Consider the following 72,089-nt stretch of genomic DNA (forward strand, 5'->3'; position numbering starts at 1 on the left):
CAACTGTCAGTGATTGACAGCAGTATTTAAGAGGTTAATAGCAGCAATCAGCAGTAGAGCTGATTGCTGATGCAAAAGACAGATGCCATCTATCTAACACGTTCCATGATGTATTTATACGCCATGGAGCATTAAAAGGTTAAGTGTGCACTAAAATCACATGTTTTTAGATAGGCCATAAAAATTCAATAAAATGAATCTTGTTCTTTTATTACAATTATTCTTCAGAACATGATATCTTTAAGAAATTATTATTTTTTAAAGTTGTAAATATAGCAGGGCTGAACTTTCTAATAATAAGGTACTTTATGTTACAAATTCTCACCATTTTCAAGATATTTGATGTCAGTGAATAAAAGCACTCATTTTCAGAGGAATGCAAACCTCTGCATATCTAGTCCTGTTCTCAGATGGGAAGTAGACATACTGTATCTGTATCTAGTCTAGGCAATGCTCTGCAGCTAAACAGACTGATACAATGTAGCAAAGAGATTTGTGCAGTTCCTGATAGATTCTGAGTGTTGCCTGTGCTAAATACAAAAGAGTCCAAAGAAGAGACGCAGAAACATCAACACAAATTCCTTTATTGTGCTACAAACAGAATTTGGCAAACATCAACATGCAACTACTTGGAAGCCTGGTGCTGCCTCATATCATTGTTTCTAACAAATGTAACACTGTCAGCCAAAGAGTGTCCCAATATCAGAATCAGCCAGAGAGTGTCCTTACAACAGCGTTAGCCAGCATGTGCTCCATAAACAGTGCCAGTGTTATGACAAAGTAGCAAATCACATGAAAATACAACTTACATGAAGAAAAAAAGATGGAAAACGTACTTTGGTCCCCATTGAAACAATCTGGTAAATTTATCTTAGGACGACTGTTTTGAGTGAAGTTGAACCTGCCAAGCGGTGGATAACACATGCTTTCGTTGCTGCTTGATATCTGCCACCTCCAAAGACAAGAACCGCAATTGCGCAGTCAAGGTGTCATCAGCTTCCATGATGGCTTCTCAACACACAAAAAATGGAGTGGGCTGGTTATAATGTTAAGATGGAGTTGCAACTCACTTAGGATAATAGGTAAATCTAAATACTGCATCTGACCCTGCCGGTTTCTATACAGACTAGAGATCCTGACCTCTCAGTCCCTAGTGGTTCCTGCATGAGCTGAGATAGCCCTAACCACAGACTAGACGATGGCAACTTAGATCTATGCTGCCTAAAAGGTCGTCGAGCTCATCATGTTTCTGCTAAACAACCGGAGGGCAAAGCAGAGTATGAATTACCTGCAACAGGGAAAGTGTGCTGAAAAAAAGGAAAGATCCCAGAGTGAGTAAAATAAATCACAAAATACAAAATAAAGCATAAAGTACATACTGTTAGAAAATATGCCGCCTACTTCCTAAAAAGAAACAGAATATAGGTGCAGAGCAAAGAACAGAAATAGCAAAGAGATAAACCCTAGCTGGAAATACACGGACTGGTTTTAAACTACAGAAGAATGACTGAACATCCAGATGAAAATATCAACAGCAGGAAATGCCAGCAGTGGGACAGAATATAAAGCCGCACCTGAAAGGTGATAGGGCAGACAAAGGAAAACACCCGTGTTATGCTACACAGAATGCAGCCAGAATAACAGAAACTAAACACCCTGAGAAAAGGTATGCCTGTTGTAGCTCGGTGGACAGAGAAGCCGACCACAAAACACAGGCTCAAGGGTTCGAACCCAGGAGCATGACGGCTAGAGAGTGTCCCATAAACAACATCAGCCAGAGAGTACCCCAATAACAGAGCCAGCCAGAGAGTGCCTTAATAGCAGCATCAGCCAGAGAGTGCCCCATAAATAGTATCAGTCAAAGGGTGCCCCAATAACAGAGTGAGCCATAGAATACCGTTAGCCACAGTGTGTGCCCTATAAACAGTGTCAGACATAGAGTGCCCCAAAAATAGTATCAGCCAGAGAGTTCTCTCGCATGAGAGAATCTTATCACAGGTGCAGAGAAGACCGAGAACTTCACACTTACTATACACAGATGACATAGACTTGTATGGGTGTGCGTGATCCGGGTATTGGATGCACTTGCAGCATGCTGCGATTGTTTTCTCTCGCTGAATTGGCACTGCCCCATAATATAACATTGGCCAAGTGCTATCCGATAAAACATCGGATAGCACCCTGCCATTTTATATGCTCGTGTGAGAGAGCCCTTAGTCAGAAAGTGCCACATACTAAGCTAGAGAGTGCACCAATTACAGTTTCAGCCAGAGTGTGCCCCAATAGCAGCACCAGCCAGAGCCAGCCCCATAAATAGTGTCAGCTAGACTGCCCTATAAAGAGTGTCAGCCAGAGAATGCCACATTAACACTGTCAGCCAGAGAGTGCCCCATAAACAATATCAGCTAGAGAGTGCCTGATAAAAAGCAACAGCAATAGACTGCCTCCCAAAAAGTATCAGCCAGAGAAGGTCCCATAAACAGGTTCAGCTAAAGAGTGTTCCTATTAACAGTGCCAGAGAAAAATTGCACTATAAATAATGGCAGACTGAGTGCTCCCTACAGTGCCAGAAGAAAACACCCTCCTAATCCTTCCTTCAGCACCTCTGCTCTCCTTGTAAGCAGCATTATTAACTGAAAGGGAACCTGTCTGCTGACTCATGCTGCCCGAACCATAGCATGAATTAGACACCAACTTCATTGTTTTAAGCAGCTATGTTGTACTCTAAAATTCAGTAGCATTTCACAGAATAACAGGGCTGGGGAGGAACTGACTAGTCCAAGAGGCCAGCTTCTCCTAGCCGGCTCAGCAAGACTGACTTGTCAAGTCACTCCCTATACACACATAGAGAGAATAGTCAGGCTAGCTGAGAAGGGCCTCTTGCACTAGTCAACTCCTCTCCGGCCATGTTTTGAACTAGGTTGTTTTGCAAAAACGTAGCTGCATTTCAGAGTGAAATGTGGCACCCCGGGAGTCCGGTTGCCACAGTGGCATTGCCTCCCTCACAAGAGGTGATGCCATGCCTGGAAGCAAGCAGGGGCCCCCTAGTCAGGTATACTAGCATGCAACACTTCCTGGCTCCAGACCAGCAAGGGGAGCTCCTCCCCTTAGCAACTGGATCTGGAGGCGGGGTTAGTTAGTGTGAGGAGAACAGACAGGAGTTGAAGTCAGGACATTGAAGAGAAAAGACCTAGGGAGTGGAGCTGCATGGCAGTTCATCCCAGAGGAGCGTAGAAGAACCGGACACCGGAGTCCGCGGTTGTGGGGCATCGAAAGCCCAGCAACAGAAACAGGAGGGCAGGAGACTGCAGATCTCCTGGCCCCACCAGACGCCTGGAGGCTTAGCAGCACCGCAGGGCCCAGCACCGCCACGTGGGAGCGACGCATCAGCAAGGCCCGAGCTGCCTGCCATACGGGTGAGAACAAGGACGTTGTACTCAGGGACGAGGGCCACAGCACAGCTACAAGCAGCAGGGCCAAAGAGATTAGTGCAAAGGGAAGGCCTACAACTTCACCTGGCGAGGTGGATTCCTTACTAGCTTCCAGGCTGCCCAGACTTCCACTTCTAGCCAGCACCCGTGTTCCGGTCTGCCTAATCACCGCAAGTAAACATAAGAGGAAACCGCCATTGAGTTGTGGACTGATTATTAACTGCGCCATCACCCCTGCACTACAACGCTCAGCATCACCTATAACATCTACAACATTTCTACACTGCCCTGGAGCTAAGCTCTGCCTGTGGAGAGCTGAACCAACTCTGCTGCATTCACACCAGCTCCAGAGGATCTGCACCCCAGCGGCGGCCCATATAGCCGCATACCACAGGTGGCGTCACGAACTATATATATATAAAAACTATAAATCCCCTGTAAATAAAATCCCCCTTTTTACTGACCGCCCTGGGTCACGGACCGGGTCACCGCCACTGTGACATCTCCCCAAGCAACGACCGGCCCGGCACAAAGTACCCCACGACCCAGGGGGCGCATCAGAAACATAAATGCTTAAAAGGATTGTCCACTACTTGGGACAACCCCTTCTCCATCCCCATGTTTCCCCCTTGTAAAATAATAACACCTATACTCACCGGACTATACTAGCCGGAGCAATTCCAGCAGTGTCAGCGCTAGTTCTCCTAGGGATTGCGTGACATAACAATGTCACACAATCCCTGAGAGCCATTGCCGACACCGCTGGAACAGGGCCAGAGGTGAGTATAGGTGTTATTATTTTACAAGGAAGAAACATAGAGTTAGCCAACCACTTCAAGACACTTATGGCCGATCTCTGATTTTCGGTATGTATGCTTCGGGCAGGACGAATCAGCTGACATGTTCTCTTTTATGAGGTAATCCACGAGAATACACCAGTTGCCTTTTTATTGGATCAGTGAGAAATGTTAGATTGGTTGTGGGCCAACAGCATAGATCCCGACTGATTGCTAGAACAGTGGACCCTCATAAATGGGGCGTTCTGTTATTCCCGCAGGACTGCATAAAGCAACATCTCACATTGTTGACCGCAGCTTCATACACTTTACTATCGTCATGTGGGGAGTGCGGACCGGTGTCCCCCATCCTAATAATCAGTAGAGGCCCCATCGATATAACATTTATTAACTATTTCTTTAAATGAAAAATACAGTAAAGCAGTAAACCTTGGATTAGCAGATGTAAGAGTGCTGCATAATGTAACTGGCTCACTTCTTCATACACGTGTTTAATCAGTGCCAGCGATAAAGCCGAGCCCTGGGGGCATCACTGAATGATTCATCAGTATCGGTGATGCTGTTTCCCACCTCCAGATTGCAGCAGCTCTGCAGTGAAGCAACCTGCATGTAGATGGGGGCTTCGCTCTCACAATGCGGCAGTACAGCATCAATAACTAATCTGCAGGACAGAGCTCTGCAGATACAGCCGCCTGTGCTGATGAGGATGTCAGCTCTGCAGCATATACCGTGGCACGGAGGACGGTGTGCTGACACAGCAGCTTCCAAGGTTGCACTGTCTGCATTACATGAGCATCTGACACAGCCGTGCTGCCCTGGAGATTTCATTCTTGATCTAGCACTTTAACGTCTCATTCAGGATTAATGACATATTGGCCACGAAGCCCCGACTACGTCACTATATCCATGCAGAATACACCAGGCAACATAATACACAACCATACATACTGCCCTCTATTTGCCAAGAGCAGCAGATCTTCCTCTTCTTCAGTATGGGGGATATTAACTATTTGGGGCCTAAGTATAGAACATTTATTAAAGGGGGGCCTTCTCTGTTTTATATTATATTTAAGACACTTCTGTGCTTTATTCCTGTAGTTTCCACATTTCTTCCATTACAATTTTCAAAAGCTTGAACATTTGTCAGCTCCTTTTCTTAATAGCAGATTTCAGCTTTTTCCAAAATTTTTCTATTGGATTGGGATCAGGACTCAATCCAACAGTCCATTTTTCCCTCTCGACCCTTTTGGTGTATTTTTGGATGTGATGTTACTCTGCTATAAAACCAGTTTTGATGGACATATTTTTTCTTATATTTGGACAAATATTCCATTTTAAAATGTCTTGATAATCCTCAGGTTTCATTATTTTTATAATAAGGCCTCCAGCCCCACAACATTATGGACCCTCCACTGTGGGATAGAGGGAACTTCATTTTGATTTCTATAAACATGACGGTGGTCTGCATGGTCAGAGAACTCTGTTTTAGTCTCATCGGTCTACATGACTTTTTTTTCCAGAAGCTTTGTCCAAGAACACTTTGGAAAATTCAGTTTCTGCTTCTTATGCCTTTACCTGCAGAGCCCTTCTAAAGTCACTGGTACAAGTTGAAACCATCACTTCAGTTGTCCCAAGTTCAGCCTGAAATTCTATGGATATTGCTTGTAGTTTGATTTCCATATCTTGAACCAAATTTTACAAGGTTTTGTCTTCCATTTATCTATTTCCATCAGTTCACTGAAGATTCTTGATTTTGTTTCACATAAAACACTTTATCAAGACAATCCTCATCTACAGAATCTGCAGTATTTGGCCATAAAGACTTCAAAGAAGGCACTGGCGGACACAGACAGAAGATGGCCCCCATGCAAGAACAATTTATGGGCCCCTTGCAGCCCAAAAGCTCATCATAAGCACAAACCCACCTGTTTTGAAGGTGAAAATGGGCCCCCTTGCCTCTTGGGCCCACCAATGATATGTCTGACCCTGTAAAAAAGGTCCCAAGCTGAGGACCAGCTATGATCCAGAACAGAGAGAATTTCCAATTTTCAATTTCCAATTTTTGTGGATTCAAGTCACCCGTTTGAATGCCAGTAATATTTCCATTCTTATATGGCGACTTCTGCAGAAGACATGTCTGGCCAAAGAAAGCTTCTATCCAATGGGAAAATCAGCTCTTTGTAGGAGGTGTTGTGAGTGGAAGCAGGTGATGACTATGATGGCTCTCATGGGACAACCCCTTTAAGTACCAAAGCAGCCATTCAGAGGCTAATTAATGTTATGTGAAAACTGGTATTAACAGGTGAGTGTAATTACGCACAGGATTGACAAAATTATGTCAATAGTCATGCCCTGCTATAATGTACGTAAAGAGGATCTCTCATCTGCACTGCCGTGTCTGGTTTTCCCATTAAATAATTTACTTAGATCTTTGCATTGCGCCACTCCTCCATTGTTCCTTCTGAAAATTATTGAATATATTGACAATTAATAATCTTTATTTTTATATAGAGCCAATATATTCCGCAGCCCTTCACATACATTATCATGGCTGTCCCCATTGGGGCTCACAATCTAAATTCCCGATCAGTATGTCTCTGGAGTGTGGGAGGAAACCAGAGAACCTTGGTGGGATTTGAACCCAGGACCCCAGCAACTGGGTGTTGCCATTCCCCTTGTCAGAGGGGCGTGTCTCTTCAATCAGCACTGATTGGACAGTAACATACTGTGTAGGAACACACCCCTCTGAGAAGAGGAATAGTAACACCCAGTTGTCAATGTAGTCATAGATGGAGGAGCAGAACAATGCAGGGTTGTAAAAAGAAAGTTGCTGAAAAATTATTTTATGAAGTATTAACTAAATCGGATACGTCAGGAAAGGTGATAGATCCTCTATAAAATTCTGGGATTCTAAGAATGTTGATTTATCTTAGACTTCATTCACACATCAGTATCTCATCAGTTTTTCTATGCCAAAACCAGGAGTGTCTCCAAAACACTGAACAGCTGTCAATCTTTCAATTCTAGTTTCTCTCTGTAAGTTCCTCTCCTGGTTTTGGCATACAATCACTGATGCAAAATACTGACCAAATACTGACGTGTGAATAAGCCCTTATACAGTTACTTCTTTTCCTTATCACTACATGGTATCTATGTCCCTGCGAGTCCTTCCTTCTGTATATTCCTAGGACATTGGGCATTGCTGCATTTCTCTGTAGGTCAGACTGCGGAGCTGTGGGTCCATCCCTCTGCCTTCCACACCCTCCAAATCCTCCTGCAGTAGGGAGGTCCATCTCTCCGGATGGGCAGGGCAGACTATGGGACGAAAAGGAGTGGCAGCATTGCCAACTGAATGTATGATAGGAGGCTGTTGATTGTTATCCTGGATGAATGAATATACATTACCTTTCAAAGAATACAGATGAATTTCTGTAGCTATCAAATGGTTAATAAACTCTGCATTGTCTTCTTTATGTACAGCATCATCTAGTGTGTCTTACATTTTTCTGTTGTGCAAAATATTAACCTCTAAAACTAAATATGTTGTAAAACTATAAGATCTGCCTCTGTCCAAACTAATGTGTGGTCATGTCAGCAGGAATAGCCCCTGTATGGCTAATATCGGGATCAGATGGCTGTCACTATCCAAAGTGCTGAAGTCTGATGTATTCCTCAACTGCAGCAGTGATCTGAATTGATTAACCCTTCCCTTTGCTGGATGGGATAACTGCAGAGGATGTTGCACATGGATGGGATGGGCACATGCTGTAGTGCTGGGAGTGGCTAGCTCCTGGGATGGGTGGCTTCTGCAATGTGTATATAAAGTGATGCTGTAAATCTGCAGTGTGCATTGTGTGTAGAGGGGAAGAAGGAAGGTACTACATCCTCAGCCATCACCAGCAGCATCCCACACCCACCTCAAAGGCTTAACCATGACTTCCAGGGATCTTTACACCTCATCCTACAAGAAGATATTTGGGGATTCTCCCAGGTCATCAAGCCACCTGTATAGTCCTAGCCCCAGGTCTTCCCAAGCATATAGACCTAGAGATACCTACACCAGCATCTCCTCCTACAGGAAGGTCAGCAGGTCCCCTGCCAGCCACCTTGCCTCAGTGCACCAGGTTGATTTTGATTTGCCCCAGACCACAGCTCTCAGCAATGAGTTGAAGATAGTGAGAACCAATGAGAAGGAGCAACTGCAGGGTCTCAATGACCGCTTTGTCACATACATTGAGAAGGTGCACCAACTGGAGCAGCAGAACAAGTTACTGGAGGCAGAGGTGACCTTGCTGAGGCAGAAACAGTCAGAGCCCTCAAGGCTCAGCCAGGTCTATGAGCAGGAGGTCAGGGAGCTTAGGTCAAGGCTTGAAGAACAACTTCATGAGAAGGACCAAGCCCAGCTTGACTGTCAGCATCTGGAAAATGCTGTGCACCAACTGCAGGAGAAGCTGGAGCAAGAGGCTAGCAAGAGAGATGAGGCTGAAGATGCTATGAAGAACTTTAGAAAGGATGTAGATCAAGCCACCCTGGACCGTCTACAGCTGGAGAAGAAGGTGGAGTCCCTGCTGGATGAGCTGGCTTTCCTGAGGAAGGTCCATGAAGAAGAGGTTGCAGAGCTTCAGGCTGCAGTGACAGAGGCTCAGGTGGGTCCCATGGGTAGGAAGGGGTGTGTGACAGGGAAGGGAGGAGGGAAATGTGTGAGTACATGATTGAGACAAATGAGGCACACCATAGATGAGAGACTGCATGCCCAGATATGCCACCTTATGCCCAGATATGCCACTCTATGCAATGTATCCATTAGCAAATTGTAATACTAATGCACATGCAGTAGACTCTGCCGATGGGACAGGTAATGTACCTGTAATACCTTAATATGTAACTGCTGAGGGGTGGGAGGCATGTCCTACACTAGTAGAGAGCTTGGAATAAGATGCACAATGTCAGGTCCTCCATATTACCATAAGGTCTCCCATCATACTTCATGAGTCTTTCCTCCAAAATGTTGATTGTATATTATTTATCTCCTCCATGGAAAAGGAAGAGGACATTGAGAGGTAAAGAAGTTTCCACAAAGTGTAGCATATACAGAAGAAATGTCTGTGCAATGACAGCAGTAATAGAAAGTTATTACAATGGATGTGGGAGGGCATGTAAGATCAGAGCTATGTGTATGGTTTGGGCAGTATAGGCAGGTGCCTAGGGCTCCACATTGTAGAAAATAGCATTCATATACATGGCTTAATTGTAATTGGGATTATGTAATATGGTCTGTAAAAAAAAAAAAAGTCTCTTTAAAGTGAATGAGATCACCAAACCCCCACTGGCCGCTGGAAAAGGAGGGGCTGCTCCTTTGTTGCTGGGTGACATGGCACTTTTGGTGTTTCTGCCCTCTTTTGATGCCTAATGTAATTGCAATTTTGATGAAGAGGTCCCATAGCCCATTGGCCACAGTGTCTAATCTTCCCCCCTCTCCAATGGCCCCATAGTAACAGCAGGAGCTGCCTTTATGACCTATGCATATCCGCATAGTAACCAGCTCCTGGCAGCAAAAAGAAATGGAGGCATTTGGTCCATATGGAAGTAGTTGCCTACCATAAAGTGTACACGCCCCGTGATGAGCCCGCGTTACACCCATCGTGCAGGGGGAAGGACTTCTGACACTAAATGAGATGACATTAAAAAAACAACAAGATGCTGAGATATTTAGGAAGGATGAGCCACATGGGACAATAATTTGCAGCGAGTTTGTGATAACACATTTTTACAGGAATTTGATAATATCCAGCACATTTTTTTTTAACGCTTTCTTTTCCAAAATACAAAAGCTAGTAATACCTGTCCATAATTTATACTTTTGGGGAGTTCAATCAGCAGCTGTTGATATGTAAAAAAAAAAAAGCAAAATTATATATATTTTATTTTTTTTATTGCGTTTTTTTTTATTTCGAAAATGCAGTGGTTTTTTTTTTTTCCCACTCTCTTTTTTTGTTGTAAAAGATACTGTGGCCAGGTATTAACTGTGGGTGCAAGAAATGAGGCAAACTTTTTCTGCGGGATTTTCACACTTTTGGTGTATTTCTTGGGTTCCTGGAACACATCATCATTCTCTAGGTGTCACTTTTTTTTTTTCTTTTTTTTTTCCATAGATTTTTCTATTGGAAAAAAAAATTAATGAAAGAGCCCAAACCTGATAATAAAAAAAAAGCACAAAATTGTATAAAAAAGTCTTGGTGTTTTTTACAATAAGAACAAAAAAGTATGAGAGAATCCCAAGGAGAGAAAGATAAAATAAAAGCTTTATATTCGTTCTTTTGGATCTGTTCCCACTTTTCATTATAGAAAAACCACAGCAAAACTGTGACGAAACTGTGGTAAACCCGGCACAGAAGTCTAGGTGGGGAATGAAGAACAAGAAAAATATTTTCATATTAATTATACACAATTATACAGAGGTGTGACCGTGATAATCCTCGCTCCATTATTGTTCTGTATAATGTGGAGAATTCTTGCATTGATCATCTCCAGGTCTTAAGATATTGACTGTAGCTGATGGATGTATACATTGATTTCCCACTGGGGAGCAAATACTGATTAAGTCAGCAGTACCACACCCACTGGTGGAACAAAGACATTTATGGCACAGAGGGTATATAAAAGGCACCCTACCTCCAGACACACAGCCCCTTATATAAAGAACCTGTAAATTATCATCACACAGGTTCCTTCTGTTGTAAGCCATTTAAAAATATTTTCATTTGGGGTATTAATATTTTTGTGTAATGTTATATTTTGTTTTAATCGGTATAAACCAGGGCACTAATTCCATTAGATGACAGTTTACATCTTCTATGACTATTGTTTTGTCACTTATGCCACTCACATTTTGCCACCCAAATGATCACTTTAAGGGCTCGCTCACACTGGCCGAGTGCTATGCGATGCTTTATCAGAAGGCACTCGGCCCAACGTTATACTATGGGGCAGTGCATATCTGCGATTTTTTTTTTCTCCAAAAAAATTGCAGCATGCTGAGAGTGCATCCCATAAAAATCGGATCGCACACAGCGATTCAAGTCTATGAAGTGACCCCTGGGAGTTCAGCAAACTGTAGTGAGATCTGTAACCGGGTGTCCATTTCACTGGATAAGGTGCAAAATGAGCAACATGAGGGACCCGTCCGAAAACCCTCAACGTAGGCCCTGGGCGTGGCTGCAGGGCATAGCTGATCCAGCTGTTGGACCACGTCTTCGGCCATGCCAAACGGGTTTTTGTTCAATGGTCTTTGCATATAAAACTAATAAGAAGCACCTTAAGAAGTGCAAACTATTTACAAGGGAAAGTTTTTAGCTGCTCTCCGTCCACAGGCTAAATGTCTTTGTACCTTTACCGGGTACTCTATAAAACTTTTTAAACACACACTTTTAACTTGGTATTTTTACTGTACCCTTCCGGGTAACTATATACAGTTCAATTTGTAAAATCGGGAGTTCAATAGTGGTGCTCCCTTCTGGGAGACACCTGTCCGGCATAGGCTGGCCCAGCCGGGTCGTCAGCCTCGGACTGCGGGGGTTTGTCCTCTTCCTCCTTCACTACCCTGTGCACATGGAGGGCATACCACCCGCGCTCTCCCTTATGCCGGGTATAGGTGACACGGTCACCAGGGTACAGGTCTCGGCCGGGATGTCCCTGCTGGAGGTGGGACTCCACGTCCCTCCTGTTAGCAAAGAGATCCTTCTCCAATTGTGGTTCTCTGATGAAGCCCCACCCGGCTTCCAGGTCGAACTTCACGACAGTCCCTTCTGCCCGGGGACTGGGTGTGGCCGGCTTGATCTTGCGGGTTTTGGCTGCCATGTTGCGGGCCTCCATCCTTTCCCACCTTTCTTGACGCTCCCGGCGCTCTGCGGTCAGCTTCCGGAGCTCCCGTTCACACTGTTCCTCCCTCCTGAGGGCCTCGGTCTCCGTCTCCCTCGGGAACCCCATGAGGTGTCCCACCGGTATGCTTCTCCTCCCTGGCAGGCAACCGAGGGCGTGGGTAGAAGAGGGGCTCTCTGCTTGTCCTCAAACTTTGCTGACAAGTCCCACGCAGGGCATCCGTACACCCATGCGTGTCCTGGGAAAGGAGGTTCCTGTAGGGGGCCCAGGAGTAGGCTGGCGCTGCAGGCGCCCGGGGCAGGGGGTTCCTGTGAAGGGCCCAGGAGCTGATTGGCGTGGCAGGCGCCCGGGGAAGGAGGTTCTGGCAAAGTGCCCAGGGGCAGGGGTGTCGTCATTACCTGCTCCTGCGGCCTCTCCAGCACTGCTTGTTACCTCCTGGTCCAGGGAAGGCTCTGCTGGGGCTGGGGCGCTGCTCGTGGGATGCAGCTCGAACTGCTGCCGGGTCATCAGCTTCCTCAGCAGCTCATCTTTCCAGACGGCGACGGCAGCCTGCTGGGCCTCCTCCATCCGCCGGCCCAGCTCCTGTACTTCATCACGGAGGAAGCCAGTATCCTCCAGGGATAATTTCGCCAAAACCCCCTCCAGGTTGAGGGATGCTGCCTCAGGCTGCAGGCCACGAGCCGGAGTCACAGGTTGCTCTCCCTCCATCGTGCCTGCTGGGTGCGGTCTGTCTGCACTGCTAGAGACCCCGCCCTGTCTCCAAGGTTTCTCTTCTCCTCTCCCCCTTCTGGGGCGGTTCCATGGCTGCTTGCTGTCGGCCACAGCTGGGGGCGGCTTCCCTAGACTGATTGACAAGTCTAGGTATATGGCCACAGGCGCATGGGGCGGGCTGCGCTTTTGGCGCCATTCTGGGACCCGGCCCACAATGGGAGGTTCCTTGTTGTCTTTTATCATGCACATAATGGCGCCCGTTCTTCTGGGGCAGGCGCCACATTCAGTATACAACACAGTCTCTAGGCACACAATACCCAGCTATAATGGGTTGGTTTGCATCCTGTTTGTGACACCAAGTATGACGCGCCCCTGGGCCGTGGGGTACTCGGCAGCCGGGCCGGTCGGTGGTGGGGATGTCACAGTGGCAGTGACCCTGTCCGTGACCCAGGGCGGTCAATAAAAGGGGGAAATTAAAAGGGGGATAAAGTTTTTATATATATATTGTTCGTGACGCCACCTGTGGTATGCGGCTATATGGAGCCGCCGCTGCGGTGCAGATCCTCTGGAGCTGGTGGTGACGCAGCAGAGTTGGTTCAGCTCTCCACAGGCAGAGCTTAGCTCCAGGGCAGGATGTAGTAATACTAAGAGGTAGCTGTGATTGGTGCGGTGTAATGCAGGTGATGGCACAGATAATTCTAGGACACAGTGGGGGTGCAGTCTTCAGATTTACTCACAGTTGTCAGACTCCAGGTCCTGTGTTCACCAAGGGAGGGGTTCAGCAATCTCCCAGGTATCTCAGGAATACTTAACGGGACCCCATTCTGTGTGCCTTCCTCGGTCGTCTTCCTGCGCTGGCTCTCACCCTCCTGCCCTGCGCCTCGCAACCAGTGTCCCAAGCCGGTAGTCTCGGATTTTGGCGGGCAACGTGCAGTCCCCTGAATCCTATGCAACAACCTTTTTGGTGATATAGTTGCGGTAGTGAGCAGCTGCACCCTGAAAGTACAGTAGCCTCCAGTTCCTAGCTGAGCCTGGTTGTTCTCCACTAGTTAGGGGCCGGTCCCCTTTGCGGCCTGATTCCTCCATGTCCTTGTAGATTCGGGCACTCGCCGTGCCTCTGGGATCCCCTCTGTTCCTGGAGCCATCCCTCTGCTCCCGTCCTCTTCCAGCCTGTCCTCCTGGGCCTCTCAGTCTAGGCCCGCTCCTCTCTCCTTTCTTTCTGAGCAGAGCTCCTACAGAGATCCTGCTCCCACTCTTTCTCCTCTCAGACTGAACTGACTTCCAAGATGGTTCCCTTTTTGTACTCCTACTCAAAGTGCTCCCCTGATCTGCTTCCTATACCCACACCCATTACATGGTACCCCCTCTCTTGATTCCCCCCAATTCCAACCAGGGACAGGGTTCAACATAAGCCAGTGCATCTTGCCCCGACTGCTGGTCTGGAATGATGTAGTGTTGGATGAAGGTGGGTGGGTCCCGGGCAGTACTCCTTCCTTACCTGAGAGTGGGGTACCACACCTCTGGGTGAGATGCAGTACCTCTGTGGCGACTGAACCCACAGGGGCCCCACATCTACAGGTACGATTGAAACATCAGACTGCACTCGAATGCCATCTGAGTTCAGTCAGATATACACACACAGAGACAATGGAGAAGATGGAGAAATTAAATCCTCCATCTTCTGCCCACATGCAAGAGAATCAGATCACACTAAGGTGACACTCAGCTCAAACTGTGAGCCGAGTGTCAGCATAATCGGCCCGATTGTCTTGAGAGAATATATGCCAGTGTGACCCCGGCCCAGGGGTAGGTTTGCACAACCGTTTTCTCTATATTCAATCAGAACGGTCCAATTATTCTGATCAGAGTATGATTAGAGTTTGATAGTTTGATCAGAATGTCATTACAGTCTGATCACGGTGTCATCAGTTTCTCTCGGAGGTGGAGAGAAAAATAAAAAGTTCTCTTTCTCCGTTCTGTCAGTCTGTGATAATCGTACCACAGTGCGGTCTGTTTTTTTTCCACGGACCACAAAAAAAAAATTAACTGGAGTATAAGTTGTCATGCATGCAAAACAGAAGCATGTTCACACTGGCCATTAAATAGACAAAACCTAAGACAGAAACAAAATGAGCATATACCCTGCTGTAAGTAAATAAGTAAAAGCAATAGTGCATATAAATAACATTGGGTACTTTGTAAACACCTTTTTGATCAAAAAAGTGTAAAAGCCATCCCACCAGCGTCAAGGTGTACCCAAATTTAGGATGGTCCTAACCTCTAGTATTAAAACCTTACCATGCATCAAAGTGACATCAATGTGAATAAGGGCCGACCAGGTGAAAAACCCACATGTGTTTTTAGTTTGTTCCTGCCGCAGAAATGCATAAAAAACGCATGTAATCTGCACCTAAATATATCAATAAAGTTTTGTCAAAGCAAAAAAACAGGACGTATCAAAAGCAAAGCAGCTTTATTTAAAGTATGACACACCAAACAGACAAAAAAAGCAGGGTAAAAAATGCGATAAAAACGCATGGTAAAAAAAACGCAGACAAAAACTCGATGAAAAACCGCAAGTAACCTAATTTAAATAATAGGTGCAGAAATTCTACAGCGTCAAAAACTCACCAAAAGCTCATAGTGGCATCATACCCTGAAACGCTTTCAGAGAAAAACAAAAGCCCCCTCAGTCATCATTTGCGGGTTTAAGTCACTTTTCTTTTTTTGTCTTGGGGAATTCGCTGATGTTTATTGCAAAATTCATTAAAGTGGTGAACGCGGTTCATAAATTTGGCATAAAGTAAAAAAGGGCTTATTTTCAGTCAGTAACCATTTCTGCGATTTTTTTAAGCAAAAAGTTATATCCTTTTCAAAAAGTCACAAAATAGATACTACCTTGAGATATATGCATAAAACTACACCAGGGAAGACTGGAGTAGATTTGGGCCATTGATGAATTAGGCTTCTTTCCTACGATGAGCTTTTGGTGTTACAGATTTTCTGCACCATTTCTGCACCCATTAAGTAAAATAGGTTACAAAACTAGACAAAAAATAGGCGCAACGGCAATGATGAATCGGGGGGCCATAGTTTAAAAGCTGCCGAGGACCAAGCCACATGGGAGAGATATGTCAGCTATTTCCAGCGGGCAGGGAGAAGTCTCGGCTTTTAAACAATGATTGTAAAGGGTGTGGACTAGACTGTCGCGTTCCTACCCCTGAAGACACCAATCGCGTTTTATTGTAATGTGAATAATGTCATGCGTAATTGTATATATTGTGTATGTAAAGTATAATATATATAGGATGTGTTAATGTAAGGTATTATAGTGTAGGCATAGTGTATAAGATAACTGACTAGTTTAGATAGTGACGTTAGGGTAAGATAGGGTTAATGTTTAGGACTAGACCATAGTGGGAGGGGGTTTAGTGATCGGGCAAGTGACTGCTTCCTGGAGCTAGTTAGATAGGGTCGAGTTTAAGTACAAGTAGGAAGTGTAACGTGAGCAGTGCTGCCATTGGGGTGTTCCACAAGAGAAGGAGGCTAAGTGACAGGGGAGTAGCGAGATCCTGAAGTGACCGATTAAACAGATTGGCCTTCCAGAAAAGGGGTTGTAAGGTGCCCATGGACGATCTGCTGCTCCATTAAGCTCGGGCACCCCACAAACAAACAGTGTACCAGTCCATATGTATTGTGCTGTGAACGATGTGTTTTACTCACTTGCAGGCCGGAGGCCTTCGTTATATCCACATCTTCAGTTCCAGGAACAGCCGCACACACATCAGGGAACACCCAGTTCATTTTAACAAGTTCAGCTTTACGGGACAGTTCAAGAACATCAGTCTTTAACACTCAGTATCGGGCACAGAACCCTCCAGTTCTTGTTCCATCAACACATTACAGTTCAAGCGTTTGCTCACGTTTAGCTCGGACTGTCCCTACTTTAACAGCTCCTGTTAGTCCTAGGGACTCCCAGTCCGGCACCACAATATTCCCGAGATCCGCTACGTTCCCCTCACGTAGTTCCCCGTCCGGCTTCCTCTGTATGGAAGGGATTAAGGCACACTCCTCTGTGCCTAGTTCATGCTGTAGGCCCTGGACATTACAGGAAAGTCTGCAGGAAATTTGATACAACCTCATACTGCCAGAACAATATGTACTTCACGTGACTCCAGCCCACTGCACCTTGAACTTGATCTTCACACGAACCTCACACTAATTCTCTCTAACTAAACCAGCAAGTAATTCCATTTTTGTACTTGCCTTTACCCCCTCCCATCCTGAGCTGGTCCCAAAACATTTAACTATATCGTATCACTTATACACTAATAAGGCCCACCACTATCTATCTTGCCCTATCTGTCACTACTCTGAAGCCCAAACCCTATTCTATATCTACAGTCATTATCTTATCTTCTATTTTAAGCACTAAACTCTGTCCTATGCATTCCCTTCCACTGATTTGAGTGTATCGAAGTTAACTTAGGCATTACCTTACAGTACCCACACAGCAGCATCAGTACCTATCACACTTTGTATTAGTTACAACACACTCTATACATTTTACATATCGTCATAAAACACAATAAAACCGCAAGTCAGTATTCACATAATGCAATTTTTTGTCTTCAGGAGCAGGTACACAACAGTCTGTCACACCCTTACAGGGTCTTTGGATGGGACGACGAGTCACGAGAAACCCTGAGCTTGCAAAATGCAGGAGGTTACGCACCTAAACTGGACTGAGTTCGTGGACCTAGTGGGGGTCCCGAGCGGTAGATCCAGGGCATCAGTAGTGGAAGAAATAGAACGTGGAACCACTGAGGAAGTAGAGAGACTTGCTGATCAGGACTGTGGCGACAAGCTAGGCTGTGACAAAGTAGGGCGAAATAGTGTGCTTCACCGGTCCTGGAGTAGACTACAGTAGTGGAAGGATACTGTGTGTACCACAATGCTTTACACTGTGTTCCAAATTATTATGCAAATAATATTTTCTCAGATTTTCCCAAATTACCTATATGAACTGCAGTCATTGTAATTTTCCAGTCAAATAACTATTAGAGTACAATTGAAAGGTTTTTGTACAAACTGCCTATGATAACAGTATATTTAAAAAAAAATAAAAAACTCAAACTGCACTCAAAATGCATGTTCCAAATTATTATGCACAGCAGAGTTTTCAACCTTTTCATTTTAATAAAGAACAAAAAAATGGTCATTTTTGAAATTATAAGCATTAGCAGGTTATTACAAACTGAAATCAAACAGTTTTCAACTCAAAACTTTATTCTAGGTGATGTTACATTTGCACATAGGACCGCTTGTTCGAAAGGAGCTTCTGAACTCTCTCGTCCATTGAATTTGTCAGGTTTTGGATGGTTTCTGCTTCAATTGTTTTGCATGAGGACAGAATACCCTCCCAGAGCTGTTGCTTAGATGTGAACTGCCTCCCGCCATCATAGACACTCCTTTTGATGATGCTCCAGAGGTTCTCAATGGGGTTGAGGTCAGGGGAGCATGGGGGCCACACCATAAGTTTGTCCCATTTTATGCCCACAACAGCCAGAGATGCAGATGTGTTATGTGCAGCATGAGACGGGGCATTATCATGCATGAAAATGATCTTGCTGCGGAATGCACGGTTCTTCTTCTTGAACCATGGAAGGAAGTGCTGTTTGAGAAACTCAACATACATTATGAAGTTCATCTTTACCCCTTCAGGGATCCTAAAAGGGCCGACAATCTCTCTCCCCATGATTCCAGCCCAAAACATTACTCCACCTCCTCCTTGTTAGCGCCGTAGCCGTGTCCATCAACCAGCCATCCTCCGCTCCATCCATCTGGACCATCGAGATCATTTCATGCATGATAATGCCCCGTCTCATGCTGCACATAACACATCTGCATCTCTGGGTGCTATGGGCATAAAAGGGGACAAACTTATGGTGTGGCACCCATGCTCCCCTGACCTCAACCCCATTGAGAACCTCTGGAGCATCATCAAAAGGAGTGTCTATGATGGCGGGAGGCAGTTCACATCTAAGCAACAGCTCTGGGAGGGTATTCTGTCCTCATGCAAAACAATTGAAGCAGAAACCATCCAAAACCTGACAAATTCAATGGACGAGAGAGTTCAGAAGCTCCTTTCGAACAAGGGGTCCTATGTGCAAATGTAACATCACCTAGAATAAAGTTTTGAGTTGAAAACTGTTTGATTTCAGTTTGTAATAACCTGCTAATGCTTATAATTTCAAAAATGACCATTTTTTTGTTCTTTATTAAAATGAAAAGGTTGAAAACTCTGCTGTGCATAATAATTTGGAACATGCAGTTTGAGTTTTTTATTTTTTTTTAAATATACTGTTATCATAGGCTGTTTGTACAAAAACCTTTCAATTGTACTCTAATAGTTATTTGACTGGAAAATTACAATGACTGCAATTCATATAGGTAATTTGGGAAAATCTGAGAAAATATTATTTGCATAATAATTTGGAACACAGTGTATACTGCAAAGGCAATGTCAATAAGACTTTGCACCCACTATCCCTTGTATATAACCCTTACCAAGTTACCCTTCAGTAAAGACTGTGTTTTAGAACGGGAGTCTCCTTTATTGAATTCTAAAACCTGTGGTCCTGGCCAGCCGACAACACCGGCTACAGGTGGCCTGCATGCACATATGTAATGCCCTCACAGCATCAACACCAACACCCAGCCAGGACCTACGCTTTCATGTAGCGCGCCGGGGCATAAAAGAAGGAGACAAGTGCCTCACACACGGCTGCCGCTCCACGCCACAGCTACAGCTTCATATTCAAACATACATGGCTGAAATCATAAGTCAGCGTCTGATACATGCTGCCCATGGATCGGGCACCATTTATCAGCTGTCAGGCTCCCTTGAAAAAAAGAAACAACTTAAAAATGATGCAAATTTTATAGAAAATATGGGCCAAATACTAAAGCCACTAAAAAGAAGCAAATTACTCCAGAAAACTGGAGGAACAGCAATGATGAATCAGGGCCTATGTGTGGGCGTAAGTCTGACAGAACAAAGGCACGATGTCTCCCCAGAGGAGTGGATGCCGATAGATCTGTTCAGGAGGAGGTTTCTCAAGGTCAAGGCTCAAATCACTGAATTAATGGAGCAATGCAGCTGTGCTGAGAGATGGAACGTAGCCTTGGCTTAAAGGGAATCTGTCACCCCCTGGGAGATATCAGACCTCTACTATGGCCATACAGGTTATAGAAAAGTAAATCTATACATACCTGTATGGCCCGTAGTAGAGGTCTGATTGCAGAGAAATCTGTTTTTATAAACTCAGTTTTGCACAGTCATGGTATCCGGGGGACGCCAAGGAATCCCCGCCTGTTTATTATCCCCAAAATCCCCGCCTATATGCTTAGTTACCATATCCCCCCCCCCCCCCCATTTCCCTGCACATCACAGGACCCTGTAATGTGCACTGAGCTCCCTGACCTCCCGGGCAATAGAGGGCGCTTTGCTTCATCCCGACCCCGTCTCTCCGTGCACTGCGCCACAGGGTTCTATTGCGCAGGCGCCGGGGAGACATTGTCATTTCCCGGCGCCCGTGCAGCGAGAGGGCAAAAGATTAGCAGCTCATATCTCTTAGGGGTCGGGGGATGGACAAGACATGGAGCATATCGAAAACCATCATATATGATCATTGTTTCCTTGGATGATCGAAGAAGCAATTTTGCTGCCCAAATCTATGGAATCAGACAGATTTACAAATGTGTATGACAGTTTAGTGTATGGAGCTCCATTTTTCTGATACAGACATCTAAATCACCTGCATACACAGAGTGCAATGAGAAATCTTATCCGCCTGCAGCCACATGTAGAGGGATTTTAGAGCACTTTATATATACTGCTTTATTATGGAGTTGAATGTAAATGTAGGCAGTAGCTCCCCCTAGTGGTGGCTACAGGCAGACAGGATTTTACCATGTACCACTTTATTTATATAGAATATTTAGTATAACGTGAAAAAAAAAGCTCTGAGATTTATAAAGATAAATTTCAAACTTAATCATAACAGAAGTTTGAATTTATTTAGAGTATAACAAAAAAATTTTAATGGTGAATATAAAATTCCCACCGTAGACATTTATGGCATATCATATGTCCAATAGATACAGGTCCCAGTTCTGTGACCCACCCCCAACTCCAGAATGGGAGTCCCCCAATGCCCTTACACCTGGTGAGGTGGTCGCCATCTCCCTCATCTAAGCAGAGCATGAATGGATTACAGGAAAACCCCTTTAAGGCTATGTGCCCACGATGCAGAAATGCTCTGGATTTTTCCTGAGTGTTTCTGCATCTCCCTGGCAGAAAAAACCGCATGCGGATTGTACATGCGGATTGTACATGCGTTTTTCCTGCCAGGGACATGCGGATGTGAAGCGTTCTTCACATGCATTTCCGCATGCGGGTTGACAAGCGCTTTCCAAGCGATTTTAACATCACTTGGAAAGTGCTTGTCAACTTGGTCACACTATATAAATCCATGCAACCATGCGTTTTTAAGCGTTTCTGCAGCGTTTTTGCTGCTGCGGAAACGCTTAAACGCATCGTGGGCACACAGCCTAAGCCTTATGCAGAATTGTGCAGTGATCAGATAAAAGGTTCAACCATTATAACCCAATGTTTACAAATGAACAGTTGCAAATACGTGATGATTTTGCATTGATCAGATATTGTGTTTAAAGGGGTTGTCCCTTTAAACAGACCCAGAATATCTTGGTCCCCTGGTGAAGTTTATTGCAATAAAACATTCAAACCGCGTTTTACTCACAGCTGAATCTCTGTCATTGGTCCCATGGTCTGATATTGGCTGCAGTGCTGACGTCCAGTCACAGGTCAACATATCATTGGTCCAACTTTTGCAGCTGCACAGGTCCACAAGTTATGGGGCCCACATTCACCTCCAAAGCAGCTTCTGCATCAGTCACATTATTGGACTGCAAAGGGTCCAAATACTATTGTTGCATAAGGGCCCTCTTCTGTGATTACCCCTGTGTCAGTAGGCTCAGCCGTATGAATGGAACACCCCTCTCACACCAGTTGAGCTCACTGATTGGCTCATTGGTGGACACATACAGAAAAGGGCCCCTGTGTAAGAACAATATATGGGCCCTTTGCAGACCAAGAGCTCCTAAAAATGCAAAATTGCACCTGTTTTGGAGGTATAAATAGGCTCCCTTACCTCTTGGGCCCCTGTGCATCCGCACAGGTTGCACCAGTGATATGTCCGCTCCTGGATTGGCTGCCATGCTGGCGCCAATGCCAGACACCAGGAGCAGTGTCAGAGGCAGTGGACCTGGGGAGGGGGATGATAACACTTTTTTTTTGTTGTTGTTTTTAATTACAAACTGTTCCCAGAGTCGAAGATTTTCTGTAAGGGGACAATCCCTATAAGTGATTGCAGTACACAAAGCAAAATTAATGTTGGTCAATAAAATGTAATAATGATCAGTATGCAATACCTGAGGGCATATAGATATTACTGATGGGAAACTCTTGTCGAGACCCTATAAGGGTATGTGCACACGGAAGGGATTTTTAGGATTTGAGTGGAAATTCTCAAAAAATTGGACATGCTGCTCCAAAAACTCAGCAAAAAGACATGGTAGCCATTCATATGAATAGCAGACATTGTGATGATTGTGGAGTGTTAGAACGTAGGCCGGTACAGGCCGGTAGGTAGCTGGCAGCCCTCCTTCCTTAAAATTACGAGGTGGAAATTTCTTAAAATTGGTACAAGAAAAGAGTGTAGCAGATCCTCATGGAGACCAATCTAGTTTCTGCTTACATTTTACAAAGTGCTTCTGAGAAATAAGAGCTGAATTCTGATTGGTTGCTATGGACAGCTGCACTAATTTGCCTTAGATCTGATTAATCCCATATATGTATCTCTGACATATCAGCACCCGATTTATATCTGTGGTTATTGTAGTCAGGATTAGCCATCTGTCCTGATCCATATTCTTGCTTGTATCATTCTCCATTCTGCTTGGCTTAATCCCATGGCTAAGATGATCAGTAATGTCGCCCCGTCGTAAATACAGAAGGGGCACATGTGCACACGGTTCCTTTGTGTTGTGTCCTGACATTGCTTGTCACCTTTATTTTCTATATTGATTTTGGCTTTGCTATTTTTAGCTGCGATCTGTCACTTTGATTTATCCTATGTACTATAGCAGCTAATCATATCACGTAATATAACCGTCAGATCATAAATAGATGGCGGTATATTAGATTTACATGTACATTTCTTCATCCGTCAACCTCCTCTAATAACAGATTCTCTTTCTGAGATTTTTCTACTTCATACAAACCCTTGATTTACCTTCTTCCTTCCGTCCGACTCTGTTCAGCTCCTTCCTAGTAATAGCGGCTTTTGTGAAAGCGAAGTGACAACCGGTTCATCCACCATTGAAGATTACACAGCAAAAACCTGCTGATAACCAAAATTGGACCAAAAAAAACCATAATAAAATGCTAACGCAACTAGAAAGCATTGATAAATTACCTATAATAATGCATTACCTACAAATTATTCTAAATCCATAATCATCCATGCATCATGAATAACCATACTTTGATTTGATACAAATAGTAAAGTTTATTAGACAAAGAAAAATGAATCGCGCACAATTCCCAAAAGAAAAACTATTAAACACCCTATTAAAAACATATAGATAGTGAACGGAGAGCGAAAATAGGCAGAACCCCTCTTGCATTCTCCGGCAAATTAAAAACATCTTGGCCAAATGGGAGGAGTGCTGGTCCAAGTAAGGACTCATTCAGACATCCGTGGATCTTGGTCCGCAATGCACAAACTGGCTGTGTCTCTCCCGTCCCTTCATGTATTTTTATAAGGCTGTCACTCTCGGGTCAGGACACCTGTGGCTAGTCCGTGTTTTAGAGGTCTGTGCTTTGACCAATTTGCACGGACTTCTGCATGAACCCTAAAACAAAAAAGAGGGGACAGACCATGTAATACATCTGTCACAGCTGTAAGTCGCATACGTTGCAGCCGCCGTGCTACTCACTGTGTTTGCCGCTCTGCTTATCCTCGTGTCTGGCCGCAGCGCTGAGTCCATACAGCACTTCCAACTTTCCTGCATATCCCTGATGTCATCCCACGGCTATAGGGGACACAGCCAGATCCTGCAGGAATTTTACACCCTGCTGTGTCCTGCAGGGTTTGGATTCCCCAGCCAATCACCAACCAGCAGGTGCTGTATCAGTCAGCATTGCCCTTCACACCTCGCCTGAGCTTAGGTTCTAGTTTGCTGTTAGTATTTAGTTTCCTGTCAAGGTGTTTTGCTGTTTATCCATCCCATTACTGATCTGGCTTGTCTTCTTGCCCTGTCTGTTCTCGCCGCTCCTGACCTCCGCTATGTATCCTGAACCTGTGTTGCCTGCCCCGACCCCGGACCGCCTGACTACAGTTCTGTCTCGCCCTCCTGTACCTCGTACCTGCGCCTCTGACCCTCTGGTCAGCTGCTGCAGACCCGAGGACTGCCCTGGAGTGGTATCTGGTGACTAAGATATGATGTAGAAGGACAGTGTGGGGGGATATTATACAGATGGGCAGAGAGGGGGGATATGTTGGAGAAGGGCAGTGTGTGTGGGGGAGTATTTTATAGAGGGGCAGTGAGGGTGAGTATATTATTTTTAAGGGCACCGTGTCGGGATGTGCTTCTGAAAGCAAAGAAGAGGCAATTCTGGAGAGAGAAGCTCTGGGCATGAAATCTCATCATGGCGTCTGTGCTACATGGAGACAAAAGGGATGGGAATGACTCCAATCAGAGAAGAAACCTGGATGGAAATGTTTTTTGTCATACTAACTATGTCTCATCAATGCTGCGGTTCCTGTATGTAGAAACAGAAAAAACTCACCGGCACTTCCAAAACAAGAAATAAGTGTGTACAGGTGCTTACTAGGAGCAGCTACCTCCATATATAACTAACAAACAAAGTAGCGCTTTGCAATGCTAAGTATGCGAGCATGAAATATATGAAATTTGAATAGCATTACTGCTCTAGAAAATAGAAATAAATATGAAATCTTAGCGCATAAATTGGCCAATTCATGTGTACCTGGTAGCCATGTTAAGGCGTTTCTCATCATACTAGGAACCTACCAACGTGAACTCCTCTTTAAGAGACATATGTCTACTTGTGTGTGGGGAAGCAAGTTCCTGCTGCAATTAAAACGGCCTGTGGCTTAGACGTGGAGTGCTCAGTCAAATGCTATTCAAATTTTATATATTTCATGTTCGCATACTTAGCGTTGCAGTGTGCTACTTTGTTTGTTGGTGGTTCCTATATGGTCCGCAGTCTTATGAACCTGGTAACAACAACTCCCAGCATCTCCTTACCATTGTTAAGGATATACTGGAAATTCTAGGATCATGCTAGCTGTATTTGTGAAGCTGCATTCATGTACTGATGGTGGTTCTGGTACTGCGTTCATGTACGGACGGTGGTTCTGGTGTTGCACTCAGGTGCGGACAGTGGTTCTGATCTTGTACACATGTAGCAATCCATTACATGTTTCACGGCTATGTTAAAACTAAAAAAGTGTCAAAACTTAGAGATTTGAGATTATGAGGAGGATTTGGCGAGTTTCTGCTCCAAAAAACGTAGTTTAAGTTAATGTGTGTTCACAATGATTTTTTTTTGGGAGAGCAGAAACTGAACAGAAACTCTCCAAATCCTTCTCAAATACTCAAAATTTGGTTCCGTTGATGTATTAATGCACTGATGGTGGTTCTGTCTGTGTATTAATGAAAATTGTTAGGTTTTTCCTGGGAAATTCAATTTGCAGAGAAGTTATTCTCCATGAATTAAATGGCCCTTATTATGCTCTGGGGTCTACAGAGACTCCAGAGCAAAATACATGTAATGCTTAGTTGTTGGTTTATTCAGACATTTCCAGGAGTAATGGCACATTGTAGAGTTCTTTGAAAACATACAGTACAGACCAAAAGTTTGGACACACCTTCTCAATTAAAGATTTTTCTGCATTTTCATGACTATGAAAATTGTACATTCACATTGAAGGCATCAAAACTATGAATTAACACATGTGGAATTATATACTTAACAAAAAAGTGTGAAACAACTGAAAATATGTCTTATATTCTAGGTTCTTCAAAGTAGCCACCTTTTGCTTTGATGACTGCTTTTCACACTCTTGGCATTCGCTTGATGAGCTTCAAGAGGTAGTCACCGGAAATGGTCTTCCAACAATCTTGAAGGAGTTCCCAGAGATGCTTAGCACTTGTTGGCCCTTTTGCCTTCACTCTGTGGTCCAGCTCACCCCAAACCATCTCGATTGGGTTCAGGTCTGGTGACTGTGGAGGCCAGGTCATCTGGCGTAGCACCCCATCACTCTCCTTCTTGGTCAAATAGCCCTTACACAGCCTGGAGGTGTGTTTGGGGTCATTGTCCTGTTGAAAAATAAATGATGGTCCAACTAAACGCAAATCGGATGGAATAGCAAGCCGCTGCAAGATGCTGTGGTAGCCATGCTGGTTCAGTATGCCTTCTATTTTGAATAAATCCCCAACAGTGTCACCAGCAAAGCACCCCCACACCATCACACCTCCTCCTCCATGCTTCACGGTGGGAACCAGGCATGTAGAGTCCATCCGTTCACCTTTTCTGCATCGCACAAAGACACGGTGGTTGGAACCAAAGATCGCAAATTTGGGCTCATCAGACCAAAGCACAGATTTCCACTGGTCTAATGTCCATTCCTTGTGTTCTTTAGCCCAAAAAAAAGTCTCTTTTGCTTGTTGCCTGTCCTTAGCAGTGGTTTCCTAGCAGCTATTTTACCATGAAGGCCTGCTGCACAAAGTCTCCTCTTAACAGTTGTTGTAGAGATGTGTCTCCTGCTAGAACTCTGTGTGGCATTGACCTGGTCTCTAATCTGAGCTGCTGTTAACCTGCCATTTCTGAGGCTGGTGACTCGGATAAACTTATCCTCAGAAGCAGAGGTGACTCTTGGGCTTCCTTTCCTGGGGCGGTCCTCATGTGAGCCAGTTTCTTTGTAGCGCTTGATGGTTTTTGCAACTGCACTTGGGGACACTTTCAAAGTTTTCCCAATTTTTCGGACTGACTGACCTTCATTTCTTAATTTAATGATGGCCACTCGTTTTTCTTTACTAAGCTGCTTTTTTCTTGCCATAATACAAATTCTAACAGTCTATTCAGTAGGACTATCAGCTGTGTATCCACCAGACTTCTGCACAACACAACTGATGGTCCCAACCCCATTTATAAGGCAAGAAATCCCACTTATTAAACCTGAAAGGGCACACCTGTGAAGTGAAAACCATTTCCGGTGACTACCTCTTGAAGCTCATCAAGAGAATGCCAAGAGTGTGCAAAGCAGTCATCAAAGCAAAAGGTGGCTACTTTGAAGAACCTAGAATATAAGACATATTTTCAGTTGTTTCACACTTTTTTGTTAAGTATATAATTCCACATGTGGTAATTCATAGTTTTGATGCCTTCAGTGTGAATGTACAATTTTCATAGTCAAGAAAATACAGAAAAATCTTTAAATGAGAAGGTGTGTCCAAACTTTTGGTCTGTACTGTACTTCAACATTATTTCATGCAAAAACTGACACGTCAAGAGAAGTTTTGTGGATGCCAAAATTTAGGAATATTACAGTATAGGAATTTAGAGATGGAGCATTTACGCCGTCAGTAGCCTGACAATACTGATGTGCTGTAGCTAATAACATCTAATGTTACTGTATGCAGCATAAAAAGGGTTATTTAACCCTGATTTTCTTTTCTTTCAAAAACCACCAATATGCTTTAAACTTATTAGATAAAATATACTCACATTATGATCCCCTGCCATCTCTCTTTCAATACTTCCTGGTTCCCCCACCAGTCTCTGTGCTTCCTTTCTTAGCCACACAAGCAAATGACCACTGCAGCCAATCACTGGCTTCATCAGTGATCAACAAATCACCACTATGACCTGCGATTGGCTGCAGTTGTCACTTGACCACCTAGCCAGAAGCGGAGATAATGAGACCGGGGGGGGGGGGGGGGGACTCGGCAGTGATGTATGAGAAGCCAGAGGATTGGTAAGGTGAGTATGCTTCATTTTATCATTTTACTAGTTTCTGTAAAAATAAATCACAGGTGGACAACCCCTTTAATTGTTAATGTACCCCTGAATAGAATGACAACTGTGCCCAATTAAGGGCAATGGTGCAAAACAAAATGGGTCGTTCTTTTTATTTCTGGCTATAGGGAAGGTATATAAATCCCAGACTGGCCGCCCTGCGATATAATCACCCCGCAGCCTGCAGTGCAGATACTGGAGCGGATGCCGGTCTCAGGCTTCTGTACAGCATGTCTTACAGGCTCCACTGCTCAGTGCACAAGTGTTTCCTCTGGGAGATGGATGATATAAGATTTCTAAAGATCGCACCGTGGAGCCTGCACTTATTCCCCCCAATCCCCAATGTCCAGCTGTTCATTTAATGCATTTGTCTTACCCACAATTCAGTGCTGGGATTTACAGTCTATAGTCATTGGCTTAACACTTTCACTGCCAGCGTTGTCTTGTGAATGGATGAAGCATCAGGATTTCCATTAACCAGATGTTTGCACTGTGTAATTTTAGGTTTGATATATGTGACATATAATCTATAATAGTAATATAATCACAGTACTATGGACTTGGAAATAACGACTCAGGGCTAATACCAGTGGATTTGAAGACCACTCCCATGATTGGAGTTACAAGTTGCAGACGTCCTATTGGAACCCCAGGTAGCTATTTAGCTATACATTGTAACTTATCTCTTATTGGTCACTTCTGATCATTATTATGTCTAGATATCAATAAAATTTATATTTTGGCCAATTAAACACCCATTCAACCATATACATCTTGATTTGTTTCTGACACAGTGTTTTAGATACTTTTGTTACATATATCAATGCATTTATAATTTTAGTTTTTTCTTAGACCCTATAAATAATACGTTGCGTAGGAAAATCCTGGCATAGTATTGCTGGGAAGGAATAGTCTGACGCTAGCAGAGGTGAAGAAGCAGCGGTTTGGCACATTCAGAAATGGAGAAGTTGTGGTTTGGTCATAGGCGGAAGTGAGAAAAGAATTGACATGGCACAAGGCAGAAAGTGGGCATGTGGTCTGGGATATTGGTGGGTTGGAGTAGAAGTGGTCTGGCACATAGCACATGTGCAGAAGAAATGGTCTGGCAGTTTGCATAGGTACAGAAGAGGTGGTCTGGCACATGGCAATGGTGAAGAATGGATGGTCTGGTACAAAGCAAAAACTGGGAAGTAAAGAGTCTGGTATAATAAGTGGGTTGGAGTAGAAGTGTTCTGGCATATAGCACAGGTATAGAAAAAAATGGTCTGGCATTTCGAGATACAGAAATGGTGGTCTGACACATGGCAGTGGTGGGCGAGGAAAAGTCCAGCAAGAAAGGGGCTGTGTGACCTGGTAATTATCCGAAGTGGAAAAGGACTGATCTAGGATTTAATGGTCTAACAGATTGCAGGTGTGAAGAAGGAATGGACTGGAACATGGCAGAGGTGGAGAGGAGGAAATCAGATACACAGAGGTAGAGAAAGAGTGTTCTACTAGGGACTGACATGTTTAACGTTTTGTCTTACAGATCACTGTAGAGATGGATGTGGTCAGTAAGCCTGACCTCACAGCTGCTCTAAAGGAAATCCGCATGCAATATGAAGTCCTTTCCACCCGTAATCAGCAATCAGCTGAAGAGTGGTACCATGCCAAGATTGCCAACGTGTCCCAAGAGGCTGCCCGCAACAATGACAACATTCGCCAAGCCAAGGAAGAGCTCTCAGAATATCGAAGACAACTACAAGCCCGGACTCTGGAGATTGACGCCCTACGCAGTGCTAATGAGTCACTTGAGAGGCAGCTCCAAGAGGCGGAGGACAGGAACAATGAAGAGATAGCCCAAATGCAGGTAGCACTTCTGAAAAGTCTCTTTTTGCATCAGTGTTAGAGAACTGCCTGTCTACATGCATGACGTAATGCTCAACCCCGGAGCACCATGCATAACGTAATGCTCAACCCCGGAGCACCATGCATGACGTAATGCTCAATCCCGGAGCACCATGCATGACGTAAAGCTCAACCCTGGAGCACCATGCATGACATAACACTCACGCCCGGAGCACCATGAATGACATAACACTCACCCCCTGAGCACCGTGCATGACATAATATTCACCTCCGGAGCACCATGTATGACATAACACTCACCTCCGGAGCACCATGTATGACATAATACTCACCCCCAGAGCATCATGTATGACATAACACTCACCCCCAGAGCACCATTCATGACATAACACTCACCCCCGAAGCACCATGCATGAAATAATACTCACCACCAGAGCATCATGTATGACATAACACTCTCCTCCGGAGCACTACGTATGACATAATACTCACTTCCGGAGCACCATGTATGACATAATACTCACCTCCGGAGCACCATACATGACATAACACCCACCCCCGGAGCACCATGCATGACATAATACTCACCTCCGGAGCACCACGTATGACATAATACTCACCGCCAGAGCATCATGTATGACATAATACTCAACTCCGGAGCATCATATATGACATAACACTCACCCCTGGAGCACCATGCATGAAATAATACTCACTCCCAGAGCATCATGTATGACATAACACTCACCCCCGGAGCACCATTCATGACATAACACTCACCCCCGGAACACCACGTATGACATAATACTCACCTCCGGAGCACCACGTATGACATAATACTCACCGCCAGAGCATCATGTATGACATAATACTCAACTCCGGAGCATCATATATGACACAACACTCACCCCTGGAGCACCATGCATGACATAATACTCAACTCCGGAGCATCATATATGACATAACACTCACCCCCGGAGCACCATTCATGACATAACACTCACCCCCGGAACACCATTCATGACATAACACTCACCCCCGGAACACCACGTATGACATAATACTCACCCCCAGAGCACCATGTATGACATAACGCTCACCTCCAGAGCACCACGTATGACATAATACTCACCTATGGAGCACCATGTATGACATAATACTCACCTCCGGAGCACCATATATGACATAGCGCTCACTCCCGGAGCACCATGCATGACATAACACTCACCCCCGGAGCACCATGCTTGACATAACACTCACCCCCGGAGCATCATGCCTGACATAACACTCACCCCCGGAGCACCATTCTTTCATAAAGGCAGGAAGGTATAATATCTAGACACATTTTCCCTTTTTAGTTTTATATTAATTTTGCAGGTAATGTGGAATACTAAGTAAAGTAGTAATAATTAGGTAATAGTAATAAGAAACATTGCTACAGAACACAGCAATTCTTGATGTTATCTGTCTACGTTCTGATTCTTATTTATAATTATCTTCAACTATCTCATAATTTCTCTAGGAAACCATCAACCAACTTGATAATGCTCTAAGAACTACTAAAGGAGAAATGGCTCGTCACCTGAGAGAATACCAAGATCTGCTCAATGTCAAGATGGCTTTGGATATTGAAATAGCCGCATACAGGTAATTGGTCGTACAAGAGTATCCGGATATGTGCATTAGCCGTAATATGATTACACAGTAAATTTAAAAGGATATGTCCATTATGTTTAACCTGTTATCCTGCAATGTTCGTGCAGAGGAGGATAAAACAAGACCTATGAGGCTAATTTATCCCTAATCTTAGAGAAAAGAAAAATTCCTTCTTGACTGCTGATCTAATTTGTGTTTTGTAAAGTAGTAGAAATACACTGCTCAAAAAAATAAAGGGAACACTAAAATACCACATAAATGAAATATTCCAGCTGCAAATCTTTATTCATTACATAGTGGAATGTGTTGAGAACAATAAAACATAAAAATGATCAATGTAAATCAAAATATAATATCCTATGGAGGCCTGGATTTGGAATCATACTCAAAATCAAAGTGGAAAATCAAATTACAGGCTGATCCAACTTCAGTGGAAATGCCTCAATACAAGGAAATGATGCTCAGTAGTGTGTGTGGCCTCCACGTGCCTGTATGACCTCCCTACAACGCCTGAGCATGCACCTGATGAGGCCGTGCATGTTCTCCTGAGGGATCTCCTCCCAGACCTGGATTAAAGCATCAGTCAACTCCTGGACAGTCTGTGGTGCAACGTGGTGTTGGTGGAACGAGACATGATGTCCACGATGTTCTCAATTGGATTCAGGTCCGGGAGACAGGCAGTAAAGTCCAAAGCATCAATGCCTTCATCATGCAGGAACTGCTGACACACTTCAGCCACCTGAGGCCTAGCATTGTCATGCATAAGAAGGAACCCAGGGCCCACTGCACCTGCATATGGTCTCACAATGGGTCTGAGAATCTCGTTCCCGTAGCTAATGGCAGTCAGGGTATCTTTGGCTAGCACATGGAGGGTTGTGCGGCCCTCCAAAGAAATGCCTCCCCGCACCATTACTGACCTACTGCCAAACTGGTCATGCTGGATGTTGCAGGCAGAACATTCTCCACAGTATCTCCAGACAGTGTGAACCTGCTCTCATCCGTGAAGAGCACAGGGCGCCAATGTCAAATCGGCCAATCTTGGTGTTCTCTGTCAAATGCCAATCGCCCTGCATGGTGTTGGGCTGTAAGCTCAACACCCACTTGTGGACATCGGGCCCTCATACCACCCTCATGGAGTCTGTTTCTGACAGTTTGAGCAGACACGTTGATGTTCGCGACCAGCTGGAGGTCATTTTGCAGGGCTCTGGCACTGTTCCTCCTTGCAGAAAGGAGGAGGTAGCGATCCCGCTGCTGGGTTGTTGCCCTCGTACGGCCCCCTCTACGTCTCATGGTGTGCTGGCCTGTCTCCTGGTATCTGCTCCATGCTCTGGACACTGTGCTGACAGACACAGCTTCCCTGCTTGCCACAACTCTCATTGATGTGCCATCCTGGATGAACTGCACTACCTGAGCAACTTCTGTGGGTTGTACTGTAGACACCGCCTCATGCTACTGTACCTCTAGGGATGAGAGCAATGACAAAATGCAAAAGTGATCAAAACAACAGCCAAAAAGGATGAGAACAGAGAAATGGTCTGTGGTCACCTCATGCAGAACCACTCCTTTAGAGGGGATGTCTTGCTAATTGCCTATCATTTCTACCTGTTGTCTGTTCCATTTGCACAACAGCTGGAGAAATTGATTCACAATCAGTGTTGATTCATAACTTGGCAGATTGATTTCACAGAAGTGTGATTGACTTGGAGCTTTAAGTGTTATTTAAGTGTTCCATTTCTTTTTTTGAGCAGTGTATACTTTCTTCTTGTCTCTGTGACCTATTCATTGCACCTCATGATCCTATCTGCCTTAGCAGCATCTACCTGACACTAATATTCCTAAGTCCTTTTCCGTGCCACTGAATGTTTTCCCATTTAGTATTTACAGTGGAATATATTTTCCCTTCCAGGTTCATAACTTTTTAACCTATATTTTCTACGGAAACCTGACAGCATCTATAGCTCCAATTGTTTTAACCCTTTAATATAAATTCAACTTTGATGTGTGTCCCTTGAACCATATTTATTTTTATTTATAGGAAACTCCTCGAGGGAGAGGAGACCCGTCTGACCACAGTGGGAGGAGGCAGCATGTTTGGCATCGGTTACCCATATTCCCCTGGCTCTTACTCCGGTGGGAAGGGTTATTCCTCTAGCACAGTCACCATCCGGAAAGAGGAGAAAAAAGAAGAAAAGAAAAAAGAAGTTTCTGATGGAGGCAAGGGAGGGGGTCAACCCAAAGCGCCAAAATCAGGAGAGGCATCCTCAGAGAAGACCCCCTCCAAGAACTGAGCTGGCTACAGTATGCTGAAACACACACCTGCCATAACAATACCTTTTAATCTTTTTTTTTTTCATCTTTTACAGCTACGCTAGTACAGGTTAAAAAGATGCCAAAAATATTGAGAGCCAATGATAAGCTCTATTCAGTCGTCACCTGGTGTAATGAGGGTACTAAGTTCATCCCATTTTATTTATCCCCATGACAATATGTAATATATACTGGTGATATATTGCTCTGATTAATTGTGTGCTTTCATCAAATTTCGCCAAAATAAATTCACTACTAACATATATCTCAGAAATACATGAGAAAAGACTAAGGACAGATATGTATATATGGCCCATGAAATGGAAGAACTTCTCAACAGTGTCAAGTATTTATTACTCTGTCATCTAAAAATATACATGTGTTGAGCAAAAACACTCAATAGGGCTATCAGTACTTATTCCGAAATCTGCCCTTAACAATACTGTTCAGATCTTGTTGGGGTTGTCCAGACCCTTTCCCCTTTTCTTTTTTTCATATCCAAGCCCAGCGTGGTTTACAAAAAATATATATATATACAGTGTGTGTGATAGATATATATATACAGTATATATATATATATATATATATATATATATATATATATATATACACATGCACACCTATTTTGGAAATTCTTGGAAGGAGACACCACAGATAAATCCTTTTGAGTAGAGACAGCGATTTATTCCGACATGAAGCAGAGCAGATTACAGAGGGGTGAGTAGTACCAGCAAGTGCGATATTCACACATGGGACGGCATAGATGGGTGCTGCCCTGAATTCTGTTTCTAGAGGTTTTATACTTTTTTTTCACACAAAAGAATAAGGTAATAGTATTACACATTTTAAATAATTTGCAGACACTGCGGCAAACTCATTCACAGGCTCCATTCTCAGTATTTGACTTCCGCAGCCTTCATGGTTTAAACTAAATACGTAGATCTTAATACTTTGGCAACACTATTGATCTCCAAATCTGGCCATAAACATTAAACAGCAGAGAGTCGTTCGGCTGACACCTATCTCTCCCAATCATAGGAAGGCTCAGACAAACTTTCCTGTGTTTTCTATCAGAGAGCCTGGCAGAGGCTTATCTCCCCTTCAAACAAAAGGATTGCCTATTGAAATTCAACAGGCCTTTTACCTTCTGACATCATCTGTCAATGGGTTTTGTCAAAAGTATAAGACCATTTTAAAGTCCCGCTGAGCTGTAGTTGCAGTTATTCAATGGCGTCTTCTATTGCCACAATATACTGCTACATTTCTTTACCTTCTCCAAAGAATACAATAAGCAGGTAGATCTACCAGGAAAAAGGCCACTTTAACAAAGTTTTCAACAGTATAATTGTAAGATGGGTGAGAGGGGTACAGGTACAACTAAATAGGTGAGGCATGAAGGTGTTGTTCTCCATAAGTCTGATTATGGCACCCATAGGTTTGATCATCAGGAGCATTAATTTTACATAGATGACCATATTAATCCTAAGGTGACACCTAATCACTGAGGTGTTCATATAAATTCTACAATGAATGTGGAGTAATCCATCAATATCAGATAGCCCCATGTCAGCCTTCTTACTTTGAGAATCTATATACTATAAAGACGAATACTTATAAGACAGAGCAACCATAAGATGAAATGAGTCAAATAATGTACAACTACGCAGGGCAGGAGATTTTCCATAAAGAACAAGATTTGTTTATTTTCATCTGTTAAAATGAGAATAATAACCAAAGAACTAAAATGTCCAAAAATAATTGTCTCACATTTAAAAAAAAAAATATCAGTGACCAATATAAGCTCCCTTCTCTTCAACAACCGTCATAAGCTCCATTCATGGAGTAGATCAGTTTCTTAATCTGTTGACTATCAACTTTTTGGACAGCAATAACCACAGCCTTCCAGACAATGTTCAGAGAGGTGACTTTTTTTCTTTATATCCCATTTAAGAAAGGCAACAAGTTCTCAATAGGGTTTAGGTCAGAAGAGGAAGGGGCAATGTCATTATTCTTTCATCTTTAAGGCCCTTACTGGCAGCCAAACAGTGGAGACTTCGAAGCATTTGATGGAGCATTGTCTTGAATTAAAACATGGCTTAATTGTAAGATGTCGACTTTTTATTTTACCACTGCTTGAAGAAAGTGTCTTCTAAAAACTGGCAGTAGATTTAGGAGTTTATTTTCAGTCCATCTTCAACCTGTGATTCACGGAGGAGGTCTGTGCCCATCACTAATTCAGCCATGGGCCCATTCATCTAATCTGTCAAGAGTCACTCTCATCTCATCACTCCATAAATATTTGAAAACTTTGTCTTCAGATATTTCTTGGTCCAGTCTTAACGTTTCTCTTCTGTGTCTTGACCAGTGGTGGTTGGGTTTAAGCCTCCCTTACCTCGGCCGTGTCTCTGAGCATTGACCACCTTGTACTTCTGAAAGCTCCAGGAAGGTTGCAGTTCTGGAACATGACAGCACGGGGAAGCAAGCTGCATAATAATTCTGCACACCTTGATAAAGAGCGTTGATATCCTTAAACCACATAACCCTCATTACACAAATACACATCACCTGATCTGCTTCATCCAATAAGCATTCAAGTTATACAGATTGGAGTTGGAAATTCTGCATAAAAATGATTATATGTCCAAAATACTCACTGCCTAATAATTGTAACATAGTACATATATATCCAGAATCTGTCTAATAATACGATGCAATACAAGGGAAACTACGTAATTTTGTGACAGAACAATTTGGAGTATGAGAAGTCACGTACTATTTTTTTGGAAATGTGGAAACACAATTCTTCGCTATTGAATTGCTATCACAAAGTCCCTCTGTGGTCTTCTAATATCAGGGTGGCAAGTCGTTTCCTTTTTTTTCCCCCATAAAGTTTATCAAGCCATATGGGCATATCATGTCTGATCATTCTTGTTCACAAGAGGAGGTAGCCTGAAATTCCTTCAAATAGTGGATATATCTTAGATTGTTAGCCCCTTGGGTTCTGGTAACCAGACACATATTTGCATTAAAAGGGGATAAACATTCCTTTGAATTGGTGCTAAAGCATCAAAAGTACAGGTATAGACTTCTTGACTGGATTAACCCATTATCCTACTATCCGTCATTAATCCTGTTAGCAAATTCCGTTTTTCCTGGCCAATTAGAACCCATTTCATCATGGCTAATGGCCATTTAAGAGGGTCTGCAACATTATTTTTTTGCTAGTTTACAACTGTTCCTGAAGGGCAATGCGTGCAAGAACATACCAACTCACATCACCGATGTCATGAGCTTTTTGCGGCAAATGTTTTAACTTGCCCTGGAAATAACCTATAACGCAAACTTGATCCCTTTGGCTATTAACTATCATTTGCCCTTGAATTGCAGTTAGAATTAGGGCCACATTTTTGGACTCTGCATCTAAGACAGCAAAAGTGTGTTACTTGTTTTTTTCACATAATATCTTTTTATTCAGAAAAAAAAAGTATACAAAAAGAAGCAAATGAACAAAGGAGAAAAACATTGGAGCAGTATAAGCAGCAGTCAAGAATACAAAGGTGTGATAGTAAATGCTACAGCATAAAAAGAATCAAACACATTCAATGGCCAAACTTAGTCTATACAAAAAAGGAATGTTGAGACAAAAAAAGAAGGGTGAGAAAGAGGTTAGAGACAGAGCAGAAAAGGTAACTAATATGAAATCATTAGTGGGTAATGAAAAGTGAAATGAGGAAGAGGAAGGGGGTGTCAATTGTTAACCATATTTAGATGCCAAGTAAATAGTCCATATTGGGTATCCAGTGATATGAAATGCCCTGAGCTTACTATTCTGATTACCGGAGATTTGTTTCTCTATGTTCCTTTTTACAATTGATACAACCTTTGGAGGCCAATATCCAATTGTGATACTTGATGAAAAAAAAAAATTTGAAAAACTGGTGCCAAGTTTTGTTGTTAGTTTGCAATCATCCCATGAAACCCTTATTTTGTCTTCATAAAATACAGGCAGTTTTGTTTTAGGTGTTTTACTTAACCACATCGAAGGCATAAAAGAGAAGTGGGACTTTGACTCTTGGGGAGAATGGGAAATTGGGAACAACCCTGCAATGGCAGCTGGCCATGCTCCTCTAGAATCTCCTAATCTCAGCTGAAGCCACTGAAGGTGGAGTGTTTGCGAATAAGCTCACACCATCATCATACTTCGTCTCGGCCAGAAGAGATCTTATATTTGGTAACAAGTCTTCTGCTATGTCCTCAACGTTCTTAGCATTTTGTAACACCCCTGACTTGAAGGACCCTTGGTGCACTATCATGGCATATTTAACGCCCTCGTCCATTAAATGATTTGGTTTATCAAACACTACAGACCATGCTGATATCCATGTGCAGAGATGATCCCCTTTTTTATTTTATAAGCAACACTGGGGTGGATTTTTGCCCTGCGAATATCTGTGAGATAACAAGTTTCATCCTATCCTGGGGATTTGTGGGATCATAATTAATAGCTTTTAGGTTCTGGGCTTTGAAATGAGCTATAAAATCTGTAGGAATGTAGAACAAAAACTATTGTCCTGCATCTTCATTTAGACTTTATCCCAAATTTAGTCTGACATTCTTAAAAAAGTAGTATGTGGTGAAATACCCCTTTACACTCACAACAACATACATTTTTTAAATGTTTTGAAATGGTCATGTCAAAGGAGAGAATAACAAAAAAGGAAGAAAAAAGAACAGTAAAGGAGATTGCGCTAAATCTTAACAGTGTAGTCAATGGCAGCTGATAGGTTCATTAACCATTTAGAAGAAACACGCAAGTGTAACACGCAAGAATAACTGGGGTGGAGAGGGACAAGGGGGGGGACTAACATCTTGTGAGTAAAGTGGTAAGCGAGTGTTATGAATGCAGAGAGATACAATAAGCGAGGCTAACGAGGACATTAGGGAAATTGACTACATTAGGGAACTGAAAGTTTAACCAATTTTCCCAAGTTTTTAATTACATGTTGTAGTTCCCATTTTCAGTTTATCTAGTTTTCTCAAATGGGTTATGTTTTTTTTTTCCAACAAACATGAGATGTAGTAGTGGGAACTCCACAAAGGCTGGTCGGGCTGTGTAAGTAAGACTAGGTTTAAATTCTGGTGGAGGGAAATCTAATTCTGTCTTAGAAGCTATAAGATCTTTCTCGAAGTCTTTCTGAAAAGCTCCCAAGTTCTTTCTAATATGATGTTGCTGATTAACACATGCTTCCATCCTGCCCCCTATGTGTGTTTTCCATCTATTGATAGGTGACTGGGTATACTTCTCTGTCTGCTTTCTCACCCACTCTATTACAAAACACTAAAATGACAATATTTTTCCTGCCCTGGTATCAACAATGCAGTATGCAAGGGCTCAATCTCTTACAATCATCTGAATCTGTCGGCTTTACGTGTCAATTTCAACCAATCAGTGGCCACAATAGCTGGATCTGGTTAAAAAATAAATAAAAAGGGCTGGACAACCTCTTTAACTATGAACACCAATTGTTCTCTTTTTGGTAAAACTGGATTGCCTTTGTTGGATATTATTAGCCAACTATGTTTTTTTCCCCCAAGGTGAGTAACATTGGCGGTGTCTGGTTGGTCACCTTTCCATGAAAAGCCCAAAGATGGGGAGTAATAACTGCTGATTACTCAACTTTGGCCAGTAGTTGTCTAATGTTCTTGCATCTTCTGGTAATATACTATATAGCCATGAATCCAAACTAAAGTCTATAACTGACTTCCAGGGATGATTGGGTTTGCTTATGGGATTGGTAAACTGCAGATCATCCCGGTCAAAGGTTCATAAACGCCAGTGTTCCTGGTTTATGTGCATCAGATGTGATGTGGATCTTCTTTATCATTGGCTCCAATCATATATTTTCTGCTTTTATTCATGACAGTCAATATCTGTCCAACTGGGTGCAAAGAGAAGCCATTATTTTCATCACTGCCATAACCATTAGTTACACATGTCACAGCAGGAAACATGCAAAAACTATTATAGCTACTGGCCTTTACCTTACACTTTACGACAGTGAAAAGTATGAAAGTGAAAGGGAGATGGACAGTAGAGAACGATGATGGATTAGAAGGAAGATCAATCACAATCAGGTATTCACATGTACTTATCAGATTATATACTATGAGCATGTCTGTGAGAGGTCTCCTATAGGACCTTGTCTCTCCAGCCATCAAGGAGAAGAGGCCATCTGTAGAAATCTTTGCTAACACATCGATATTATGATTATGGTGAAGGATTTTATGGGGTTCACATTGCGCTAGATAGACATCATTTATATTTTTCCATCAATATGGCCCTTGTTAACTTATACACTGGGAAAAGGCATTTCTTGGGCCCATGCAGTATTCACTACAGCTAAAGAGTTTATATGAGATTACTTTTTTCCTAGACACAACTCGAATACTAGTCAAAGCCAATGATCTTTCAATTCCAGACGATGCCTATGGACAAGAGTTGCGCTGCTTCTGGGACAAGTTAACTGTGTTATTTTTTAATCTCATACAATCCCTTTAGATCATCATGGACCAGTTAAGTGGCTTATAAAACCTGGTTCCTTGTGAATTATATTCTGCGCCCATTACTACACAGCTGCCTCCTTGAAAGTTAACATTGAGCAATCACATGCTTCAGGAGATGTTTGGTTATTCTATAACCTGAGGCTCAAGGTGCTGTGTGATATTCCTGCATACGTACAGCCCTATTATTAAGGAAACAATAATAAAACACAAAATAAAGACGTCTTCAATAGATGAGACCTGTGGGATAAATGAGAGGCCTGACTATTAAAGGAATTAGCCATGTGTACAGTTCAGGTCAATGTGGTGGTCGAGGAATTCTTGCATGATCTTGTCTGTAGATCTGAGTTTTGACTTGGAGGACAATAATAAAAGATTACAGTAACACCATGAAGAGTTTTGGTTTGTTTTTTGCTTGTAAACTTGATAATTTTTGTATATTTTTGGATGAAAACTATCCTGTCAAAATTGGTTCCACCCATGTCTACAAAATGAAATGTTTCTACTGACTACAAATTTACAGGTTATAGTGGGTGAGATTACAGTCAGGGGTGTAGATATAGAAGTGCAGAGGTAACAGAGACACTCTGGCCATGGTTCCTAAGGGGCTAAGACCCTCTACTACAAATAACAAATAGTAGGTGTAGTGCTGTGATTCAGATTTGCATTGGGCCCTCAAGGTTCAAGTTTGACTCCTGATTAGGATGTATTATTACTGTGGCGCCCTGCTGCGCATGGTGCCACTGAACCCAGAAGGGTGCATGGATGGATTTCTCCACAAGAGGCCCTCACTACATGCCCTCACTACAGAGGGAGCCCTGATAGGGATATATAAAAGGAAGGTGGAGCCAGGCAGCTCAGTTGGTTAGAATGAGTTCCAGAGCGTGCTCAGAGTGAGAGGAGCATGCAGGCTGCTGTGTGAGGCAAGCTAGGCCTCCAGCAGCACTGAAGCCTAGTGAGGGCCCAGAGCGTGGCCGAAGGCGAGAGGAAGGAAGGAGTGATAAAAAGGGGGAGAGGAGCATACCAGGCTCACCCCAGTATATATACCGGACACCGGGTCCGAGCCTACAGGTACCCTTTACACCCAGTAGGGATAACCGGAATCCCAGGAGGACTACAAGTCCCTGGCAAACCTGAAGCTAGACACATACAGGACCAGGAACCACGAAGGCCCCGACGTCCAGGGAAAGTGGTTACCAACCGGAGGTCCTACTTCAAAGCAACAGGTGGAGTAAAAGCAGGACACATAAGCTAGGCCCAGTTGCAGGCTGGCCAGGAGCTTACACAGAGGCAGACACGGATCGGGAAGCCTTATACCTGCTCCCTGGGGAGAAGTCCAAAAGTACGCCCTTCAGCTGGAGTACCCTGGACCGTATCTAACAGCTGTACCAGTAAACGTAATGAAGCAAAACCCCCTGTCTCTGTCCGTTACTCCGGCTGCTCCATCACACAATACGCAGACACACACACAATACGCAGACACGCATGCACACAATACGCAGACACGCACACAATACGCAGACACGCACACAATACGCAGACACGCACACAATACGCAGACACGCACACACAGTGCACAGACACGTGTATGCACATGGTACGCAAGCATGCACACACACATGAACATGGTACACAGATATACACACACAATACGCACAGATACATACACATACATATTTGAACACATTCTTAAAAACACATATAAAACAGACATAAATATATATACACAGTCATACACACTGACATACACAGACATTCACATCATACATGCACACACAGACACATTAGAAATATTTTTTATATGGGGATTGGGGAAGTTCGCTCACCTGCCCCCTGGCCTGTGTCCCGTCCAAATTAAAATGTAAAATCCATATACATGTACAAAGAGAGAGGACCACACGGACACTCTCAGTATCAGAATAGAACTACTTTATTACATGCCCTGGTCCAGGTTTTTTTTAGGATATTAGTACAAAACCATATAATTGGCTCAGGTTATTTCTAAATATGTGCTGGCATTAGCATATATACTTCTAATTGGCTAAGTTAACACTATTGACACCCAGCGTTTGAGTCTAGGTGTTGCACTACCCCCCACTCTTCTCTTAGTTTCGCTTCTTCCTTATCTCTAAGTCTCTAGACAAAGACATTCTTAAAGGCCCCGTCACACTTAGCGATGCTGCAACGATCCCGACAACGATACGACCTGTCAGGGATCGTTGCTACGTCGCTATGTGGTCGCTGGTGAGCTGTCAAACAAGCATGCTCACCAACGATCAGGGGAGCAGCGATATCGTGGAAAGAATCTTTCCACGATGTCATGCTCCGGTTACCAGCCTGCTGAAGCAGGAGCAGGCTTGTAACCATGATAAACATCGGGTTACTAGGGGCACATGCGCACCTAGTAACCCGTTGTTTATCATGGTTACCACTCTGCTACGGTGAGCGGGAGGTTACCGCTCACTTTAGCAGGCTCGTAACCATGATAAACATCGGGTTACTAGGGGCACACGCGCACCTAGTAACCCGTTGTTTATCATGGTTACCACTCTGCTACGGTGAGCGGGAGGTTACCGCTCACTTTAGCAGGCTCGTAACCATGATAAACAATGGGTTACTAGGTGCGCGTGTGCCCCTAGTAACCCGATGTTTATCATGGTTACCAGCCTCATCGCTGTGTGTGACCAGCGGGAGAGCAACGACCAAAAAATGGTCCAGGACACTTTGCAGCGATCAGCGACCTCACAGCAGGGGCCTGATCGCTGCAAAGTGTCACACATAGCGACATCGCTGGTGAGGTCGCTGTAGCGTCACCAAAACCGTGACACAGCAGCGATCTCACTAGTGATCTCGCTATGTGAGATGGGGGCTTAAGATGCCCCCCTTACATAGACTCCATTTTGCGAGCAAGGAAATACACGTACAAAAATGAAGATGGAGTAAGGATAGATTAAATAACTCCCGCTCTCACAAGCTCCATATCTCACCATCCACTGCTGCTTCGAAACGTGAAACTACCATCATTGTATAGACCATCATCTTGGCTATCTTTTACCTAAATTTGAATTGCAACTAATTAGCATATGATTAGTTATGCAGATTCTTGTCATGTTACTGCATTGTTACTATTTTGCCCCTGGTGGTGTGCTATTGATTTATGAAATAATAATTAAAACAACGGTTACTCTTTAAAGGGAAGCTGTAACCAGAAAAAACACTATTAACTTGCAGATATGGGATCTAGCTGTAAGTTAATAGCGTTTTTAACTACCCGGGGCTGGAACTTTGCCAAACGCTGCGGGAAGAAAATATACTTTATTCCTCCAGGTAACGTTCCGGTTCCAGTCACGGGGTCAGCGCCTGTGCCGGCGCCGGTTCAGTCACCTGTCTGAGTATACAGGGCAGTAGAGGAGAATTGTCGTGCACACAGCAGACATGGCTGTTACAAAAACAACACAAAACACAATTTTTGGATTTAATTGGCCACAGCAGCCGTTTATTAACACTTAATAAAACAGTAAACAAATAAACTCAATGAGGTGGTGGTCCTCGAAGCCCCCAAAAACTTGATGAACAACACCATACCACTTTTTCTTATTTATTGTCCCAACTCAGATCATAATTTACCTCTAGCCGTAAAGCACCAGCTCAGAGGCACATAAAATAACCTGGCAATTGTCCCGAACCATAAGCCGCAGGCCCATGCACTCCCTCCCTCAGGATATTAAGGCCCCTTTTCAGTCAACTCCAAAACCCCACCAGCCTCTAAGCAACATTTAAAGACGGCGATAAACTGAAAACGCGATAGGAATGAACCGTCGGCATGAACTAAGACCAGAACATCCATATTCTTCATCGCTCTCCCAAAAGCTCGAGTGCACTGAACCGGGCATAGGGCCGACCCTTGCACTTTAGACAGCACCAACCTGCACCCTTTACCATAAACATCCGTTTTAGAAGACCGTATCAACAGTTCAACCCTGTCTTTATTTAAATCCACATCTTGGTTTAACAGCCCCCCTTTTTTAAACCTCGAAGGACTTACCAATTCCCCCAAATGTAATGCCCCAAAAAATGACAATGAAAATGCTAAGTTAAATAAATCAACCTCCCAACCAGAAGTGCAGATGGTTTCCAGCTGTGCCCCCTCTAAAAGGAGCAACTCATACGAAACTGGCCGTCTCTTATCCAAGACCTTCCACCCTTCCTCCAACCTTTTAATGCTTGCTTAACTAAAAATGATTTTGTTTGATCCTTAACTCCCCTTGCTTTAAATCCAAATGCTAAACCAGCCAAGATACCATTTATTTTTGCCACAGACCAACCCGCTTCCCAACCATGACCCAAAAGCAGTAATAATAGACTCTCTTCTTCCACCCTGTCGCCTATAATTGTTTTCCACTCCTCCCAAATTTTCCAAGCCTGTTCATACTTAGGCCAGGTCCTGTCCGCTAACGACCAAGAAATGAAATCCTTCACTGCCCTGAAGGGAATCTCCATAGATGTATCGGGCACCCCTTCCGCGTGGTATTGTTCTGCATTGTTGTATTCCACTCCTGTTCCCGCTGCAAAGGAGAAACATCATGACCGATTGGATCGTTAACCCCTTTTTTCAACCTCAGCTACAATCCACATGTTCAATGATAACCATAAAAGAACCAAGCGTTGCAAGACTCGGACCTCTGGGGGAGAAGCTGGCGTCAACAAATTAACCACCTTCACTGCACCCTCATGTTTCACAGCAAAGAGTATTTTCCTGTTTCTGAAATTGTCACCCCAAACTGAAAGGGCTACTAAAATAGGAAAAATGTGTAACAGAACGTTATTCAACCTAGCTCGAGCCATGTTTGGGGTCACATCTCTTCCAACTCTGAGCCCTGGTAGTGACTAGCCCAGGGGAATGGGGATAACTCGGTACCCGGGCCTTTAGCCTGCCCGTACCCTGGGGTCGCTCCTTTAAAAGGGTTAATAGGTATTTCTGAAATTTGTTAAAGTTTATAAAAGAGTTTGTGACGCCACCTGTGGCTTCTGGTGAGGATCACCAGCGCTGCGCAGTCCACTGAGGCCGATGATAAGGCAGCTTGATGGTATTGCTCCCCACAGGTGGAGCTAGGCCTCAGGGCAGTGTAGGGAAATGGATATGCAGGACAGACGAGACCCAGCCGGGTCAGGGCAAGAACAGGGACAGACACGATAGTCACTTCAGTACCTTTTACTGATGGAAATTTAGGCACGTCCCGGAGCACTGTAGGGTGAAGGGTGCATATCAGGATCCTCCCCAATGAGCGGGTTTTGGGTCTCCTGTTTCTTGCTTCTGCGTAGTAAGTTTCTGACCTGCCTGGAGCTAGGCCTAACTTTGTCTCTGTCCTGCGCTGGCTGACCTTGTGGTAGGGCCTTCTCTTGGATTACATGCTCCCGACTTACGGGGCCTATGTGTCTCCTGGCTCTGTTATGTATCAGCAGTTTAGCGATCCTGGGACTTGTAGTTCTCCAGGGATTCCGGTTATATCTTACTGGGTCGTGGAGATCCCGGTAAGCTTCGGACCCGGTGTCCGGTATATTCTTCTTCGGGGTGAGCTAGTTAAGCTCCTCTGCCCCCTATGTACTAACTCTCCTTTCGCCTTCGGCCTACTCGGGCCCTCACTAGGCTATTCACACTAACGGCAGCTTGCCGCGCTTCACCGATCTTATGGCGCCGGCACACCTAAAGCTCACCTCTCCGAGCTACGACTCAACTGGGCTCAACTCTGTATTCAGACTTGCACTAACTGAATTCTCCAGAGGAATTGCTGAATCACTGAGCTCCACTGCAGACTGACCTGTTTCTGTGTCTCACTCTGCAGGAACCAAACTGCCTGGCTCCACCTTCCCTATTTATCTATCCCTTACGGGCTCCCTCTGCTGGTCTGAGGTGGAAGGTGGAGATGTGTGAATGGTTATGGGGGCCTCTTGTGGTGGAATCCATCAATACACGCTTCTAGGAGTTGTGATACCAAGCACAGCTGGGCGTCACATTCCCCCCTAGTTAAACTCAGCACTTCCGGGCTGAAGTACATTTTATAACAACAATAACAATAGGAAACCAAAAGCAATACAAAACAATCTTCCCGTTATGGGAGGCACAAATCTTAAACGTTACATAACCAAAACAAATACAGAGTGCCCTCAGAATCCAAGTCTCCTATGGTGAGGTTCCTAGCAAGGATGTCCATCTCACAAGGTAGAGTACTTGGTGGTTTTGAGGGACCTGTCCTAAACCCTCTACGTAGGCCTTGGGGTGGCTGCAGGGCATGAAGATCCCGTGTTGGACCTGCAAGAGAGCCACTCCAGACAGGTTTTCCTTCTGAGGTCACCTAAAGGGCACTCCAGGGAGCGCAATTATATACAATGTGAGTTTTTGGGCTGCACACAGTCCTCAGCCACGCAGTTTTTTTTTTTTTTTGGTAATTAATAAAGAAATTAATAGGAAAAAGCACAAATTGATTAGCATGCATGAAAATACACAATTATGCAGTACATCACAATTTAATACAATTCAATTTAATACCCCAGGGGTAACTATCTACATTTTCAACAATTTTGCTACTTTACTCAGTGTACCTAACAGGAGGTTTACCTCTTGTGCTGCGTACTGATCTGCGTAATGCGATGGTTGATGGGGTGTCAGTGTCTGTATTCTCAGTTACTCTACCAGTTCTACGAGTGACCATGTTATAAAACTGCCTTAACCTCTCTCTTGAGCTGGCAAGTCTACCATTGGCTGGGCCCTCTTGCTCTGCTCCTTCCGGGGATCCTTTGACGCGCCCCTGGGCCTGTGTCGCACTGCGTTGCGCACGCGGGAGCTTACCCGGAGCCGGATCTCTTGAGGGTTGTAGTCTCGTGGCGGTGATCCGGTCCGTGCCCAGGGAGTCAGACTAAGTGGCGCTGTATTAGCGGTAGATGTTGGACGACTACGCCACCCGTTGAGTACAGCTAAGGAGCTGCTGCTGCAGGGCAGACTGCTGAGGCCGGTGGTAGGATTGTGCAGCGTGATAGTATAACCCCCAACGGGAGGGGTATGGCCTCAGGGCAGCCGACGTGGATGATGGGGGTAGCAGGAACCACTCGGAGACGGTACGGTGTAGTTCAGGGTCTTTACTGGTGACAAAGATAGACCCTCCCGGAGTACTGGCTAGCGATTGGGGCCTGGTCAGTCCTTGAGCAGATGGGATCTCCCCTGGCCAGGCGGAGTTGTAGGCCTCCCAAACTAACGATACTCTTCCGGCTACCTTGCTAGAGGCGGGTATAAGTAGCCCACGTCCCTGAGTGTACCGTGTGGTGCTCACCCGTATGGCCGGTGACTCGGGGCCTTCTAGTAGCTTCCGCTCCACGACGGCGGTGCTGGTCCCACGCGTGTGACCGTGCCTTCGGGTTTCTGGGCCAGAGGACCTGCAATCCCCTGCCGGTCGGTTTCTGCTGCTGGATAGGAGTTAGTCCCCACAGCCTCGGACTCCGGGTCCGGTGATAACTTCTCAGTCAGGGCGAGCTCTGCAGCTGCCAGCCCCTGACTCCTTGTAGCACTGCTCCCACAGAGCTCCTGATGTTCTTTTCCTATATCTGCTTCTCTGTCTCTACTTCTTCTCTACTCACTAACCCTGCCTCAGCCCTAGGTTTATATAGGGGAAGTTCTTCCCCTCCCAGGACTGGGCAGGAGGTGTGGCATGCATAGGATTCCTGACCAAGAGACCTCCCACCTGCTCTCAGAGGTAATATCTCTATCACTGTGGCAACCAGACCCCTGGGGTGTCACATTCCCCCCTAGTGAAATTTAGTACTCCGGGACTAAACATATTTTTAGAAAAACATAACAAGGTATAAACAATAATAATACAATAAGAAAAACACATAAAGATGGTTACGGCATGTCCGCAACCGGGTGCAGTTTTGAAGAAAAGCAAGGTGGCCATTTCACCAAAACAGGGAGACGTAACCAGGTAGGGGTCTGTCCTGCCCCGAGTCCTTAACAGTCTTTAGTCCATTCCTAGGTTACGCTCCAACCAATTGTACAAGGATTCCCGGTAAATCCACCAAGGACTCCTAAAAATAACTAGAAACACATAATTATTTACAAGTAACAGACAGGTGACCACAAATAAAACAATTTAAACACTTCAAATCCTCCAACGTGCGGGTAACTGGCCTCTAGTGGCCCTAGTGGACCTACGGAGCTGACTGTCTGGCCCTGAACTACAGGGTGTAGGAACTGTCAAGGGTAAACTGGGCAGCTGTCCACGGGCCCTTTGGCTCACTAGAGGCATGGCAGGTTCACTATAAGCAGAGGGTTGATCCTCCTGGTCTGCTGGTGTGGGGTCTTCTGCCTCCTGGACCGGCTGTTCTTCCAGCTCTACCTGTTGCTCCGTAGGTGCTTGGGATGCTGGTTGGAGGAAGGTGAGTACGGGTACCACAACTGCGCCATTGACTTGAGTCCAAGACCGAGGGAAGTCTCCGAGCACAGTACTAACCATATCTTCCCTTTCCTCTACGGGTCGAGGGTCTTCTTGTTCCTCTTCAGGGTTCCGTAGCTGTTCGGGACACTTCTTCAGGTGATCCCGGGATACAATGGTTGTGGTTTCCCCTCCGTCTTTACTGATGGTACAGACCTTTGGGTTGTCGTGGCTTGAGGGCAGTACGATGTACGGGTCCTTCTCCCACTGGTCGTCCAACTTGTGGAGCCGCCTTTTCCTCTTCAAGACCTGCTCTCCGGGTACCAGGGGAACAGCGGGAGCATACTGGTTGTAAGTTTTCTCTTGTCTTTCCCTAGCTTGACAGAGACTTCGCTCCACGCTCTCCTGTACTTTCTGGTACTGCTGCTGCCTCTCTGTGTCCCAGTCTGCTTCTGGTGAAGTGTCCTCGGGTGTCAGGACTCCCATCTCCAGGTCAACAGGTAGCTTACCAGGTCTTGCCCTCATCAGGTAAGCCGGGGTACAGTTGGTGGAACCTACCGGGATGTGGTTGTATAGGTCCACTAGGTCGGGCAGCCTCTCAGGCCACAGACTGCGTTCTTCCAGGGGCAATGTTTTCAGAAGATCTATCACCACCTGGTTCATTTTCTCACAAAGTCCATTAGTTTGCGGATGATAGGGTGTCGTCCTTATCTTCCGGCAGCCATACAGAGTGCAGAATTCTTGGAAGACCTCCGCTTCAAAGGCAGGTCCCTGGTCTGTCAACACTTGGTCCGGGTACCCGTGTGGATGGCAGAAATGCTGCTGGAAGGCTCTAGCTGCTGTTCGAGCTGTTAAGTCCTTGACGGGGACGACAACCAAGAACCGGGAGTAGTGATCCACGATGGTTAGTGCGTAGACGTAGCCACTTCTGCTTGGGGTCAGTTTTACATGATCCAAGGCTACCAGTTCCAACGGCTGCCGGGTGACGATGGACTGCAGGGGAGTCTTCTGGCTGGCACGGTCCTTCCTTCTTAGGTTGCACGGGCCACAGTCTCTGCACCACCTCTCGATGGTTCCCCTCATGCCTACCCAGTGGAACCGCCCGCGCAGCAGGAACTCCAGCTTCTTCCATCCGAAGTGTCCAGCCCCGTCGTGGTATGCCTCCATCACCACGGCTGCGTCTCTTCGTGGCACCACTACTTGCCAGATTAGTTCATGCGTCCGGGAATTAACCATTCGGCGGCACAACTTCCCCTTATAAAGGAACAGTCGACTCTTCTCAGCCCACAGTTGCTTGGCTTCCTCCGGAGCGTCTGGGTCAAGGCGAGCCTCTGGCCGAGTCAGCATCTCCTTCACCAGTCGGACGGCAGGGTCACTGTCTTGCGTTTCCGCCCAGTTGTAGTGAGGCAAGGGATTAAACGTAGCAGCTTGCTTACTCCTTACCCGGTGGGAATACTGGATAGTCCCATGACGGTGGAACGCGGGGAGTTCGACTTCTTCCAGTCACTCTGGATCTTCTCCTACGTCCGGTAGGTTTGGCATCCTGGACAGGGCGTCCGCGTTGGTATTGGAGCGTCCTGCCCGGTATTTGATTGTGAACTCGTAGTTGGACAGACGGGCCATCCATCTCTGCTCTAGGGCACCGAGTCTTGCTGTGTCCAGGTGTGTCAACGGGTTGTTATCCGTGTACACGGTGAACCGGGAGGAAGCGAGGTAGTGCTTAAAGCGTTCGGTGACTGCCCACACCACTGCCAGGAACTCTAGCTTAAATGAGCTGTAATTCTCAGGGTTTCTCTCGGTGGGTCGCAGTTTTCGGCTGGCGTAAGCGATTACTCGTTCTTTCCCCTGCTGGATCTGGGACAGCACGGCTCCTAGCCCGATGTTACTTGCGTCGGTGTAGAGGATAAAGGGCTGGCTGTAATCAGGGTACGCCAGGATTTCATCCCCCGTGAGGGCCATCTTCAGCTGGCGGAAGGACTCTTCTTCTAACTTCTCCCATCTGAAGGGTGGCTTCTGGTTCTTGGCCTTCCGGGACTGGCCTATCAGGAGGTCCTGCATAGGAGCTGCCTTTTTGGTGAAACCGGGGATGAATCTGCGGTAATAGCCTACCAACCCGAGGAACTGCCGCACTTCCTTTACACTGGAGGGACTTGGCCATTCCTTAATTGCGGTGATCTTATCGGGGTCGGGAGCCACTCCATCAGCGCTCACCACGTGTCCCAGGTACTGCACCTTTGGTTTCAGGAGGTGACACTTGGAGGGTTTCACTTTTAGGCCGTAGCTTGCCAGAGCTTCGAACACTTCCGCCAGGTGTTTCAGGTGGTCCTCATACGTCTTGGAATATACGATGACATCGTCCAGGTACAACAGGACCGTCTCGAAGTTTCTGTGGCCCAGACAGCACTCCATTAATCGTTGGAAGGTTCCTGGTGCGTTGCAGAGTCCGAACGGCATGCAGGTAAACTCGCTAAGTCCCATCGGGGTGGTGAATGCGGTCTTCTCCCGGTCCGCCTCTGCTACAGGAGCCTGCCAGTACCCACTAGTGAGATCCAAGGTAGAGAAGAAGTTAGCAGATCTTAAAGCAGCCAAAGACTCCTCTATCCTTGGTAAGGGGTACGCATCCTTGTGTGTGATACGGTTAATTTTCCGGTAATCTACACACATCCTCATGGTGTTGTCTTTCTTTTTGACTAAGACTAGTGGAGCTGCCCAGGGGCTACAGCTATCCCTGATCACCCCAGCCTCCTTCATGTCTCTAAGCATCCCCTTGGCGTGTTGGTAGTGTGCAGGGGGTACGGGTCGATACCTCTCTTTTATGGGAGGATGGTCTCCCGTGGGGATGTGGTGTTCTACCCCCTTGACTCGCCCGAAGTCTAACGGGTGTTTACTAAACACTCTCTCGTACTCTTGAACCACCCGATAGACTCCCTGTTTCTGGTGTGAGGGAGTGGAGTCAGTACCCAAATGTAGTTGCTGACACCAGTCCTCCATTGTTTTCTGAGAGCCGTTACCTTCCTCCGGGGAAGATGGAGGCAAGGGTTCTACGGACTGTATGGAATCTTGATTGATGGTATACAATTTGGCTAGCGTGGCATACCGGGGCAGGTACACTTCCCTCTTCCCGATATTTATTATGCGAACGGGCACCCTCCCATGGCGTACATTGACCACCCCCCGTGCTGTCAAAATGGTGGGCCTACCGTCTGAGTAAACTGGTTCTACCATTGCCTGGTAATCTCTACCTCTCAGACCAATAGCTGCCCGGCACCAAATCATCATTTCACTTTTCGGGGGCATGGCAATAGGGAAAGGGTCACACATTCGCACGCTACCAATCTCACCACCGGAGAGTTCTAGCTGTTGCCGTCGCATCAGTGCCCGGATCTCTTTCTGGAGCACTCGCTGCTGGCCAGAGCTGGCGTTCTTGGCAACCTGCTGTAAAAGGAAAATCACCTCTGCAAGACAATTTTCAATTACATTAGTTCCTAGAGTTATCTTTGGGTGACTCTCGTGTTTGTCAATGTCTACAATGATCAATCCCTGTGCTGCCAGTTCGACTCTACCGATTTTAATGGTCACCTCTTTAAATCCAATCTGTGGCACGGGCTGACCATTGCTGGCGATGATACTCAAGTCGTCGTCAGGGTAGCGGGTGATATCCGAGTCATTCCAGTACTGCTTGAAGAGAACGTACGGGATGGTGGTGACCTGTGACCCGGTGTCCAGTAGGGCACTCATAGGAATGCCATCCAGTACCACGGGTAAGACTGGACATCCTCCCACATATTTGTCGCGCCAGTTCGATGGGCCTGGTGATCTTTTTCCTGGGGGTTGGCCCTCTACCCCAGGTTGTGCCATATGTCCGGGTTGATTGCAGCGGCGGCAGATGGGTCGTCCGTCCTCGTTGTATCGGTCGCTGGGTCTTCCTCTGGCCGGTGGGGTCCTCCTTGGTCGACACCACGGGATGTCCTCCGGTCCGGATGCCAGCTGGATCTTCCCTGGAGTGGAAACCTGTAAAGACTGCACAGTTCGGGTTAGCGCAGCAACGCTTTTAGCTCTGGAGCCGGGTCATTGTTCAAAGCCTGCGCACCAGCTCCCACAGGCCCTGCCGACAAGGGCGCCGCCTCCTGGTGGTAAGTGGTAGTGGGGCGTCTGGGGGTCACAACGCCACCTGGTGCCGGTTCTCGAAGCACCCGGATGGCTCTGTCCTTGAACTGTGCAAATCCCAGATGAGAGTCCTGTAAGGCCATTGCCCGCAACTGGGTTCGGTGGGCATTGCAATATAAACCCTCTATAAATTGTTCAGTCAACAGCCTGTCCTCGTCTCCCACGCCGTCAGGGTCGGTCTGCTTAATGGCTCTCAGGGCCTCTTGTAGGTTCAGGGCATAGTCCCTTATACTCTCATGTGCCCGCTGTTTGCACCCGTAGAATCTAAGCTTGATCTCGGCTGAGGTGCGGGTATCAAAGGTGTCCCTCAGCCGGGTTAGTATCCCTGCGACAGTCCTCCCCCCAGGTGGCCAGGACTTTACCTCCCTTTGGGCTGCCCCGGTTAATTGGGCCACCAGGATGCTCACTTTTTGCTCCTCTGTGAGGGGGTACACCTGGAAGAGGCTATCCAGCTTTTCTCTAAAGTCATGCAGGGTATGTGACTCCCCTGAGTACTGGGGTAGCCAGGCTGCCCCCGGGATATAGGGCATGGTGAAAGGCATGACCGCAACAGCGGTGGCGCTGGCGGGGGTTGAAGCGGTGAAGCTCTCCTCCGTATCTGACATCCTTCTCCCCCCTAGTGGACCGTGGCCTACCTTGCGATGATCCTCTTCCGTAGGCCGCGGCTCCGCAGTGGATCGTCAGGGTTGAGGACCTTCCGTCGCGCTCCTGTGACGTCGGCGTCTGCTGGGCTCCTTCCAGGACCTTACGCAACGTCCGGACGTGAGGCGGGGCTTCAGTTCTCGCGCGCTTTCGGAGTCCACGCCCCTCTTCTTCCCGCGCGGCGTCCTCAAGATGGCGTCCAATGGCGGGAAAACTCCACGTATGGCGGGAAGAAGGCCGAAGATGGCGCCAGATGGCGGGAAAACTCCACCGATGGCGGGAAGGAAGCGGAAGATGGCGCCGGATGGCGGGAATCTTCACCACAGGTAAGTTTGAACAGTCTTTTTCAGGCACGCAGTACCCGGTGGTTGCGGGCACGAAATCCTGCCGACTACGCCAAAAGTTGACGCGCCCCTGGGCCTGTGTCGCGCTGCGTTGCGCACGCGGGAGCTTACCCGGAGCCGGATCTCTTGAGGGTTGTAGTCTCGTGGCGGTGATCCGGTCCGTGCCCAGGGAGTCAGACTAAGTGGCGCTGTATTAGCGGTAGATGTTGGACGACTACGCCACCCGTTGAGTACAGCTAAGGAGCTGCTGCTGCAGGGCAGACCGCTGAGGCCGGTGGTAGGATTGTGCAGCGTGATAGTATAACCCCCAACGGGAGGGGTATGGCCTCAGGGCAGTCGACGTGGATGATGGGGGTAGCAGGAACCACTCGGAGACGGTACGGCGTAGTTCAGGGTCTTTACTGGTGACAAAGATAGACCCTCCCGGAGTACTGGCTAGCGATTGGGGCCTGGTCAGTCCTTGAGCAGATGGGATCTCCCCTGGCCAGGCGGAGTTGTAGGCCTCCCAAACTAACGATACTCTTCCGGCTACCTTGCTAGAGGCGGGTATAAGTAGCCCACGTCCCTGAGTGTACCGTGTGGTGCTCACCCGTATGGCCGGTGACTCGGGGCCTTCTAGTAGCTTCCGCTCCACGACGGCGGTGCTGGTCCCACACGTGTGACCGTGCCTTCGGGTTTCTGGGCCAGAGGACCTGCAATCCCCTGCCGGTCGGTTTCTGCTGCTGGATAGGAGTTAGTCCCCACAGCCTCGGACTCCGGGTCCGGTGATAACTTCTCAGTCAGGGCGAGCTCTGCAGCTGCCAGCCCCTGACTCCTTGTAGCACTGCTCCCACAGAGCTCCTGATGTTCTTTTCCTATATCTGCTTCTCTGTCTCTACTTCTTCTCTACTCACTAACCCTGCCTCAGCCCTAGGTTTATATAGGGGAAGTTCTTCCCCTCCCAGGACTGGGCAGGAGGTGTGGCATGCATAGGATTCCTGACCAAGAGACCTCCCACCTGCTCTCAGACGTAATATCTCTATCACTGTGGCAACCAGACCCCTGGGGTGTCACACCTTCATCCGGGGATACTTCTTGGTTTGACGTCGAAGTGTGGGGCGTGTCCGGGACTTGGCGCTCTTTTGCAGGTACGCCCCTAATTTTCCCGCGGTTACGCCCTTCTTCTCGCTCAACGGCCCAACAATGGCGGCAACCTTCACCACAACTTTACGTACACAGTTCAGAATAAAGGCGCACAGTACCCGGTGGCAACGGGCACAAAACCTCGTCGTTGCAGCGGGCACGCAATCCTGTTCATGACGCCAAGTTGGAGATGACTAGCCCAGGGGAATGGGGATAACTCGGTACCCGGGCCTTTAGCCTGCCTTAGGGATGTCGCGGTGGTCGGCTCCCGGGCCCGTACCCTGGGGTCGCTCCTTTAAAAGGGTTAATAGGTATTTGTGAAATTTGTTAAAGTTTATAAAAGAGTTCGTGATGCCACCTGTGGCTTCTGGTGAGGATCACCAGCGCTGCGCAGTCCACTGAGGCCGATGATAAGGCAGCTTGATGGTATAGCTCCCCACAGGTGGAGCTAGGCCTCAGGGCAGTGTAGGAAAATGGATATGCAGGACAGACGAGACCCAGCCGGGTCAGGGCAAGAACAGGGACAGACACAAAAGTCACTTCAGTACCTTTTACTGATGGAAATTTATGCACGTCCCGGAGTACTGTAGGGTGAAGGGTGCATATCAGGATCATTCCCAATGAGCGGGTTTTGGGCCTCCTGTTTCTTGCTTCTGCGTAGTAAGTTTCTGACCTGCCTGGAGCTAGGCCTAACTTTGTCTCTGTCTGGCGCTGGCTGACCTTGTGGTAGGGCCTTCTCTTGGATTACATGCTCCCGACTTACGGGGCCTATGTGTCTCCTGGCTCTGTTACGTATCAGCACTTTAGCGATCCTGGGACTTGTAGTTCTCCAGGGATTCCGGTTATATCTTACTGGGTCGTGGAGATCCCGGTAAGCTTCGGACCCGGTGTCCGGTATATTCTTCTTCGGGGTGAGCTAGTTAAGCTCCTCTGCCCCCTATGTACTAACTCTCCTTTCGCCTTCGGCCTACTCGGGCCCTCACTAGGCTATTCACACTAATGGCAGCTTGCCGCGCTTCACCGATCTTATGGCGCCGGCACACCTAAAGCTCACCTCTCCGAGCTACAACTCAACTGGGCTCAACTCTGTATTCAGACTTGCACTAACTGAACTCTCCAGAGGAATTGCTGAATCACTGAGCTCCACTGCAGACTGACCTGTTTCTGTGTCTCACTCTGCAGGAACCAAACTGCCTGGCTCCACCTTCCCTATTTATCTATCCCTTACGGGCTCCCTCTGCTGGTCTGAGGTGGAAGGTGGAGATGTGTGAATGGTTATGGGGGCCTCTTGTGGAGGAATCCATCAATACACCCTTCTAGGAGTTGTGATACCAAGCGCAGCTGGGCGTCACAGTAGCATATCCTAAAACCCACTCCTGCGTCTACTTGGATACACAAACCCAGGTCTAACACGCTAGCCACCGACTGAATCCACATCGACTTGCCATTGTATGATTCGAGAAATTCTGCCCAAATACTGAGATCATCTTCAGTTCCTTACCAAGCCTGATAAAGTGATGGAGCAAATTTACCCCCACCCTAGCCAAAGACAAAAGACTGCAGAAGGCTCTGCCCATGGGCATAATCCTGCATGCAAAATTCAATCTTCCCAATAGTGATTGAAGTTCACACAATGTCACCTTTTTGATTTCTTCGCACTGACTACCCCAGATAGCAGATCTGAAACCTTCTCCACTGGCAGCCTACACTCCATTTCTAACGTGTCAATTTCAATACCTAAAAAACTCAAAACTGTAACTGGCCCAACCATTTTCTCCGCCGCCAAAGGAACGCCAAACTTTTTTCCACACTCTCCATTGTACGTAAAAGAATAGAACACTCAGAACGGTTTCCTGCGCCAATAAACAAGAAATCATCCAAGTAGTGGATGCAAGCCTTTAAACCAGAAACATCTTTTACTACCCTTTCTAGAAAAGTGCTGAAAATCTCAAAATATGCGCAGGAAAAAGAGCAACCCATAGGAAGGCAACGATCCACAAAAAACTCCCCACCCCAGAAACAACTCAATAAATGCAAACTATCTGGGTGTACCGGAAGAAGCCGAAAAGCCGCTTCATTGTCTGTCTTTGCCAAAAGTGCACCCTTTCCAAAATGACGCACCCACTCTACCGCTGCGTCAAAGGAAGTATAAATGACCGAACACAAAACTTGTTCGGCTCCTTCTTCGGGACTACCCCAAAAGACGAAATCCTCAAATTACTCATGGGCATCTCTACAAAAGGCCCTGCCATCCTACCCAGACTCACTTCTTTTCTAAGTTTCCATCCACTACAGCTGGAAACTGGTTTGCAGACTTCAGATTTTTTCTACATGGTCCCAAAACACTATTGGACGCCGGGATTTTAAAACCGTCCCTAAAACAGTCCCAAAACACTATTGGATGCCGGGATTTTAAAACTGTCCCTAAAACCATCCCTTAACAATGTGGCAGCTGCCCTATCCTGATACCTACTTAGAAATTGCTCCATCTCTGTTAGTCGAACCGGGGTCTCCCCTTTTTTCAACACTGTCCCCACCTCTTGGTCGACTACTCCTAAAACACTTTGATGCCCCATGTGCCCCTCCACAGCTTGAGCATTCATGTTTAAATTTACATTTGATCCCAAAATTGCACGACCCGTCGTTAAAACTGAAACATAATCCCTTCTGTAGTGCCACCGAGTGGCCGGACTGCCCCGACCCCCGATGCCCCCGGGAAACAACTGACTCCCTTGACCAGACCTTGACGGGGCCGTCACTCTCATCCACAAAGCAATGTCTTTGTGATCCCAGCGGATGCTGGGCCTTACCGCTTTCCATTGACGGAATTGCTTATCATATCTGAGCCAACCCTGCCCCCCGTAAACCCTATATGCTTCCCCTATGTCGTCCATATAACAGAAAAGCGGTGAAAAATTCTCAGGTGCTCTTTCCCCTATTACGCTGACTAAAATTGCAAAAGCCTGAAGCCAGTTAGTGAAGGTCCTAGGAATCAAGCGGTACCTCCTTTTTTCCTCCTCATATTTTTTGGAATTATCTCTTTTCAATTTATCCAAATTAAAATGCTCTAATGGCAGTAAGGAAAATATGTCGACATATTCCCCTTTCCAAATCCTTTCCCTCACCTCCTGTTTAAAATGTGCACCCAAAGGCCCTTCAAAACATACATAAACTTCCCCCTTTGCCGCCTCATCCAATCTTGGCGCCTCATCCTTTTCGTTATCCTTTTCTTTTTCCTGGTCTGCACCCAGAACCTGCATGGAAGCCCCCTCCCCCAATCCCGCAGCAGCGGCAGGACTGACGGTAATTGAAACTGACTTTGGTTCCCCATTTCCACATTAGTCCCTGTCAATGCATTACCACTCCCCTCCTGAATTCCCACACCCACAGCTGCTGCCGTATTTAAATTCCCAAGCCAAACTGCTATTGGCGACGGTCCCCCCTGAATTCCCCCTGACCCCATTAGCACTGCCATATCCCTTAAACCCTTTAATAAAATTCCTAACCCCTCGCCCATCCCGCTAGTGATACCTCCCTGATCCAATAACCCTGTAGTGGATAGCGAAGGAATAGCATTATAAAATTGAGATGCCTCACCTGGCTGCCTGGGTGCTGTGATCCCAGCAGAATTCTGTCCTGCATCCTGGAGTCCGTCCATCGGCCCAGCCATTCCGGTTGATGAATTTTCTGTCCTGGCGACCGATGCACCCCGGACCTCCCCAGAGCCAGCTGCCTGCTGCCCGTGTTGACCCTGGCTGGTATACTGATAAAAATTGTGGGCTTATAGGCTGCCCTAGGCAACCGCCCTGTGTCCCTGCCGTAATATGTAGTCCTGACCCAAAAAAAGATTGGCCATGTGAGGGGTTCTGCACTAGAGCCATGTGCTCTGCCATTATGGCAGTTGCTGCTTCTTGAACCTGGCCACCACTAGATGGCGCCAGAATCATAGAATCACTGTGCCCTGCAGGAAGCTGGCCGTGCTGCAGGGGCTGTGTGTCTTTAGCGGCCCGTTAGCGCCGCGTGGTGTGCAGGGCCACCCGACCGCTGCCCGCTGTTCCTGTCATGCTGAGGAGCCCGCCGGGAGGACCCCCGTCTCCTCACCTGCAGATTTCCCTGATGATGAGCCTCTCCTCGTCTGGTAAGGATGGCCGCATGCGCTGCTCCGGTCTCCCAACGTCGGGGTGAAGAAGTGGGCGAGGAGGCCGCGCCACGCTGTAGGCCCCGCCGGGAAAGAGGATTCCTCCCGGATCTTGAACGATGGGCCCCTGTGGAATGGACAACGCTCGGATCTGGAGGGTCCCTGCAGGGGCTCCTGATACGGAGCCGGGCCCTGTGGGTATGCTCAGGGCTCAGGCGCCCTGCCTGAGCTGGGGGGGCAGCGATATCCCCTTGTTGCAGACCCTGGATTGAGGTCTGCAGCCATTGTTCGCCCCTAGATCCAGTAGCAGTCCTAAGTTGCTGGATCAGAGCTTCCACCGTATCCATCAGACAAAAAAGGAAAAGGAGGGTATATAAAGAATTGGCAGTTCGGATCAGTGCAGATCTGCTCAGGATAGGTGTCCGTCTCTAATGGTGGCCGGCAGGCACATGACCTTACTATTTAAAAGGTCACCACCCCCTGGATCTCTCTCCTCCTCCTGCATGCCCCACAACCATCCTCTCATAACCATTGACCTTTTCTATTCCATTAACCTTCCATGTCCCTTATTCCTACCCTAACCCCGTCATGCCGGCCTCCCCTCAGGCCAGGGGCCCCAGTACGGCCTTTTCTGGAACAATGTAGTGCACCTTCAACAAAATAGCGATCTGAATGACTGTAGTAGCATGTATGGAGTCAGAACAGGGCCCCCAGTTTTTGAGGGGGAAGGTAGTTTGTGTGAATCCTAGATAAAATAAGTGGAATGGGAGGGTAAGTTAGTGCCTGAGATTGAAGGGGGGGGGGGAGTATACCTTGATATGCTGAGTTTGTCCATGAGGTGTTGGGAGTCCTTGGTGGGATAAAGTGTAGGAGTTTCTCCTAAAAGGTAAAACAGGGAATTAGTAGGTTAGTGGGTTCCCTGAGATGACTCTCAGAGGTGGATGGCACTGACCCATGGGAATTAGCTTGGCTTTAATGTCTTTGCGCGCGCTCCTGCGCCTCTGGTGTGTGTGCCATGTAGGTCTGTGGCCATATAGGGCTATTTGTAGGTCCTGGGCAGGAAGAATGCCTAATATAAGGCTATGCTCCTTGTGCCGCGTGGAAGAACGAGTCCTAGTATGGGGCATCTGTAAATGGTCATGTGCCATCATTGGGGTGGAATGGGGATGACGGCGGCATCACGTGATGCACAGAGCATACGTCATAGGGTGCGGATGACCATATTTGCAGAGGAGGAAAAAAGTGCCTGTACAGGTAAAAAGGCGTTTGAAATACAGTGAGGCGTATGGTTCCTCAGAAGAGTCTGATTTTGAAAATGATTTGCCTACTTGTACAACATATGATTTTTCAGATATTGGGCCTAACATGCTGGATAAAATAGAAAAGTAAGAAGTGTTTGTTTTAGTAGATGATCTGAGCGATAACAGGAAGCCTACAGCAAGAAAAGCTAAGAAACAGTATCGTTACTTGGGAATATGCTAGAGAGAAGTTGATGAAGAGAACAATGTTAAAGTGATGTCTTAAAATCTGTAGGAAAAAGGAAGACTGCTTTTAAACTCGATGAAATGATGTTTGTTTTGTGAAATTTGAACAAAATCTTTACACGGTAGTTACTCCGATGTTAAAACAGCAAGAAACCAGATTTATTATGAGTTAGATGCAAGTATGGATGTTGCTGAAAAAAATGTGTAAAGTTTTTGAACTAATTTTAGACAAGTTGCAATCCGTTTGTTTCAATCAATGGAAGTGTTATTGCACTAAAAGCAAAAATTTCAAGTTATTGAAAATGAACATGTAAGATACAAATGTAAAAAACCTTTTTTTTCCGTAAAATGTGTTGAAAATTATTTTTTTTTCCACTCATAAATATTTTAAAAACATTTTAAAAGTCCATCAGTGGCTTAAATGTGGATGACATCACATGACTTCCTTAGGAGACTTGAAGCTGCCATCTTCTGATCACGTGTGCAACACATAGCAGGGCTTCAGCCTTGCTATGTGAAGCAAAAATGTTCATCTGCTATGAGCATCGGCCACAGGGAGGCGCTCATAACAGTTCGGCAATGACAACCACAGGGGTCTCCTGCAGACCCCCAGATGTCATGCCAACCCATTGGCACCCCGCGATCATGTGCCATCATTGGGGTGGGATGGGGATGACGGCTGATCAAATCAGCTGTCATGTGCGTGCTCATCGCCGGAGCCCGCACCAAAATAGGGAAGGCGACCTATGACATACCTATGTGTATAGGTCATAAATGGGTTAATTTTGAGCAGATTAGTGTTGATCTGGATCCTGATCAGGTGAGGAGACAGGACTATGACTTTCTACTGCATTTGCTCTGCACTGTGTCTCTCCTGTTTACTGAGCTGCGCTCTTCTAAGAGGTGTTTTGAGCAACTGGTGGGGGCCTCAGGACCAGGTTCCCCACCAATCTGCTCAGAATTAATGACTCTAAAACACAATGAAGAATCTCCTAAAAGTTTAGTTTTTCTCCAAGGTTAATTTGCAATGCAGCCAATAATCTAAACTGGCTGTCAATCACCCGATGCGTGAGAAAAACGTTTGTCCATCGGGTGAAATCATTTTTAAGTTTACCTAATGGGAGTCTGTCACCCCAAAATGACAATTAAAATGCATAAACATTTACATATGGAACATAGCCCCTATAAAAATCATTCCAAGCATATACAGTTTAGCTTAATATTTGCTGAAAAATCTTTTAATATGCAAATGAGAGCACTTTGATGCACCATTAGCGTGGCCCATGCCTTGATGCACCTTATACACCATAATATTTGCATATTAAAGTCAGTCCCTTGTCTTGATTGACAGGGATCACTTGGTAAGAGCGAGCAATGTCTAAAATCACTTTGCATTCTGAACTTGCAATGTGAATTGAAACTAGAGGAGCACAGTAGTGGCTCCAAGTGGCAGTGTGGTTGCACACGATATGGCGGTGGGCGTGTAGCACCCTGAGGATTCGGCTGCTACAGGGGTATTGCACCTCAACCCAGAGGTGTGATATTCCACTCCCGGGTAAGGATGGAGTGTGGAACTGAGCTCAGATAGACTGCATGCACTACATACATCCCATTCCAGAGGAGCAGGCCGACGGCACTCCCACTTAGAAATGTGCAGGTGCGACCGAGCCTGTTCCTGGCTGGAGTGGGAGGGGGGAGGAACATCCCATGTAGTGTAGGGGCAGATAGGGGGAGCAGTCTGGGTAGTGGTAGGAGCTCATTGGGTGCTGGTCACCTGAGCTCACACATAGAGGGATATATAAGGAGGGCACCAACTAGGATCAGGGTCAGACGCAGAGAGTAAGTCAGATGCAGAGGACAAGCCTGCAGAAAGAAACAACAGCCCTGGAGAGAGAGTGGAGTAAAGAAGGAGACCCAGAGGGGGACAAAGAAGGGACCCAAGAACCCAAATAAGAACACCGGGTGAGGAGTCAGCAGAAGGGTACCGGAACCCAAGCTGGTGGGGGTAAAGACATTCCCCAGCCAGAGACCGGAGACCGTGGGCAGAGTCTGTCACGGTCACCCACTACATTCACCCTGAAGGCACACCACATGGAGGGTCAGGGAACCTGAGGCCAAAGGTTGCCCAACAGAAGGCCCGAGGGAGCTGGATTTAGGTGAATCACTGGTGGGGACGGCTGAAGGAAGGACAGAGGGAGAGCTCAGGGCCACGCTCCGGACTTGTTTGGGGGTTGGCCGGATCCAGGACCTGGTGGACGCAGCACGGCTCGGGAGGTCACTTGGAGCTAGAGTGACCAGGAACATCTGCAGTAAGTAAAGACCCTTAACTGCACTACCCGAGTCTGTCATCATTACCGGCTGCACCGCACCACCACAACCCCCATCCTCTGCGCCTGTCCCCTCTGAGGCTATACCCCTCCCGTTGGGGGTTATCCCACCAAGCTGCGCATCCACCATCAGCCTCAGCGGACCCTGCTGCAGCGGCGGCCACAGTGACCGCATCACAACGGGTGGCGTAGTCGACACAACGAACTTTAATAACATCAGTAAAGACTGCCACATAACCCTGAGCTTGACGCCCTGGGCACGGGACCGGGTCACAGCCGCTCGGAGACTACAACCCCCCCCCATTTGATCCGGTGCCGGGTATTCCCCTCAAAACGGAATATGTCCCAGGGGGCGCGTCAACTTTGGCGTAGTCGGCAGGATTACGTGCCCGCAACACCCGGGTACTGCGTGCCTGAAGAAAGGTGCAAGTTTACCTCAGAAAGAAGACTCCTGCCGGTTCCGGAGGGTCCACGCCATCGGACTCCATCACCAGTCGTTTCCCGCCGATTGTCCGCCATTTCCAGCTTGTTCCCGCCATCTGCAGAGTTTCCCGCCACTGGGAAGCGATTCCCGCCAAAACCGCAGATTTCCCGCCTTGGAAGAGCAGCGGACGCCATTATGGGCGTGCCAAAGGAGGGCAAGAGGCCACCTCCCATCGTGGGCCGGGACAGAAAATGGCGCCAAAAGTGGAAACCGCCCCCACCAACAGAGACTGTGATGCTGGAGGTGTCAGTCAGCGTGAAAGAACTACCCCTGGAGCTGACAGTCACCGAGTTGCCCCGGGACTGCCTTCGAAGTGGGAGGAGACGAAAGAAAAGAGCGAAGATGGGTGCCGCCTGGAGCAGTCTGGAGCGAGCGCACCCGGAGGCAAGAAGCCTGGAGAGGAGTAGCAGAAAAGCTCACCCGGAGATGTCCAGAGAGCAGAGCAGCACCGGCCCGCTGGCCAGGAGCCTGCTGGAAGAAGAGCAGAGCAGCACCGACCCGTTGGTCAGGAGCCTGCTGGACACCACGACCCCACTAGGCCTAGTGGAGGTCCTTGCACAGCTCCCCCGAGACCGGGAGTGTGCACAGACTGCCCTGGAGGGCCTCGCACGGAGGATGGCCCGGGTACAGCGCGAGATATTGGCGGAATGGAGCCGGGAGATGGCCCAGCAAGCTGAAACAAAGACGCAAGCTGAAACCAAGACCCGGAGCACGCCAGCCGAGATGAGGAAGGAGACCGCCTCTGAAGATGGCGCGGGAGGACCCAAGGCCGGAGACGGCGCCGAGGAGGGAGCCGAACGCATGGAGGCAGGTAAAGGGGACGCCTATACCCCAAGCCGTGACACCGCTTACCTGCCCCAGCTCCCCGTCGCAGAGCCCGAAAGTCCCCCTGCTGTGCCCGAAAACGCCATGTCATCGACGCAGACTAGGCCCCAACCGGAAGCCGCCGCCGCGACCCCTGTGACGTCACACGCCTCGACCCCGAGCGTGACCAAGCAGGAAGTACCACCAGCCTGGTCGCAGGGCCTAGAATTCCCGGGCGCCGCATCACCAACAGCGCCCCCTACCTCCGCGGAGCCTCCGGCCTGGCCGCAAGGCCAGGTAGCCCAGGGCGCCGCCGTCCTAACGGTGCCCTTCACCTTCCAGGTGCCCCAGGCCTGGCCGCAAGGCCTGGGCAATCCGGGCGCCACCACCACCGCGCCCGCACCCGTAAAACCAAGGGTGCCGCGTCTGGGAGAGGACTTGTTTGCCCAGCACACGTGGCCGGACGGGCAGCCTTTCATCTGGCCCCAGAAGTATTACGAACTGGAGCACCAGAGGAGGGTTGGGGCCATGTGTGCACCCCTGATTCCGGCTCCGAAGCCCGTAATAAGGATCTCGCCCCCACTAGCGGAAGCACAGTTTGAGTGGGACCCCACCGGAGAAGATCTAATGGGGTTCACTCAGGAAACCAGGGCAGCTGCAGCAGAGCGTGCGGAGTGCTGCCGCCAACAGCTCGAGGAGTTTGCGAGGGAGCGGAGAGAGAGGCGGGTCCGGGAACAGCAAGCTCAAGTGAGGAGCGCGGAGCAGAAGAGCCGGACCAGGAGGGACCCCCGTGCAGCGCATTGTCCCCGCACCATCGGGACAGTGATAAAGTTCAACCAGCAGCACGGGTGGGGCTTCATTCGAGACAACAACACCCCCGGCGACGTCTTTGTCACGCGCAGAGACGTGGAGTCCCATCTGCCGGAGGGGCACAGAGGTCGTGACCTCTACATCGGAGACGAGGTCACCTTCACCCGGCACAAGTGTGCCAAAGGACCTTACGCCCTCCACGTACACCGCCTAACGGAGGAGGAGTTGCGGTGCGAGGAGTAGGAGCAAGAGGACCCGGACGGGTCTGAAGTTACCACCAGCAAAAAGCAAAGAGCAGGAGGAAGACGCCGTTGAGTGCGGCAGAGCAGAAGCTGTAGATAGTTACCCAATCGGGGTATAAAGAAACTGAAACTGTTGCTACAAATATATAGTCCCCGTTGGGACCAGTTGAGTGAACTGTTTACCCGTTAACCCCTTAATCCCACAGGCTGAGGACTGTGAGCAGCCATTCCCTTCCCTCTACCTGGCCGAGGACTGAGAGCGGCCAACTTCCCCTGTATATAGTTGCGCGTCCTAAAGCGCCCCCTACCGGTTTTATAGGAAAACCAGTTTTTCAAAGAGACTGTCGCACTTTTCCCGGACACACGTTGCACAGTGTCCGGAGGAGGAGGAACCTGAAACAAGAGACGACGAGAATGTTATGATGATGTTTATATGAAAAAGTTTATATATATATAATATTTTATATGTTTTATATGTTTATAAAAATTTGTATGTTTGGTGTTTTTGTCTTTGCAGCCCGAGGACGTGCTGTGATTTACCAGGGGGGAATGTAGCACCCTGAGGATTCGGCTGCTACAGGGGTATTGCACCTCAACCCAGAGGTGTGATATTCCACTCCCGGGTAAGGATGGAGTGTGGAACTGAGCTCAGATAGACTGCATGCACTACATACATCCCATTCCAGAGGAGCAGGCCGACGGCACTCCCACTTAGAAATGTGCAGGTGCGACCGAGCCTGTTCCTGGCTGGAGTGGGAGGGGGGAGGAACATCCCATGTAGTGTAGGGGCAGATAGGGGGAGCAGTCTGGGTAGTGGTAGGAGCTCATTGGGTGCTGGTCACCTGAGCTCACACATAGAGGGATATATAAGGAGGGCACCAACTAGGATCAGGGTCAGACGCAGAGAGTAAGTCAGATGCAGAGGACAAGCCTGCAGAAAGAAACAACAGCCCTGGAGAGAGAGTGGAGTAAAGAAGGAGACCCAGAGGGGGACAAAGAAGGGACCCAAGAACCCAAATAAGAACACCGGGTGAGGAGTCAGCAGAAGGGTACCGGAACCCAAGCTGGTGGGGGTAAAGACATTCCCCAGCCAGAGACCGGAGACCGTGGGCAGAGTCTGTCACGGTCACCCACTACATTCACCCTGAAGGCACACCACATGGAGGGTCAGGGAACCTGAGGCCAAAGGTTGCCCAACAGAAGGCCCGAGGGAGCTGGATTTAGGTGAATCACTGGTGGGGACGGCTGAAGGAAGGACAGAGGGAGAGCTCAGGGCCACGCTCCGGACTTGTTTGGGGGTTGGCCGGATCCAGGACCTGGTGGACGCAGCACGGCTCGGGAGGTCACTTGGAGCTAGAGTGACCAGGAACATCTGCAGTAAGTAAAGACCCTTAACTGCACTACCCGAGTCTGTCATCATTACCGGCTGCACCGCACCACCACAACCCCCATCCTCTGCGCCTGTCCCCTCTGAGGCTATACCCCTCCCGTTGGGGGTTATCCCACCAAGCTGCGCATCCACCATCAGCCTCAGCGGACCCTGCTGCAGCGGCGGCCACAGTGACCGCATCACAACGGGTGGCGTAGTCGACACAACGAACTTTAATAACATCAGTAAAGACTGCCACATAACCCTGAGCTTGACGCCCTGGGCACGGGACCGGGTCACAGCCGCTCGGAGACTACAACCCCCCCCCATTTGATCCGGTGCCGGGTATTCCCCTCAAAACGGAATATGTCCCAGGGGGCGCGTCAGGCGCGCTCTGACGCTGAGTTCCTGTCTGTCTGCGGCCGCCACTCGATGCTCCAGGAAGTGTAGAAAGCAAATGGCTTCAGTGAGCAGGAGACGGCCCTGGGACAACATGCTGCCTGCTCGCTTCATCACCTCTCATCTTCACTGAAGACCCTCAAGCAGCACGCACTGAAGACCCTCAAGTCCAGACATGGGGCCAGAACCGAGACGGGCGGCCCAAAAGTCCAGAGAAGGGGCCAGACCCGAGGTATGCGGCCCAACAGACCAGACAAGGGGCTAAACCCGAGGCGGGCAGCCCAACAGACCAGACAAGGGGCCAGACATGTTGCGGGCGACACAACAGCACGGGTCCAAATCCGATGCTGGCAGCCCAACAGTCCAGAAATGGGGCCAGACTCATGGTGGGTATTCAGTCACAGGACCAGATCCGAGGCTGATGGCCCAACAGTCCAGACACGGGGCCAGACCTGAGGCAGGTGGGCTAACAGTTCAGACACGGGGCCAGACCTGAAGCAGGTGGCCCAACAGTTCAGACACGGGGCCAGACCTGAAGCGGGCGGCCCAACAGTCCAGACATGGGGCCAGACCTGAAGCGGGCGGCCCAACAGTTCAGACACGTGGCTAGACTCGAGGTGGACGGCCCAACAGTCTGGACACAGGCCCAGACCCAAGGTGGGTGCCCGAACAGTCTAGACATGAGGCCAGATCCGAGGCGGGTGGCCCAACATGAGCCCTCTTCTTGCTTTGTCCGCCCCTGAAGTACAGATATACAGCAATATGCTGCAGGACAGACGGTACCCAGGGAGATATCCGATCGCCAGAACTGGGGTCAGGAAGGAATTTTTTTCCCCCCTATGGGGTTTCTTCGCCTTCCACTGGATCTTTGGGTCCAGTGTCTCTCAGGTCTGCAATGTCCACAGCAAGTTCTGTGGTCTCCATCAGGCCTGACCTGAGAGTCGTTGTGACCTTTAATTAATTAAAGGTCCAGTAATATTTTCATTACAATGTTGCTTATTGCTATTCCAATAAAGAAAAAATACAAATAATATATTGTGTTGTGTGTTTTATTTGTGTGCACTTCACCCTACAGAGTGACAATGATGAGAGTGATCGCTAATGCTCAATATTCCAGAACTAGAACCAGACATGGCTGCAGATCCGGCATATAATAGAGTGTCTCTTTGCTAAATACATGGTGGCAGCTGCTGCAAGACCAGGGACTATAGGGGGCGCTGTATACACAGAGCAGGTAACATATACACGTGGTCAAAATTGTTGGTACTCCTCATTTAATGAAAGAAAAACCCACAATGGTTACAGAAATAACTTGAATCTGACAAAAGTAATAATAAATTATAAATCTATGAAAATGAACAAAATGAAGGTCAGTGCTTTTCAATCCTGCTTCCTCAGAATTTAAAAAAAAATAAACTTATGAAATAGGCCTGGACAGAAATGATGAAAATAATGTGACAAAAGGGACATGTTAAATCAAGTTGTGTCCGCTAATTAGCATCACAGGTGTCTACAATATTTTAATCAGTCAGTGGGCCTGTATATAGGGCTACAGATACTCACTGTGCTGTTTGGTTACATGGTGTATACCACACTCAACATGAACCAGAGGAGGCAAAGGAAAGAGTTTTCTCAGGAGATTAGAAAGAAAATTATAGACAAGCATGTTAAAGGTAAAGGTTATAAGACCATCTCCAAGCAGCTTGATGTTCCTGTGACTACAGTTGGACATATTATTCATTAATTTAAGATCAATGGGACTGTAGCCAACCTCCCTGGACGTGGCCGCAGGAGGAAAATTGATGACAAATCAAAGAGACGGATAATACAAATGGTAACAAAAGAGCCCAGGAGAACTTCTAAAGAGATTAAAGGTGAACTTCAAGCTCAAGGAACATTAGTGTCAGATTGCACCATCCGTCGTTGTTTGATCCAAAGTGGACTGCATGGGAGACGACCAAAGAGAACACCATTGTTGAAAAAAAATCATAAAGCCAGACTGGAATTTGCCAAACTACATGTTGACAAGTCACAAAGCTTCTGGGAGAATGTCCTATGGACAGATGAGACAAAAATGGAAGTTTTTGGCAGGGCACATCAGCTCTATGTTCACAGATGGAAAAATGAAGCATATCAAGAACATGGAGGAGGCTCTGTTATGTTCTGGGGCTGCTTTGCTGCATCTGGCACAGGGTGTCTTGAATCTGTGCAGGGTACAATGAAATCTCAAGACTATCAAGGGATTCTAGAGAGAAATGTGCTGCCCAGTGTCAGAAAGCTTGGTCTCAGTCGCAGGTCATGGGTCTTGTGTGGCGCCTGAGGGTTCAGTCGCCACAGGGGTACTGCACCTCAGATTGAGGTGTGGTATCTCCTCTTCCAGGTAAGGATGAAGCATCACTCAGGACCCCACTTCTCATTCAACACTACACCACTCCTGTCTTGTAGGGGGCCTAAATGCACCAGGGTGCTGCCCCAGTCCGGGATAGAGAAGATGGTGGGAACCAAAGATAGGGGGAACCAAGTAGTGGGTGAGGATGGAGGACACACTTACAGGAAGCACTGATAGCAGCCTATATAATAGTTAGCCATCTTAAGTTCAAGGTCTTTGATTGTGGTCTTCTGTCAGGGTCCAGCAAGAGTCTGTAGCTGGCTGAAGATACACGGTCCTCGTTCTCAGGCCTTGAGATGAGGAGCGGGACAGAGTTAACCAGTGTCTCTGTCCGGTCAGGGTCCCGTTCTAAGAAGGCCTCGGAGGGGAGCAGAGGAGATAGGCTCCACAGGCGAAAGGATCCCAGGGGGATACGGACGGAGCAGAGTCGCCACCTGTAATCTTCACTCTGGCCTAGCCAGAGGGATTCCTGCCGCAAGAGGGGTGACCGGCCCCCAATATCTGACTGTGTACTTCACGTCACTGTTGGAAAAGCCCGGCGGCTTAGTGGATCCCAGGGAGGAACACAAGCGGGAGAAGATAAGAAGGAGAGGAACACACCAACGGGGTCTTGACAGGTGCTCCTGACCTACCTGGGAAGTGCTGAACCCCCTTCCTGGTGGCCGCAGTACGCCGTGTGAGCAGAGAGAAGCTTTGCGGCTGAAAGTTCATCTAAAGTGAGTAAAAACCTGGAGGACTTCATTTACTGCCTCCGCTTGTTTATTCCTGCGGGGCACTGCACCCACCATACCTCTACACAGTCCATCTAACACTGCTCTGAGGCCTACTCCGCCTGTGGGGAGTAGTACCAACCAAGCTGCCAGAACACCAGCCTCAGAAGACTGTTGCAGCGCTGGTGGCCTTCACCAGAAGCCACAAGTGGCATAGTCGAACAACCACTCATCCAAAAGCCCATTTATTTTTCATGTGACAGCCCTGGGCACGGAACGGATCTAGGCCATGACTGCATCCCCACAACATCTGCAAGGCCCGGCTCCGAGTACCACCCCCCATCAGCTCAGGGAGGGCGTCACACTTGCAACAGGATAATGACCCAAAACACACTGCTAAAAACACCCAAGAATGGCTAAGAGGAAAACATTGGAATATTCAGAAGTGGCCTTCTATGAGCCCTGACCTAAATCCTATTGAGCATCATTGGAAAGAGCTAAAACATGCCGTCTGGAAAAGGCAACCTTCAAACACGAGACAACTGGAGCAGTTTGCTCATGAAGAGTGGGCCAAAATACCTGTCGAGAGGTGAAGAAGTCCCATTGACAGTTACAGGAATCGTTTGATTGCAGTGATTCCCTCAAGAGGTTATTCAACAAAATATTAAGTTAAGAGTACCATCATTTCTGTCCAGGCCTATTTCATGAGTGTAATTTTAAAAAAAATTCTGTGGAAGCAGGGTTGAAAAGCAATGTCTGACTTTAATTTTCCTAGATTTTTAATTTATTATTACTTCTGTCAGATTCAAGTTATTTCTGTGACCATTGTGGGTTTCTCTTTCATTAAACGAGGGGTACCAACAATTTTGACCACGTGTGTAACTCCATCCCAAGTTACATCACCAGTGTTTTGGGGGGTCGCTCTTCGTGATGGGAGTACTTATATATTGGTCCGATAAAACACACTACCTGAAAGACTTATGACCAGATCACAGCGAAACAGAAAACAGGAGACCCAGGAAAATGGCTAAATAGGTGTCACAGGGTCCAAGAAGTAGCCATTGGGCCAAAGACAAAACTAGGACCTCACTCAGAAGTGAACACAATAGTCAATTTACCAAGACCGACAGTAGGAAGTAAAGCAGATACTTGGAGGGATTTGTGGCAAAATTTTGCACCTATTTATTACCATAGGTAATCCGTCAGCAGGTTTCTTGTTATGTAATCTGAGAGCAGCATGATGTAGGGGCTGAGAGCCTGATGCCAGCGATGTATCACTTAATGGACTGCTTGGTGCAGTTTTGATAGAATCCCTGCTTTCTCTGTTGTAACTGTAGCAGTGCTCAGAATGTTAAGCCCTGTGTAACCCCGCCCACATTCCAGATTGGCAGCTTCCTATATTCAAACTGCAAATCAGTGGTGAGGGTGGGGTTACACAGATTAGCCTGACTGGCCTGTACCTGAGACCTAGTCAGGTAGTTATAATCTCCTGCTGATAAAATACCGATTGTATTGAAACTATAATGCACAGCCTAATAAGTGACACATCTGTTGAATCAGGATATCTTGCTCTACATCATGCTGCTCTCAGATTAACCCCTTTCCGACCAGGTCAGTAATAGTACGCGCCTGGTCGGAAAGGCCGGTTCAGCGGGGGCTCCGGCGCTGAGCCCGCACTGAACCGGGCACATGTCAGCTGATTATTACAGCTGACATGTGCCCGCAACAGCAATCTCTGACAGCGGCATTTAACTCGCGCTTTCGGGAAGTGCGTCCTAAGCCCCGCCCATCGGTGACCCCTTCACGTGATCGCGGGTCATCGATGGGTGGGCATGACAACCCAGGGTCTGCAG

General features: G+C 46.9%; 1 protein-coding gene across 1 annotated transcript; it reads left to right on the forward strand.

The window, feature by feature from the left end:
* The first annotated feature begins 8,045 nt into the window (after positions 1–8,045).
* LOC141166674 (low molecular weight neuronal intermediate filament-like) lies at positions 8,046–38,012 on the forward strand. The gene is made up of 4 exons (XM_073653590.1): positions 8,046–8,874; positions 29,539–29,859; positions 31,381–31,505; positions 33,550–38,012. Exons 1-4 carry the CDS (start codon positions 8,161–8,163, stop codon positions 33,800–33,802), a joined length of 1,413 nt encoding a protein of 470 aa, XP_073509691.1. The 5' UTR covers positions 8,046–8,160; the 3' UTR covers positions 33,803–38,012.
* Positions 38,013–72,089: the final 34,077 nt, after the last annotated feature.

The sequence above is a fragment of the Phyllobates terribilis genome, unplaced genomic scaffold, assembly GCF_046119375.1.
Source record: "Phyllobates terribilis strain yellow unplaced genomic scaffold, ASM4611937v1 Scaffold_11__3_contigs__length_659146591, whole genome shotgun sequence".
NCBI classification, from domain to species: Eukaryota; Metazoa; Chordata; class Amphibia; order Anura; family Dendrobatidae; genus Phyllobates; species Phyllobates terribilis.

Bases quoted from the DNA above. Each gene is read 5' to 3' on its own strand.
- LOC141166674 (XM_073653590.1), top strand. From the start codon at position 8,161: ATGACTTCCAGGGATCTTTACACCTCATCCTACAAGAAGATATTTGGG. The intron at 8,875-29,538 runs GTGGGTCCCATG...TTTGTCTTACAG, and splicing joins CTGCAGTGACAGAGGCTCAG to ATCACTGTAGAGATGGATGT. The intron at 31,506-33,549 runs GTAATTGGTCGT...TTTTATTTATAG, and splicing joins ATTGAAATAGCCGCATACAG to GAAACTCCTCGAGGGAGAGG.